Below are 60,948 nucleotides of genomic sequence, written 5' to 3'. Positions count from 1 at the left end.
AAAAGATATTCTTAAGGAAACACTCCACTTTTTTCAAAATATGCTCATTTTTTTTAGCTCCCCTAGAGTTAAACATTTGATTTTTACCGTTTTGGAATCCATTCAGCTGATCTCCGGGTGTGGCGCTACCACTTTTAGCATAGCTTAGCACAATCCATTGAATCTGATTAGACCATTAGCATCACGCTCAAATACGACCAAAGAGTTTCACTATTTTTCCTATATTTTAAAACGTGACTCTTCTGTAGTTACATTGTGTACTAAGACCGACGGAAAATTAAAAGTTGCGATTTTCTAGGCCCAATATGTCTAGGAACTATACTCTCATTCTGGCGTAATAATAATCAAGAACTTTGCTGGCGTACCATGGGTGCAGCAGGCGTAATGACTTTACGCAGCGTCTGAAAATAGTCCCCAGCTGTTGAAAGATACCAAGGGGACTGTTTTTGGACGCTAAGTAACCTACAAAAGAGTCAAGTTTTAAATAGGAAAAATGTTGAAACTCTTTGGTAATATTTTAGCACAATGCTAATGGTCTAATCAGATTCAATGGATTGTGCTAAGCTATGCTAAAAGTGGTACCGCCAGACCCGGAGATCGTCTGAATGGTAGGGATGTAACGATTTAACTGCGTGTCCCATTAAAAATGCCTGTCTGAAATCGATTCTGAATCACAAGGCTGCGATTCTTTGTTTCATGCACAGCTTGTGCGTGTACTACGGCATTTGGTCAGTAGGAAGTCCTTATCAATCTAAAATCATTATGAGTGGGAGTCGTTTATAACGTGCATTTAAAAAAGCAACACTCGTTAAATAAAAATCATTCAAAATATTCGTTATTATCATGAAAATACCTGAAACTATTTGAAGAACAGCGTATAAATATTGCTTTAGACATTTCCTGGAATAGCGTTTGTAATGCTACATCTTCTGTGGCACAAAGGGCGTTTCTGCATGAGAGCGCCCCCTGGCGTTCGGATGTGCCGGGATTTCACTGTAATTCATTCATTGAGAAAACGCGCATTTACACGGTTACATCGTTACACCCCTACTGAATGGATTTCAAAACGGTAAAAATCTAATTTAACTCTAGGGGAGCTGAAAAATAAGCATATTTTCAAAACAAGTGGAGTGTCCCTTTAAGTAAATATTTAAGTTCTTGAGAAATTTTCGAGAATTGCACTTAAGAACATTCTTATAAATGTCTTAATTTATCTTACGAATATTGTTATAATTTTTGTGTTAAAGTCCGAGTTGAGTCCGATTTTAAAATGTTTTCTCAGTCAGTTTGTCACACCACAGAAGATAACCACCCATACAAATTTAAATGATAAAAAAACAAGTAAATAAAATAAATGATTAAAATCTTAGAAAAACAGGCAGGATTTACTTCTCTCAAACACTGCTTTCGGCACTAAAACCCCAGCCATTCCCGGGAAATGAAATACTGCTCTTTGGAATACTGCTTCAACCTGAATGGATGTTCGCAATTGTGTTAGGGGCGGGGCCATGCGCGGTGGCTTCAGTGCGTCATCGAGCCACCGTTTTAGCCCCGCCTAAATAATCCTGATCAGAGAAATGGAGGAAAACTGTTTAATGGCGTAACTCCACAATTAAGTAATGCACAGTTCACAGTCTTTGCAACGTGTTTCGGCAATAAATTTCTAATATTTATGTGTTCAGAAACAATTCTCCGAAATGACTTTACATGGACTTTTAAGAACACTTTGGCTGTGGATGCCAGCCATAAGACAAAAAAATAATATATAGGATCCAATATCTCAATTATATCTGCGAAACATCAGTGAGATGAAATAGAGAGCTAATTGAAATTTTTATGATATTTCTCCTGAGAAAAAGACCCAGAAATCTCACAGAGTTTCAGAAGACAACCTGAGCTCATGTTATTAAAGATTTCAATACAAACTCAGACATTTTTCCTCAAATTTAGAAAAATCCAGATTAGTTTAACTATACGATCCACACTCCACAACTCTTTTACAACTTAATGTATTATTTTAATATTGTCCCATTTCTTTTTCTCATTAGCAATTTTATGTAAAACATACAAAACCAAGTTGATACTTTAAGGGCACCTATTATACAAAATCCACTTTTATTTTGTATAAAAGGTGTTTGGACATAAATGTGTGTTGGACACAACCACACTACAAAGAAAAATATCTATTCACCCCTTTTTTTAATCTCCATTAAACCAAAGCAGTCTCATTAGACATGCCGTTTAAATTCTATTAGCATTGTGATGTCACACTGCTAAAGCCCCGCCCACAGACACTGACGGACAGTGTTGTATTAACATAGTTTCTGCCTTCAGTGAGTTGGACGCTGTCTGCTATTTTTTCTGTGCTTCTTTGTGAAATCAGATCTATTTTAACCAAACCATATCTTTTGGTAAGGGAGCAAAGAGCAATAGCTCATTTGCATTTAAAGATACACACAAAAAAACAAATAGAGGCATTTTGAACATGCTATAATAAATGATCGGTGCGCTATTTTGAGCTGAGACTTCACAGAGACATTCTGGACAAACCTGAGACTAATATAACATATTGATAAGATAGACATAATAAGTGCACTTTAAATAAAACCCAACGGAAAGCTCCTCCATATCATATCATGACTTTCCTATGTTATAGGTGGATGCTTTATATCTAAACAAAAGTACGAATAGTGAATGCCTTAGAAAACACCAAAAAAGAAAAAAGGTTTTTGTGGAATTGTCGCACAAAATTTAATAGAATATTTTGTCTATTTTGTACAAAATGAAAACAATGCTGCATTACGAACCCAAGTTTCAGATAAGGCTATGGCTTGCACACAGTTAAAACGGAGAGTAAACCTGCAATGGCTAGAAGATGTGCTTGTTAACGTTAACGTAATACTGTACTTTATTCAATTCTGTTCATGAATGCAAGCAGCTTAACACACAACCACATGGCAAAATAAAAGTCCCGCATTAAGAGTTCACGTGAGGGCGTTGGAAAAGCCCAAATCATTGCTATAACTTTAACACAGTCCACATTGTTTGGCTACCAGTATGCAGAACATCCACTTCAAAAACCCACCGACACCAATCAATATTGTAACAATACAAATAAAAAAAAAACATCCACATGAAAAAGATGGCGATATTATTGGCAAAAAACCCTGAGTGATGCTACAGCCTGGGAGTTCAAACAATCTTAGGGTCGTGTCCAAAATTCAGCTAAGCAGTAAAAACGCGAGGATTTCAAAACATGTGGGATCCTTGCTTGCATTTATAAACCGGCTACGGGCAAACAGTGACTATAAACATTGCATCTGTCCAAAAAATTGTAGTTTTTAATCCACCAATCCCAAAAGTCTGTGACTTATAAATGAAAAACTCAATTGGAGTGCAGAGGTAATCTCTGTCAAAGTAAACAGTAACAGTTGAACATGCATTTTCTAAACAGAATTTGGTTTCCTATTGCATTAGTACAGAGTCTGGTAAGTCCATGAGGAGGTTAAGGCCCGTATCCACATTGTTGTGGCCAGATTTGTGCCGTGACTGCCAGTTGACAATCCTTACTGCTGTTTGCACTCGGCAGGAGGAGGACCCTTCTGAAAAAAATCAGATAGGATAAGATAGGTCAGGCTCTGAGCTGCAGATCGTCATAATTTACCCGGTGATGTCGTAGTTCATAACACATTCACATTTAGGTGAAAAGTAAGACACATGCTTTGTTTAAAGGTGAAGGGTGCAATTTAGGGACCACTAAAAATGGCTTATGTGGTGTTTTTTTGGCTTATAGCTTAAGCTTAAGTTGATGTATGACAAGAGTTACATAACAAATCTATACAAATGTGACCCGGTCTGTGAAACCCAGGCTAAAGTCTAAGATATAAAGGATGATTTTATGTATTAAAACTATAAATTAAAAAAAATGATTTTAGCTTGGTTTTCCCAGGCAGGGTCACGTAAACCTAAATAAAATGTTAAATCTGGGATGACAGGGTACGGAGCCCCTAAGGGGACATGGAGAAAAAATTAAATAAAAAGTTTAGTTTCGTGTGCGCACGTGAAACTAAATGTAAAAAAAAAATTCTGCAACAAAAGTAAGTTAACCCTGACCCAAACCGTGGGGTACTACGCAATGAAAAGGCGCCATTAGAGAAACAATGCGGTGGTGTTTGGTGGCAGAAATCATACACTTCACCTTAAAATGTTCAATGTGTAAAACTGAAATACAAGAATATATTTTCACCTTTATGGGTAATTTAGTGAGGGTGAAAGGGAATGGTTAGTCTGAAATGCCCAGGGGAGACTACAACATCAAGACTACAACAATGTCATTTTCACACTGAGCATGTTTGTTGGAGTCCTATATGTCATTGCCCAGCAAGCAATTTGTGTTTAAAAAATGTATAGATGTCTAACCATAGTTTCGCGTGAGCACGCCAAAGTTTGGCGTGAGCACGCCAAAGTTTCGCGTGAGCACGCCAAAGTTTCGCGTGAGCACGCCAAAGTTTCGCGTGAGCACGTTAAACTAATCTTTACATTTTTTTACTCCAATGTCACCTTAGGTGCTTGGTAACAGGAAGAGTAAATATGACAAACTTTTGATTGTTTCATTCAGCCATTGTTATAATGTCTGGTTGCACACATTTATAAATCTGGGGTGGGAATATCTGTTTGGCAAAACAATGGAAGACGGATGGAGCATCTGAGGCTACTTTGGAAACAAAGATAAGTAGATTACGGTGCATAGTACCCCACGATTTAGGTCAGGTCAGCTCACCTCACTTTGGCTTGGTAAGCTTTTCCATCTAGTTTATTAACACTTTGGAGTGGGAGGGATTACAGGCGTGCTGTTATATTTGCGCTGCCTACTGCTGTGACATCATACATGTGAGAGCGTCGTTGTAAATTACCATACATTTATTTATTTCTAAGTCCACCACAAAATTAAAATAGATGTTTGCAAATCACGTTTATCACTACCTCGGCCTTACATGACAGTTTCTGTACAAACACCCGTGGTGTCAGTAGACGCGCTCCGCTGAGCCTCATTTAAGATGCATTTAAGCATCAAATGTGCCGCCACAAACTGCAAGTCTGGGAAACAAAACTGGTATGGTGTTCCTGATTCTCAACCTGTGGATGTTTTTAATCACTAAAAGGGAGTTTGGGAACTTACAGCAAAGCCCAGATGACAACAGGTTTACTTGAGACAGCACAAGCTAGCATGAAGGTAAAGCTAATCTTTACATTATAGCAATGACGCTGATGGTGACGATTTACGCAGGCCAGTCAGTTCTCTACAGTGTTTTCGCGTCATGTTTATCAGCTCGGGCCCTTGGAACCCCAACCAAGGTGGTACTAAAAAAAGTATTGGGTACTACGTACTGTACCCAGCGGAAAAGCCCTCAAAAGTAAGCTGACCCCGACCCAAACCGTGGGGGTACTACGCAACGAAAAGGCGCCATTAGAGAAACAATGCGGTGGTGTTTGGTGGCAGAAATCATACACTTCACCTTAAAATGTTCAATGTGTAAAACTGAAATACAAGAATATATTTTCACCTTTCTGGGTGATTTAGTGAGGGTAAAAGGGAATGGTTAGTCTGAAATGCCCAGGGGAGACTACAACAATGTCATTTTCACACTGAGCATGTTTGTTGGAGTCCTATACGTCATTGCCCAGCAAGCAATTTGCGTTTAAAAAAAATGTATAGATGTCTAACCATAGCCCAAGAATAAATTAAATAAATAAATAAAACAATAGATCACTGTTGACTTTGCTTACATGGAATATCATACATCTTGCTTACAAGTTATTTTTGCAAAACTGACATGTAACCAAGTTTATTTTGGCTAGAAGTGGGTTACTCATAGCAGGACTAAGACTAAGTGAAATGACGGCTATTGCTTGCTGGGTGGTCTGTTTTATTTACAGTCCTATGATTGAAAATGTGAAATGCACTGCGAGTACCACCAGAAGCTATTTATCAAAACCTGAAATCTAAAAATTATATATGAACACAGTGGTTGTTATGCATATATCTGATAATATTCATGTGGTATTACAAGACATAAACAATTGAGTTGAATTGATTTTACAATAACAACAAACTCAGTACTGAGGTTCACATAAACCGAACTCCAACTGACTAGAATGTGGTTGATTGGTGACTTTCACGCTAATCGAATCTCCCGTGTGAAAGTGACATAGGAGAATGACAAATAACTAATATAAAAACAGGTAAAGGACAGGTGAAAAGGGGGCCACATTCCCTCGGGGGTCTCTTACCTAGAAACGCATGAAGTGAGAAATGAATTAAGCCTGTAATAAGGACGACACAGATTTACACATCAGGCATGCCACTGTTTATGAACCATCATACAAGTTATAAACAACCTTAATTCAACCCACATCTACTATAATGGCTGGCCAAATTATTAGGAAATAATTAGACAACTACAGTGCATGCAGCTTTGTCTGTCTCAGAGACTCGATTGAAAAGCATAAGTTAAGATGTTATAATCTGTAGTCAATCAAATTCATTAAAAGAGGATCATTGAATGTCAGTGGAGCAAAATGCATGACGGAGATACATAGGTTTTAAAAGGAAAAACTCACCTTGGGGTCAATATCTCCCTCTTCCTCCTCTTCACCTTCCTCACCCATGTCCTAAATGAGACATTTTGATCTGTCTTAGGTCATTTTTATCTAGAAAATTAACTTTATTCTTGGCTAATGAATTGGGATTCTTACCTCCTCTTCTCCCTCTTCAAGATCCTCCTCTTCAAACTGTACCAAAACAACATAAATATGATTACATAAACACAATTTTCATAAATGTGATAAACTATACGTTGTTTGTTTGTTTCAGACTGTTTTGCTGTTGACATAAAATATAAAAGTGATGCTACTATTTGATATTTTGTTTTGGTCTATACGTTTTTAAACAACTAGCGCAGACGCGCTACCAGCATCACGAGTTCGATTCCCGGCTTGGCACCCCTTGCTGTACTTTCCTGTCCTCTCCTTACTGTCTATCAGTAGATGCGTATCCATTAAAGATTTGCGCTAAACTATAGTGTTATTTTCTTAATGTCAACAAAAAACTTGCGCAAAATGTCAGCATTTCCAATAACGGATGTTATGCGACTAAAATGTCGTTTTTTTTTCAGTATCACAATAAGTAGAGATGCACCAATGTATCGGCCGGCGATATTTATCGGCCGATTTTTGATGAATTTGAAACCATCGGCATATAGGCAACAGCGCGAGAAAGGCCGATACCGATTGTTTATTAATTAACCGCATAAAGGCAATGAGTTGCATGTCTGTTGCATAATCCAGAATTTTTAACAATAATTATCAAAATAATTAAATACTTCCCAAAACAAAATAAGTTGTATAAATTATAGTTTGTCAGACGTGCGATGAGGGAAAAAATAAATCACGTAGTTAATCTCGCGAGATTACTCACATTGGCCAGAAGTTGTCTGTTTAAATCGGTATCAGCCCAAAAAATTCTATCTGTGCATCCCTAACGATAAGCAATTCCAAAAACCATGGTGACAGGTTTTTTTTCGACTTTATGCGGCGCCGCGCAGAACGACATCGAAATACCACAAGTGCAACTCGATATCATACAGAGCAGTCGACTCCCAAACAGAGATGCTCACAAGTCTCTGAGCTCGAGTCCGAGTCAAGTCTGAAGTCTCTGGGCTCGAGTCCAAGTCAAGTCTCAAGTCTCGTTGTAACGCGAGCGAGCTCATCAGACGTTTCCTAAAAATAAACATTGTACACGAGTCGCGCACCTCGAGTCTGAGTCTAGTCTGTAGTCTTTGAGGACGAGTCTCAAGTCGAGTCTTAAGTCACTGTGTGTGCGACATAAGTCCCCATCTCTGCTGCCAAATCGCTCGTGGTATTTTGATATCATGCACTTGTCGGCTCGTCGCGTAAAGTCGAAAACACCAGTGGTGATCCAATATAAGCGGGTGCCCGCAGTCACCCACGGTTACGAGTCATCCAAAAATATTTTTTATGATATTCAGGTAGCGGTCAATCGGGTTGTTTGAAAAAAGATGCCAATTAACTTTTTTAAACAATTACTACTTGTAAAAATATGCACAATTGTAAAAAAATTATTTTGGCGGTCCGAGCTGCAGGCGGGTTAGTTGAAAACATCGCTCGGGTGCAGGTTGTTTATACATTGACCCGCGCATCACTGGAACACACCCCTTCTGTCTTGTCCTCAAACCAAACATACTGTACTATTTTAAAAGAATGATCATGTGACTTTTAACCACGTCAAGTGACCTGTAAATATGAAAAAAATCCATGGCAGATTTTCGATATTTTTTTTAATTGCCTGAAAAAACTGAATGCAAAAAGTTTTTGAGTTTATGCGAAATTGCCATGTTTTCATCGGACACATTTTCAATTTGCCATTTAAATTTGCACAATTTAAAGGGTACGTAAACGCAGCTAGTTAAAGGCGAAAAGGCAAAAAAATAGCGTTGAAAATTGAAAAAACTTTATGGCCTCTCACAAACGATTTTTATAACTAAATTTTAAAATTTTGTAACATGCTTTGCTGAAATAGCTGTGTAACCCCTAGCTGTGTGTCCAAAATTCAACAGTTCCTCTGATTTAAATAATATGACTTCAACATATGTACTAAATAAAAACAAAATCGAGATGCAATTTTACATAGCTATACCACCCAGCTCTAGTTTCTACATATTATTATACGGTAAAGACAGAAAACGCACACTATCATCATCATCCAAGGCTTCTCCTGTAAAATAAAGCACTGCTTTAGGGATGATCCTCTCTCTGAAGAAGTGTCCGGTCTCAAAGTCTGAAGCTAAAGTGAAGTCCAAATCTTCATCCTGGACAAAACAAATAAACAACATGACTGTTAGTAAATCACTGAACTGACATGAAAGTGACTCATAACATTTCAGAATAACTATTATGTGAAAGTTCTCCTTATGCAATGCTATGGCATTAAAAACGTCAAACATCCGTTTAGATGGAGGTGTAATGTGCTAAAATCATTGTGCAACGTTAGATGTTTCTATACGAACCTCACGCATATTTTCTCGTATGTGACGTATTTTGTAAACTTAAGAGAGGAGGGTTGTGATGTGTGTTTGAGTGGGTTACAGTGACTGCTATTAGGATGACTCAAATATTTACAAACATGCATACAAACGTCACTTACCATTCCATCAGGCGTCGCTACAAAAAGAAAAAAAGAAAAAATATACATTAATATGGGCATGAAAACATTTTTATGTAGCATAGTGCGTAAAAGTAAACACTACACATTAATAGATTTTCAAAATACCAACAAAAATTTTCATTTTGTGATAAACGGGGACCAGATTCTTAAAAAGATGTGTGACATTGAATAAGACTAACTTATTATTATTCTTTTTAAGAAGAACCTGATCAAAGCCAGTACCAAATATCCATTCATTTAAACAAAGCATTGCATTATTCATCTACGGCTCGATTTGCATCATTCCTGGCATATTAAGTGAAACACCTACAAAGGGAATGTTGTGGAAAACACCACAGTTAAAGAAAAAATTCCACACGGATCCGGTGATACCGCTTCTGACCGTAAATGATCCATTTTCCCACAGTCTCCTTACAAGCAAGACAGCATTCCTAACATCGGCCTATCAAAGCGTTAAACTAAAAAAAGAGCGCAATGCGGCTTTTTAAAAAATGCAAAGCATTCAGTGTAGCAAAAGGTGAATGAAGTGCAGCAAATACAATGATATGATTGACGGTTGGAGATAATTCAACTGACATTCCCTCGTAGGAGTGAAAATTATTATAGCAAGCATTAATGTTAGACCTTTAAGAAAAACACAGAAAGTAAGGAACGACAGGTATGATAACTAGATAGTCGATACTTTTGAGAAGTCTGCAATTTGATATGCTGAATCTAAAACCTCATTACATACCAACATTTTACCTTAAAGTCTTACATTAAGACCAATACATAAAACTATTGCAAAACGACTGATTCTTTTAAATCGATTTGTTTGAAACAATTCAGTCACCAAGCGAATCAATCAGAGCTTAGTGAATCACTAGGATTACTTTTCGTTCCATAAGGTGCGTTTCCATTACCCTTTGAATTGCACAAATTGAGATTGCGAACTGAAAATACGACCAATGAAAACACGACAATTTCTATTGGCCGCTCTTTGAATTTACAATGTCAATTTGCGCAATTTGAAGTGTAATGTAAACGCAGCTATTGACTTCCATTCATACACATGCGAATGTGTCAAACTCAGATATCCCAGCTTGTGTGAATATATTATTCTTATTAAGATATTTATTTATATTATTGTTAATTGTAAATGAACACATTAGCTGCTATGTTGTATTTAATTAATTTAATATTTTTATAAAATAAAAATTTAATAATTATTTTCTTTAATCATCCAATTATTAAAAACCTCAAAAATTGTGGCCATCTAAAATGTTTGGTTGAGATATCAGGATAGCTCGATCTCAACGTCATTTTGAGTCAGGAAAAACCCTGCAGTTGGGAACGATTTGGAGGTAGAAGAGAGTTTGACATAACTTCAACACGCGTAAAGATTAGTACTTGAAGGATTAGTCAATTTTCTTAAAAATAAAATCCAGGTAATTTACTCACCACCATGTCATTCAAAATGTTGATGTCTTTCTTTGTTCAGTCGAGAAAAATGATGTTTTTTGAGGAAAACATTCCAGGATTTTTCTCATTTTAATGGACTTTAATGGACCCCAACACTTAACAGTTTTAATGCAGTTTAAAATTGCAGTTTCAAAGGACTCTAAATGATCCCAAACGAGGCATAAGAGTCTTATTAAGCGAAACGATTGTCATGTTTGGCAAGAAAAATAAAAAATTTTCCTTTTGAACTACAACTTCGCTTCCTCCGGTCGTGTGACGCACCAGCGCGACCTCACGTATTACATCATCACGTCAAGAGGTCACGAATGACGTATGCGAAACTACGCCCCAGTTATTAGTTATTGTACAAGTGTGGAGAAAGAGGACCGTTCCGATGTTGTTGTATGTCGAATGATACTTATTAATGTCTTTGTGTCTGTTTATGGTTTAAAATGGTCCGCAAATGTGCATTTCATATATGTAACGTGACCTTTCGACGTCATTACACAATTATGTGAAGTCGCGCTGACGAGTCAAGCAGCCAGAAGAAGACGAGAAGTTGTGGTTTAAAAGTGCATATTTTTATTTTTCTTGCGAAAATGACAATTGTTTTGCTAGATAAGACCCTTATGCCTAGTTTCGTTTAGAGTCCTTCGAAACGGCAATTTTAAACTGCATTAAAACTGTTAAGTGTTGGGGTCCATTAAAGTCCATTTAAATAAGAACAATTCTGGATTGTTTTGTCAAAAAACATAATTTCTTCTCAACTGAACAAAGAAAGCCATCAACATTTTGGATGACATGGTGGTGAGTAAATTATCTGGATTTTTTTTAAGAAAATGGACTTATCCTTTAAATTCGCCCATCATTCTTTAATGCAAAAGTTAGGAATTGCAGGTTTAATAAAAGAAATCAATGGTCACGTTATGCTGCTTTGAGAGGATTTGTAAAGTAACAATGAACAAAAAATTTGCGTCAACTACCCAATAAGTGACATTTTTAAGTGTTTATTATTATGAATGCTTATACGGCCTGCTGCCAGTGAATTCACAACTCGTCTAAAGTCTGGTTATTAATAACTGAAGAAGCATTAAGGAGTGGCAAGACGTCAGTAGACGTCTGCTGTAACAACTGAAAGTATTTTTCAACAAACCAGATGAATGAGTACCTTAACACACAGGTTGTGAAAACGTTTTGAATCAGTGACGCTACTTTAACCACCACACACACCTTCACACCTTCAGCCAATCACAACACAGGTCAATGACCTTTATGTGTTCTCCTCCTCCCATTTAAAATTCATTAGTAATATTCAACCTTTCCCTCAGATGTATACATTTAAATATTAAACCAAACGAGATATTTGGCAACCAAATCTGGATTGTTAAAGTAAACTCTACTAATCAAAAAGACATTCATGGGCTGTTATAAAAACAAATAAAGGTAGGGTGTAACAACAATCTAGATGTTGCTTTAGTAGGTCAAATTAGATGATGTATATTAAACTGTATTGTATGTATTGAAGTTAAGCTGTCAATTCAAAAAGGTGTCTTTTTTTAAATGCAATTATTATACAGATTTCTAAAGTGTAAATGTAACTGGCAGACACTTTTTAAACCATAGAGACCTACACTGATCAGATGTATTATAGGACAAACATTTAATTCATTCATGCAACCCCTGGGTTTAAATCCATGTCCCTGTACCAGTTAGGCTCAACAGAATTAAATGAAAAATTGGAAGTCATCGATTTAAAACAATATGATGTGTACAAATGTACACGTATCCAATAAACCAAAAACACTTACATTTGAACGAAGCTTAAAGGGATAGTTCACCCAAAAATAAGAGAATTAAATTCTGTCATTATTTAATCATCCTAAAGTTGTTACAAACTTATACATTTCTTCAAGCAGGAAACAGAAGCACCATTGGCTTCCATAGTAGAAAAGAAAAATAGTATAGCTTAAAAACGACATTGCTCAAAAAATTTACAGCAAAACAAAGACATTTATACTCGTTTACATCTTGAGAGAGAGTAAATGATAATATAATTTTAATTTTTTGGGTGAACTATCCCTTAAACAGATGATTAAGCTTTCTGAGGCCCAACATTGCGCCTCATACAAAAAGTTATGTGTCGGGCATAGCTGCTATTGCTTTACAAAAAAAAAGTGTGTGGTGCCCTCTACTGTCCATGAATTTTTCTTTCAAGATTTTAAATCATTTCCCAAAATAAGACAAATCTCACAAACTCTGAATATCAAGAATCAAAGTTTTTTTCATGTCATGTGTCAACATAACAGATGTTTTGGTTTCTTATAAACAGCCGTACAAAAGAATTTATAAGATCCACCCCTTACGATAACAACTAAACACAAAGGTTGTGAAACAATAGGAAAGACAATACATCTTAATGTCTTAAATCCTCTTCACTTAAAGGGGCTGAATGTAACTTATTACTTAAAAAAATCTTTAAGATAGAGTTTTCATTTGTATATTTATGAGGCAACCATAATGTAATAGAAAGAATGACACCTTGAGTGTCCTCCACGGTTGTCTCTATCAGCCTGTAGGCTCTTTTCTGTTTGAAGGAGTCGGGTCCGAATTGGCGCGAAATTCAAAATGTGACGTCATGCGCGTGCTCGTCTATCTGGGCGTTCCATATAGACGCGTACGGCAGTCATTAGTAAACAGCGGCAATCGCTAGCATGTTTCAAATGGACTCTGTAGACGGAAAGAAGCGACCAACTTCCAGCACAATCCAGACACTTATGGAAACTCCTCGTAAGTTAAAAAAAAATCCTTATCTAGTGCGGCCAAAATAGTGCGTGAACGGGCGTCGGGGAAGAGACAAGATTAAACATGGGATTGGCATTTGATTCTTGGAGGGAGCTCCGGTCAGCGCTGGGTATGAAAACAGACCTTGAGCAGGTTTCCTTTTTACTGCAAAGGTAAAACATAGTTACAGGGCATCTGTAATATATTATGTTATTGTTTTTGTGGTGTAATGCTAACGATAGCATTTATTTTGTGGTGTAATGCTAACGATAGCATGTAGCAAAGGACCGTTTCAAAAGTTACTTTCTTATATGAATTATCTTTATTCAGAGCACGAGTGCATTAAGATTGTGAGTGTCGGGAGTGTGTTTTACAGTGTCGTGTTACAAAACTTTTAGAAGTAGACTTCTGTTGAAAATATAAAGTAGCACTGCAACATTTTGCTAAAATATGGTCTGTCAAACAATAACCTTACAGTACTGTAACTTTTCTTACATTTGTAAACATGCTGGTGAATCTCAATGAGCTGTCTGTGGTTGCTATGGCAACTCTGGTTGTTGTGGTCATGCTCGTACGAGTGTGCCCACCGAGAACGAGCATGAGACTGGCTGCAGTTTCTTTAACGGCCACTGGTGTCAGTAACGGTTAGAAATTTCTCAACTTACGGACAGCCCCTTTAAGTCAAAATAATTTAGAACAATAAGATCAAGATTACTCATAACAAGTGAAAAGTGAAAGTTATAATAGCTTGGGAGGATGCAGTGTTTTTTAGATGTTAATCTTTTGTTGCTCATCTGAATTTATCTTCATCACAGTCATCCTTTGCTACCAATAAATACTTTGTATTTTTATAAAGCCTGAAGTATGGAATGCTGCTCGGCTTGAATGCAGACTGTGGGAAAATAGATCTCTTACGGTCAAACCCAAACTATTAAAACTAATTTAATTCCCCATGTTAGTGCTGTTTAACTCACGCTTAACAGGACTGAAGAAGTTAAAGAAGGAATCCTGCGGGACTTCTTTGGTGACCGTCCGAATGGTCCCTCTTCCTTTGTGCTTCTGTTTCTTTTTAACAACCTTGACCGTCACGTCTTTACCTTTATGCCAATCGATCTTACAACTGAAACAATAAGTAAAACGAAAGATACATAATTTTTTCGATAATCATAGTATCAGAGTTTTTCGTTCGATACCATAAAAGTATCGTCGTTCGGTACCCAGCCCTATATTGCAATGCCCCACCTGATGAACTATAGGAACTTGCACTCACCCCTCACAGTCCACAATCTCCGGGCCCTCAAAAGATAAAGGATCTGCTGCGTCCGGCTCCGATTTCATCTTGTAGACTTTAGTGAGAACTGTGTTAGTGAAGTAGCTGTTGGGCTCAAAGTGGAACTCTAACGTGAAACTCTGTTTTCAGACAAACGTTGAAAATTAGGGATCTGTACATTTAAAAATGCTGCACACATATACGACCCTGTCTGTAAAATCCAGGCTAAAGTTTGATTTCAATATTAAAGATATCAAGGTTATATTTTCACACGTGTAGGATGATTTTATGTAGAAACTGTCCATCACAATAAAGCTGGGTTTTCACAGTCAGGGTCAAAACAATGACTTAGGATTACAAACCATTGGCTGTCCGTGTTCAGAAAATTTCACAGTGATGTCCTGCAAGTGTTTTAGGATCGGTTCATCGTGCTCCTACGTGAAACAAAAACAGTCTGTTTTAGGGATCTTGGTTGAATGGTTAAACTAAAAAACTGGCAACCAATCTGAACAGTTATTTTAGCTTAAATCATACTATAGATGTAACAAGGTTGTCTGGAGCCAAGTAAACTACCTAGACAGCAGAATATAGTATGACGTGGTCACTGTACATCAATACAAAGACTTCTTTTTCTATGAGCTTCCTGTTTCCTATGATTTCCAGTGTAAACCACATTAACCCTTCATGCACTGGGTCAAAGCACTCAATTTTTGTAAATCATAAAGTGAACTGACACAAAATCAGTCTTTTCTTATAACACGCACAGTTACATTTAATATTATTATTATTATTATATGAGATACGCAATGAAAACCTGATATACACATACACGTGTGTCCGCACAACTCAACAAATAACAACTAGTTAACTAAAAAACAAGCACAATTAAAAGCACATTATGTAAGATTTTGCATCAAAATATGCAAAAACTACTAGCGCTGTTATATATTTCGTTCACATGTGTACTTATCATAAATGTTTTCAACAATGCTTGAATCCAAAGAATTTGCAGTTTTAAAAACCATAGTGTGGTTTATCAGTGGTGTCATGTCTAGGTTATGCTCGTAAGGTTATCCTTGTGTTTGACTATGCAGCACCAGGCAGATCAATCTTTATATGATATCATGGTATAGCAAAAAGCAGTACTATTGAGTTGATCTTGCCAGATGTCATACGCCAATTGGTTTTGCAGCACTGTATGTGGAAGTAGTGGTGTAGCATCTAGCAACACCCTTTATTGTTTCCATCAAGCCACTTTGTCTGCTTACTATGGTTATCTTTGTTTCATTATGTCATCTATGAACTTGATTTCCAATTGACCATGGAGGTAAAAACTACAACTCCCTCATTCCAAACTCTGTCACTGTATCATCAAGCTGCGACTTTGTTTTTGTATGGCGACCTCTAGTGGTAAAATGTATATTGTGCATTTAAAGTAAAGATTTTTAAAACCAAATTAGGGTAAATATAAACACTCACTTGCAGCATTTCACTGAGCATATCCACATGTCTAAAGATGGTGAGCCAGAATTCCGGGATTCCTTTCGGATCAACGGCACCATCTGAATCTGCCTGCTTTTCTTCCAAAGCAACTTTCTTTTTTAAATCCTCCTAAAGATGAATCAGTTTATTGTTCCCAGCCTTATTCTAATACTCATAGGCAATCATTGCATTTTCAGCAGTGAGTCTTGTTCCATACACACGGAATGATCATTTAGGGGACTCACTCCTGTATTTAAAGGAAAACACCACCGTTTTCAATATTTTACTATGTTTTTACCTCATTTTAGACTAATTAATACCTACCTTTTTTCAATGCGTGCACTTGATCTTTGTACAGCACGTCGTGAATGTGTTAGCATTAAGCCTAGCCCCATTCATTCCTTAGGATCCAAACAGGGATGAATTTAGAAGACACCAAACACTTCCATGTTTTCTTTATTTAAAAGACTTTTACATGAGTAGTTACGAATAAGTATGGTGGCACAAAATTTAATTACATCATCACTCCTGACTACTCCCCCCTCTCGCTCAAACTCCTGTCAATATTAAAATATAGTTCTCATTTTTTATTCACTAAAAAAACGCCACTTTTTATTTTGTGCCACCATACTTACTCATGTATCTACTCATGTAACAGTCTTTAAATAGAGAAACATGGAAGTTTTTGGTGGCTTCTAAATTCAGCCCTGTTTGGATCCTAAGGAATGAATGGGGCTAGGCTAAATGCTAACACATTCACAACACGCTGTACAAAGATTGTGCACGCATTGAAAAAAGATAGGTATGTATTAATTTGTCTAAGTTAAGGTAAGAACATAGTAAAATATTGAAAAAACAGTGGTGTTTTCCTTTAAAAGGGGCTGTCACTCCGGAAACTTTGCAGTGTGTACCATTACGAGTTTTAAAATGAGAAGCTTAATAACCCATAACCAACTTTACACAGAAAAGTCTGCTGAGAAGGCAAAATGCTTTAAATGCTTCAAATATTGAATCCACAAAATATTTTATGATGTTTTAGTTCATCAAGTTTAATGTGAACTTACTGCAAGATCCTCATCCTCTTTGTCACTTTGCCACTCACATTCCTCTTCTGTTGGTTCAACAGCACCGGTTACGATCTCTCGTCTCTGGAAATAAAAGCAGACTTATGACTTGTAAAGTTGGGGGAGATCAATTGACATCAGCATCAGTGAGAATTGGCTGTTGACACAATTTCCGAGATGCAAGATAACTTTCTTCGTTAACTATTTTAAAGTAAACACGGACATCTCATAAAATACAAAACAAATTATCTTTTTTATATTTGACCGTGACACATAACCGACACGCAAACCCTTTAAGGTTGAAAGTGGGATCATTTTCACACTTTCCAAAAGGAATGCCAACTTCACTTCAAATGCACTGTGGTTAAGTACAACTATTAGCATGTCCCCAACCAAGGAAATGGTCAGGCGTGAGTGAGCGCAGCTGGCCATTCGTTTTGGTGGTTTGAATCTGGCACTTAAATGATGACAGTACAGGCCAACGCAAGGCTTGACAGTCAACAGTCGTGCGGAGAAAAAGCAGCTATAGCAACAGAAGCTATTTGTAGTGCACATGATCGATTTAGGGAGCTCATACAGGTTTGTGAAACAATTTCGTAAACCAGCTCTGCTCTGAAGTCGAGCATGTTTAAACAGAAATGTAGGTATTACACAAAACCATTTCGCATACCTTGTCAAAGATGGGCTTGTAGAGCGCAGCGTACTTCCTCTCTAGTTCATGGACTTCCTCGTAAAACTTTGCCTCGGTGTTGGCACTCTGGAGCTGAAGTCTCTTCAGGGCATAAACTCTTCTTTTCACACTCTTGGGCAGGAGGCTAAAATTCTGTGCTCTAGCAAAGTAACGGTATCATAAATGAATAGCGTATTGTGAAGAAAACCTTACAAATGTTTACAATAAAACAAGTTTATAAATGTTTACAGTTATGAGCTGTATAGATGTGTAAAGGCCACCTAATATGGTATTTTTTAAAGATGTAATATTAGTGTCAGGCATCTCCAAATTTGGTTTGTGAAGTTTCGCCATATTGAAAACAAAGGTACAATTTTGGGTGTGCCATTTTTGCGTGACCCTCTGTAATTGCAAATGAGCAGAGCTATCCTCCGTTTACTGTTATCAATACCAAACATACACCATTTATGATAAGACAATCAAGATATTTTATTTGTTCTTAATGAAAGTGCGGTAATGAATTATGTAAAGATTTTTTTATATAAAAATTATGATCCAACAGTGGTCTTTGGATGGTCGTGGCATTTGTGGGTGTCTGCGCAAAGGCCAACAGCTTGCCCCATGAGACTCCTAAGGTTTTCAAGGCATTTAAAAAATGGAGTGGGCAGATTTTTATCATTTTGAAGGGTTGTCTACACAGACAATGATGTTCAAACAACATATTAAAGTACATTTCTCATATTACATGACTTATAAATAGATTAAAATAGATGAACTAACCACTTTAATATTAAACATAAGAACTCATTTGAAACTTACGTGCAGTTAAAAAGCTCAACCCTAGTTTTTAATGTTTCATTTTTTTGTTTTTCTTTACCACATTAGTTATCAAAGCAAAATTGATAAATGGCAACCAACCTTTCATCTTCACATTCAGACTGTGAAACTTTATTGTCTCCTTTGCCTTTTAGTGAAAGAAAAAAAGGAAGCAATTACTTAAACATAATAAAAATCAAAACTTAAAATGCTAAATATATATTTATATAATGTAAATCATATTTCAAGTCTGAAAAATTATTATTACCCGAATATCACATACCTTTGGCTTCATTCTTTTCATTTTTTCTATCCATTTTCTTCTCCTCAGCTATTTTGCAAAGACAAAGTGCTTACATTTAAGGCCTGTGTAATGCTTTCCCTTACGCATTAATTTCCATTTAAAAACTTGCAAAAATATGCATTAATAAAGTCATGGCCGAGTGTGACTAACATCAGTGAAACTTAAAATAAAAGACACAGTAGTAGTTTGAATAACAAGCACGTCTCTGACAAATGGACCTGTCAATCATATTTTACACGTTGGTATTCCTCACAGTACATGAAAGTGCCGACATGTTAACTTATTTAATCAGTTTAAAATATAGTATAGTAATCAACAATAATTTACAACATCAGTCGCAATGCTTGTTGCTGTCACAGAGTGCTGTCATGCAAGTGTTAAATGCCCCGTGCACATGTACACCCTGCATATGTTAACTGTCAACACCTCAACAGTCAGTGCCAGCGATTAACATTAAAATCTCAATATAAAGTTGTTATAACGGACTAGAAACCACTTAAATTATTTCAAAAACACAATTTGAACGCATCAATCTTTATTCGCGACAACAATAAATCTTTTCTTTGACTTACCTCCACGTTACAGTCCACACCGACCACACGCTTTTAGCAGACGGAGAAGTGCGATGGCACGTCCCACTATCCTCGTCTCTCATTGGACAACTGACTGTCACAAGCCACACGGGAAGGCCAATCAGAGATGAGTGTCTGTATCGCAGGGCCTCATTGGTTGCGACAGACTCATGACGTTAAAAGAGCGCATGTTGCAGTGCGTACTGTGTAGCGTACTCGCATTTTTGTTATTAAAGAGTGTTTAGCGGCAAACAAACCAATTTGAGTCAAAATTATAACAATTAATAAATATATTTTATCTTAATATAGATAACATATATTTATATTTCTGAGCTGTATATAATGGTAAGATTTTCTAACATGAGCAAATAAGCTTGATGTTTCAGTTTATAAACTTATAACGGTTTATAGCTTATTCAGGACCAGCTACAGTAGCAAAGTACCAAATTTGTGCTTTCATACGTGCAAAACAGAAGCGCCAACTGTATTCCCATTTATTGTAAACTTTTAACAACTTTTTACAATTACACACATTTAAGCATTTACTGCACTGTTTATTGAAAATGCCTATAAAATAATCGGATCAGAATAAAAATGTACGCTTATTTTATAATATGTATTGTATTAGTGATGTAATATTTATTCCGACACTATGTCAATACATGCCATTTATATTATTTAACAAATCATCAAATATGCTGAACACAACTACATAAAACAAGGTACAGATTATGCACATAATACAGATAAGCAGTCTAATAAGTCAGTACGGACCATGTTTATTTATCTCTCTTGTGCTTTCGATACCTTTGGGACTGGTTGTACCTAGCCACGAGTAAAAACACTTCGCAAAAACACTTTGAAATGCATTAACAGCTGTTTATACATTTATGTATTTGACAAAATCACGTACAGTGCATTTATTTGATCAGTTTGTGTATTTCCTATTAATTAAATGCAGTACAGGATCACATTGCACGCATTTGACCCCTACTTGACACCATACAATATTCTTGTCATGTGTACAAAGTTTTAAACAAGTACTATACGTAAAATTGTGTATTAGGGTAAATTTGGGAACACCCCTTTTTACATAATGTGACTTTGCACTTGAATTTCTCCTTGAGGATATGGGTCGTGTTATTCATCTAGTGAGAAAATTATTTTAGAGCTATGACTTAGAAGTGACTATGCAATATTTAAAAAATAAAAATAAATAAATACAGATTTACTTATTTTCAAGACTTTCCACAACATCCATGTGCCGAGCTTGTGAACCGCACAGTGGCGGTGATGACGTCACGACGATAGGCGTGACCAGCAAATTACCCTTCTGCACATTCATTCATAGCTTACTTAAAGCGGCGCGGGCAAAGCGTTGGGTTTCCAAACCTGAAACATTAACCAACACCATCAGGATTTCAGGAGGAGACGTCCAGGTAAGAGTTTAAATGAATTAACTCGAGATATTTTCCATATATAAGGAATATAGCTTCAGATTCGCCCACCGGTGAATAAGTAGGTGAAAGTGCACGAGCGCACCCCCCGATTGATGTTCGTTCAATATGACAGAAATATGACACAGTAAAGCAGCTCGGTTTCTCTTTGCATAAATAATTACATGTTTGTGGACATAAATGCATGTGTGTTGACATGCTGATATCCAAGAGCACCTGTGTGTTACACAACGGGTTAGGTGTCCGGGTATGCGAGGGCATATTTCCAAATAGGGGTCAATTGAGAAAGGCAATGAGATATTGTTATTCTGTGTTTTGGTTTACACCAGCTGCTGCGTTTGGACAATTTGATTATTGCTTGTAATAATAGCTTTTCTTTGCAAGTGACTCTTTTTTTTGCCACATAGTTTTTATTTGTTTCTAAGTTATATAAACATGAAATATTATATTTCTGTTTATTGTGCGAACTAAACGCAGTAATGAGTCATATTTATTATGTAACTATAATTTAAATTATATATTTTTATTAATAAACGCGTTTAAACATATTTATGGACCTAAAATGTGCTCCATGTGGAAGTCATAAGGCCGGGTTGTCATGTGCAACAAGATATTTATTATATTGTACGATCCCACGTGTCAAATAATCATGGAAATACAAACAAATATAGTAAGGCTTCATATTTCCTATTTCCATTTTATTTGAGACTATTAACTCTAATTGCCTTTTTATGTAGAAAAACTTTCCATAATGATCGTTCAGGAGTGTGGAACATCAACAGAACCCTGTGCTTGAGCGCGTGACCTTTCCCCTAGTTTCCATCTAAACCGGTACGTCACGTGATCGCCGCGCAGGGGGGTGAACTATGGTTGCGCATACATAACATAGCACTTTCTTTTTTGAAACATGACCTTCATGAGCTATACGCTTATTAAACTCATGTTTTATGAAGATTTTACCATAATAAACATGGATAATGATGACGCACGTCTGTAAATATAGAAAAAGTTGGCATTTATCTGCGAGGAAGATAGATGTGATGTGATTGGGTAAAGAGCTGACACACTTTGACCTTGTTCACACTGTCAGTCCTATTTCGATTTTTCTTCATTAAGATTGAAATTCGATCATATTTATCTTGTGTGAATGGAAAAAAACACACAAAATCCGATTTTTACAAATACTTTTCAAGCTAAGTTACATTCATATTTCTTGAAATCCGTTTTAGTTCTGAACACTCTGATCGGATTTGACATAGTTTTTTACTAATTTCACCACTAAGCAGCAAGGTAGTTGTATAAAACTACATATTTTGCATAGTTTTTGGTCAATTATCGGATCACAAGTGGATGAGAGAGACACGTGTGTTCACACCTGGGGCCAGATTTACCAACCGCTTGCGCCAGCGCAAACCATAGTTTTGACATTAAGTAACAACAGTGGATAATTTGTGCTGAAAATGTGTGGTCTAATTAATTTTATGACTGACCTTATTGCATATGCATTTCTAGGACTTTCCCTATCAGACACAAAATGTATGGGAGGAGATTATTCAAATAATTCACGCAATGCGATTTACTAATATTTGCACGTGTGATATTACTAGTATTTGCGCCGAAAAAAGCATGCATTAACCATTTTGCACTTAAATTGTTGCTGATAGGAGGAGGCATCACAGAGATCAGAGAGTGCATGGTACAAATAATTTTTTCCACATGTAACAGTTATTTTAGAACGCCAGAGGAACATATTAATCAAAAATATAATTTGCCAAGCCATGATTTTTTGTTAAGGAAATAAAAGAGGAGTCACTAAGAGAAGTCACACAATACCAAGTGTTTCAAAACTTCTTGTAAACCTTTATTTTTTGTCCTCCGGTTATTTTTAGTGTAATATGGCTTTGTTAGCTGATATGTCTATGGTGCTGAACTCAAGCGCATCAGGCGTCAGGAGATCACTCGCACCTGAGGAGCATCAGCTCTGCTTATTTGCGCTGCTCTTAGTAGATTGCATTGATCATTATAGAAATGTGTTAATTAATTTGTGCCTATTTAGTAAATATCTCGCAGATATTACCACTCCCACCGGCACTTTCACGCTAATATACCCCATTTAGTAAATCTGGCCCCTGGTGTTTTAATCCGTCTCCTTTGTCTACTTTCGAACGCTTCGGTCCTGATTACTTTTAGGGGACGGTCTATGAGCTAGTCGTTAAAATACGAGCAGGAGAAATTACACAGAAATTCAGTACTGGAGAGCAGCCGCTTTTGTTTTAATCAATGATAGCATAAACACTTTGGGTTCGCATTAGAAGTCAGGGCCGATATAAAAAACATTAGATCAATAGGCGGAGAGTAGGCAGTCTTTTGTGACTGTTTAAACACATTCGACCAGATTCAGAACAGAAGTAATCTGGTTGAATGCACTTTCGACTAACTCTTAATGTTTTACAACCTGTTTACATCTGTATTTAGCATTATCCACTTGTGATCCGATCAACCAAAATGCATCTTAATACCAGGTGTAAACAGGGCCTTTGTAAGAGGTTAATAACATTTTATTAACTAAATATGGTTAAAACTTAATAACATAGTAACTTATTATAAATGATACGAAGGTATCATTGTATGTCTTTGGTGACTAAGTAGTACATGGTTTTAAAAACAACATGGGTGCTTGCAGCATGCAATTGAAGTTTCCATAAAAAAACACAGTGGTAAGAAAATGTAGTGCTACACACTTTGGCAATCTCCCAATATGATAATAATGTATTACTGTGTAGTAATAGATGTTTATGATTTTGTATCCAACCATTGTTTAGATGGTCAGATAATATTGCAGAGCGAGTTGAGAGAATAGTACATTCTGTCCTTCATATCACCTATATAACAAATGTCAGTACGACATTGTTTTCAAAAAATGTTCCCTGGAACATTCCCAAAAACTTTGTTGCCTCCTATAATTTTTTCCTATAGTTTTTGGCTCTCCAGGAAAGTTTTCTTAACATTATTTTTTAATGTTAAGTCAGAACGTCCGCGCACCCTAAAACTAACATCAGGGAACGTTCTGTGTTTACCAGGGATTTTTTTTAAATGTAATTCACTCCTATGCACTTGCTTTGCAACGTCACAAACCACGTAAACTTAACAAACATCCATGTGACTTTACTTACACCAGTGTGATGTGTACAATTCAAACACTTGTGTGATTAAGGTCATGACTCTCATCTGCTCTCTGTTATGTCATCAGTTTAAAGTCTTGAGGTCACATTGAACAGTAGATCAAATGTGAATAGATTACAATCACTGCTGAAACTGTAAAACTTACATGATGCATGCATTCACACAACCTTTATGATACACTGAAATTCATCATTCATTTACAAATGTTTTGTTACATGGTACCATGACATTACCATGGTATTTGTGAATTTGTCAGGGAGATACCATGCCCTCTGACATAGTGCTATAGTAATACAATACATGTATTCTTTGAAGTATCTAAAATTACCGTGTATGTATTTAAATATTGTAATAATTGGACGTAATTCTATAGATGTTATAGATTGATGCCATTAAGACACACAAGATGCTTTGGAGCCCACTCTTATAAAATCAAAACACCATCATTTACATATCCTCCTAAATTTAGGGTAATTGGTCCATATTTTTTAGTAGTATTTACTTCCTTTATCTTTCCCACAGCGGTGAGAGGGTCAAGTCAGAATGGCAGAAGCTCACCAGGCAGTGGCCTTTCAGTTCACTGTCACTCCAGATGGCATTGACCTGCAGCTGTGCCATGAAGCCCTGCGCCAAATCTACCTGTCTGGACTTCACTCTTGGAAGAAGAGGTTCATCCGGTTCAAGGTGACTACATAGTCCTTCATACTGTACAGAGTAAAAAGTGACACAACTAGGCATAATAACCAACCAAAACAGCGGGGAAAATAAGTATTTGACACATCAGCATTTTTATCAGATGTAGCCATCAAGCCAAATATTGAATTCATAAAAAGAAATCAGAACATTTAAGTATACAAGTTGAGTCATAATAAATATTTATTTGAAGTTGCCAGCCAGCTACAGCATTTTTTTTATGATTTTCAGAAAAGTTTATTGCTTTCCAGAAAAAAATTATTCTATTAATATATAAACATACAATATATTGAATGAAAGAACAGACTATCTGCTTTCAAACAAACAAATAAATGTTTCATCCTATCTTCTTCTCTGTATATTACCGCTCAAATATCGTTAGGTTTCTTCAAAAATACCAAATTTTGAGCAAAATGCTAAGATAATTGAATTATTGTAAAGGACGATGATCAAAAGTTTTTACTGTTTCTGAATCAGTAGATGCTTCAGTGTTCTATAAGTTGGGTAATAGCATCACCAAGTGCATAATAGCGGAAATATAGATTGCCGTAAAAACTCGTCATTGGCAGGGAAGCGTTTTCTTATAATTGACGAAATAACTTGTAAATGGCGGGAAAAGAGTTAAAAGCAGTTTTACTAAAACTAGTGATGTAAGTATTGTTTTAAATCAATTATTTGTAATAAAGATTCTTGTGTTCACTTCACAGACAGCTGGTTAGGTATGGAACCGAATGCAGGGGTTGCATCAAACATTATAAAAAAGTTGAACTACTTGAGTGTCTATAAGTTTATAATGGATCAACAGTCCTATTTTAATGTATGTGTATTATCTTTGTAATATTCTGTGTGTTTTTGCAGAATGGTGTCATGACTGGGGTCTATCCTGGAAGTCCTTCTGGACTTCTGGTTGTTGTGGTCAGTTACATGTCCTCCACCAAATACGCCAAAATAGATCCTTCACTTGGGCTGTTCAATAAACTGTCGACACACTTACCAGTCAGGTAAACTACTAAAGAACAATCACTTGTTGATCATAAGCCATCTATTAGGATTTTTGTTGTGTGTGCTGGAGAGGCCAAAAGACAAACTTTAACAATAAAGATTAATTGAATGGAACCGCTTTCCGTAAAAGTTGCACAAAAAAAGCAACCTTGTATTGTAGTCAAAGTCCATATGCAAAGACAAATGTCTGCCATTTATGGCTAGTCACGCAAAACATAAAACATCTTGCTTTTCTGGAATTAAATTTTCCTGGATAGATTAACATCCATTTATGAGCCACATATAATGCACATATGACAAGTCACACTGGTGCTATAGTTTTAAAGTAAGTCTCCCTTTCCATGTGAGGTTTGCCTGTTCATTGATTGAACTTTATTATTATTCATGTAGTATGTAGGCCAGTAGAGATATTGCATTTTGTCACAATGCACATGCACTGGCTTTTAACCCAAAGGTCACCAGTTCAATTCTCACTTCCCAATTGCCCACCGGGCGCTGCTTTGATAGCTGCCGACTGCTCCCACTGTGTGTGTGTTCCCGACTCGCTGGGATGGGTTACATTTTGAGTATGGATTGTCATACTTGACAATCACGTCACTTTCAAACAGTGTGATTTTTTGAGCTTAGCCACCAGAAATGAAAGAAAACTCTTGAGTAGTAATATTTCAGTGAATTTTTTTGTAAAGTTGCAGTAAATTTAATAACTTACAATTTTTCCCCTGCAGTAAATATATAACAGAAGAAGGACAGCGTATTGCCGGTGGAATTCTGGTTGGAACAGGATTATGGATCACTGTTATTTTCGTTATGAGGAGGGCCCTTAAGTACTTGCTGTCCTGGCACGGATGGATGTTCAATCAACATGGATCTGTGTCCTTCAAGACGAAGATTTGGTTGGTGAGTGCTGCACTAACAGAGAATCTTAAAGGAACACGCCCACATTTTGGGAATTTAGCTTATTCAAAGTATCCCTCAGAGTTAGATATGTCCATACATACCTTTCTCATCTCCGTGCATGCTGTAACTCTTTCTGACGCAGCCCACGCTAGCTTAGCTTAGCACAAAGACTGGAAGTGAATGGCTCCAGCTAGCAAACTGCTCATAATAATTGACAAAATAACACGAACATTTTCCTGTTTATGTGTTGTGATTTGTATAGTCACACCGTGTACAAATAAAAAAGTCATATGAGACACAGACATCTTTTAACAGGATACATACTGGGAACTACATTCTGAGAAGGCAAAGCACTGCTACTGGGCGGAGTGATTTGCTCGCAGCACCGGAGAAGACCCCTAGTGAGGAACAGAGAGTTCAGTCAGAGTTGTGCAAATCACTCCGCCCAAGTAGCAGTGCTTCGTCTTCTGAGAATATAGTTCCCAGTATGTATACGGTTAAAAGATGGCTGTGTCTCATATGACCTTGTTATTTGTACATGGTGTGACTATACAAATCACAACATATAAATAGGAATATGTTCGCATGAATTTGTCACTTATTGGCAGCAGTATGCTAGCTGGAGCCATTCACTACCAGTCTTTGTGCTAAGCTAAGCTAGCGTGGGCTTCGTCAGACAGAGTTACAGCACGCATGGAGATGAGAAAGGTATGTATGGACTTGTCTAACTCTGGGGGATACTTTGAATAAGCTAAATTCCCAAAATGTGGGCGTGTTCCTTTACCTTTGGCTTTGTCAATATTATTCAGTGTTCAAAGTTAAATATGGTGTGTTAAAGGTATACTCAAGCCAAATATCAAAATTACCCCATGATTTACTCACCCTCAAGCAATCCGTAATACACATGTCCATCATCTTTCAGATTGACACATTTTGAGATATTTTAGTAAACGTTGTTGCTGTTCCAAACTTTATAACGGTAGACAATAGGGATCAGGGAATAACTTCTCACTTTAAACACCCCAAAAGAGCATTCATCCTTAACAGAAGTAATCCACATGGGTAGTAAAGGTCTTCTGAGGGTAATTGATGCGATTTTGTAAGAAAACATCTATATTTCACACTTTATAAACTATAATAACTAGCTTCCATTACCGATGGCATCTTGGATTTACCCAATTCAATAAGTATTAGTTTAATGAAACGCCCAATCATCTTATTATTTTAGATGTTTTGTTTGATACTTTTAAAATGATGCTTGTATTAATAGACTTTTATCCAAAGTGACTTGGGTTGACGTTTGCTCTTTTAAAACATTACAGGAACAGTAGAAACATATGTATAAAGTATTATGCTCATTTCTAATGGATGATCTCATTTTATTACTTTCAACTCAGGTTTTGGTGAAGTTATTCTCTGGGCGAAGGCCAATGCTGTACAGCTTCCAGAGTTCATTGCCTCGGTTACCCGTGCCTCCTGTGAAAGACACTGTTAAAAGAGTAAGTCTAGACTTTAAAGTTGGTCTGAAGAAACATCATGGCATGAATCAAAATTATAATAAAAAATCTTCTTTCGCAGTATCTTGAATCAGCCCGTCCACTGATGGACGATGAACAATACAAACGTATGGAAAGTCTGGCAAAAGACTTTGAAAAGAACCTGGGTCCCAAACTCCAATGGTACCTTAAACTCAAATCCTGGTGGGCTTCCAATTACGTAAGTTTAATACTTTATGTCAACTATCATGTAAATAAATACAAAAGGCTTGTGGGAAAGTTATGAAAAGCTATCATTATAAACAATGAACCAAATTGACTTTGAAGTTTGACTTTCTTTTAAAATAACAGAAAGCCTTGTAAATAATGAACCAAGTGGTTTTTTTTTTTAATTCTTGTCATACTTCTTCTCAGGTCAGTGACTGGTGGGAAGAGTATATTTACCTCAGAGGTCGTTCACCCATCATGGTCAACAGTAATTACTATGCAATGGTGAGCTTACAATGCATTGCAGGACCTTTAAATGTCTCATTGTCATTTTGTGTGGTCAATGTCCAAAATATGCAATTTAAATGATATCAATATAATTCATGCAAATAATCCAGAATGTCCACTTTTGACTTGTGCAGGCCTTAAAATAGAAGTGGAAGTATCTTTTTTATATCTGGGTCATGGCACCATTTTTGGGGTGATAGTTTACTGGGAAATAATTTTGGGACTGGAAGGTTGTTGAGCCCCCAAATCACCTTTTACGACCTTAAACAAGACACTTTTTAAAGTTTTCATCAGTATTATTTCTCTCTGTAGGATTTTCTTTATGTGTTTCCTACTCATCTCCAAGCCGCTCGTGCCGGTAACGCCATCCACTCCATCATGATGTACAGAAGAAAACTGGACAGAGCACAAATCAAACCTGTAAGTCTGGACTTTAAAAATAATAACATCGTTTTCTACTATAAAATAATACTGGATCAGTTTTATCCCTGCAAAAACCAATCACATCAGTCAAAGAGAAATCACTCTTAACTCTTTCGCCGCCAGCGTTTAAAAAAAAAAGTTGCCAGCCAGCGTCATCATTTTTCATGATTTTCACAAAAGTTTAATGCCTTCCAGAAAATGTTCTTCTTTAAATATATAAATATATCAAGTATATATCAAATGAAAGAACGGACCCTCTGCTTTAAAAAAAAATCATCTTTTCTTTATTTGTTCTCTTTTATTACCTCTCAAATATGGGTAGGTTTCTTCAAAAACACCACATTTTGAGCAAAAAGCTGAGATAATAAAATTTTTGTGAAGCACTTTTGATAGAGATCAGATTCAGAGCGATCCTGAAAACATACAGCTGCTTGACCTATGGCGATACTTCCCGGTTTTATAAGTTGCGGAAGAGCAGATAATAGCGATATTGCGGAAAGCCGAAAATACTCGTCATTGGCAGAAGAGCGTTTTCTCTTCATTGACGAGATAACTCGCCAATGGCAACGAAAGAGTTAAGTGTCTGTTTGAACAATATCCAATTTCAGGTCTTAAATTTAAAGGAAAAGTTCACCCAAAAATTATAATTTTGTCATCCTTCATTTATGCTTATGTTGTGAATCCAAACCTGCATGACCAGAATCAATGCAAAAAAAATATATGTCTTACTTACTTTTTCTAGCGTAAATATCTAAAAATTCTTAAATTGAGATGTATTTAATTGAAAACCACAAGAAATTAAGTCTTGTTTTTGGACAAATATTATGAAAGTCAAACATTGCAAACAATGATTTTCAAGAAAAAAAATTCTTAGTATTTTTGTTTTGTTTTCAGTAAAAATATCAATTTTTTTTTAATTAATTTGCTTTTTCTTGCATCGAGCAAAACGACCCAAGAAAATAAGTCTAAGTTATTTTGTGCATAAAACAAGGAAAAAAAATCTTCCAATGGGGTAAGCAAATTTTTCTTACATTTTTCTTGAATTTAGTGTTTAAGAAAAATTTTCAAGATTTTTTTGCTTACCCCATTGGCAGGTTTATTTGCTTGTTTTATGCACAAAATCACTTAAATTTGATATTTTAATTTTTTGATATTTTTACTGAAAACAAGACAAAAATACTAAGAATTTTTTTTCTTAAAAATAATTTTTTGCAGTGAATGAGCTTCTGATTATTTCCAAGTATTTTTAGAGGTTTTTTTTCTTGATTTCGAGCATAAACATTTAAAAATTATTAAACTGAGATATACACTGCAAATAAATGATTTTCAAGAAAAATATTTCTTAGTATTTTTGTAAAAAAAAAATCTGCCAATGGGGTAAGCAATTTTTTCTTAAATTTTTATTGAATTTAGTGTTTAAGAAAAATGTTCAAGATTTTTTTGCTTACCCCATTGGCAGTTTTTTTTTTTTTTGCTTGTTTTATGCACAAAATCACTTAAAATTGATATTTTTGGTCTAAAAACTAGACTTATTTTCTTGGGTCGTTTTGCTCATCAAGAAAAAGCATCTTAATTTAAGAATTTTTTGATATTTTTACTGAAAACAAGACAAAAATACTAAGAATTTTTTTTCTTGAAAATAATTTTTTGCAGTGTATTTACTTAAAAGGCAAAATGACCCAATATATTAAGTCTTGTTTTATGAAAAATCTATGAAAGTCAAGTTATCAAGTATATAGTTTTGCTATAAAGTGCGATTTATACTTTTGTAGGCTGTGCCTAGCCTGCACGTCCAAAAGCAAGCACTGTGATTGGTTTGCTAGAACCCCTCCCATCAGGTAAAAAATTCCACGGCGCATTTCCTCATTCTCATTTTTCGCTTGCGATGGTAAAAACAAAGATGGATCAAGTTGATTAATGATATTTAACAAAAAGTCGCTGTCTATTTACCTTCATCACTGCTGATGCTTCTCTAACAACGTACATAACAAGCTACTTCTTCTTCGGCTTTTGCCTTCACACTTTGTGTACACCAGTAACTTGCACGTGTAAATGCGTGTCAATGTGAACAACGATGCAGAAGTATTAACAAAAGTGATGCATAGCCTACGACGCAAAGGCTACGGTCTAGGTCCTGCACAAAAGTATAAATCGCCCCTTTAGAAGGCTGTTTATTATTTGTATCATATCATACATCTTTCTATCTCTCTCTCTTTTGTATTGCCAAAGCTTTTGCAGCTGGGCTGCGTATAATTAGTGCAAATGAAAGTAAAAATAAAACAAAGTGTATCTTTCTCTTTCTCTCTCTAATTGTCTCTAACCCCGCCTCCTCATGCATGACTGTAAAAGAGCCCCCGTCCAATAAAAATTTTCTGTTTTATTCCTCGCACCCGGACATTGCTGCATTTGCTATGTGCGCTCACACGGCACGCGCAGATATACTTGCTGGAGAATTACGTGCCGCTATGCTCGTCACAGTGGGAACGGATGTTTAACACGTCACGTGTTCCCGGGCTAGAAACAGGTAAGAGGAGGGGCTTGTAAGCTAAGAGCCGCACCTAACCTACTCTCCTTCATCTGCTCCAGAAGCATCAGGCCGACCAACATGAAGTCTTGGCCTCAAGAAAACAGCACAGATATGGGTTTGTAATAGATAGATAGATAACACACTGACAGAAAATGTGTCAAAAAATGATCCCAAGCTGTCCTTTGGGCAGTACCCTTTAAAAAGGTACTAATATGAGGTACAAATAATGCTCTTTTTAGCTGCAAAGGCGTACTTTTTTTAGTGTACTGCCCCAGGAACCCTTTATTTACCATTTTACTGACAGTGGAGGGTTAGTAGCCCTTTTAAAATCAGTAACTTTTGCGGGACTTTGATCCATGTAAAAAAAAGGACGTAAAATAACCTGCAATTCCATGTTTCAACAGAGATGGCGATATAAATATTAAAGTTATGGATCGCAGCTTTATGTAATTATTATGTGTAATCATTTTTATAGTTAGATATAAACAAAAATAGTAATAGTTAAATAAAATTAAAGATCTATACAACATTTTGCGGCTGTGCTGTTCGACCGAGGCCAGTCTTCATGTTAAATTCATCTCTCCTGACAGCTCCTCCCTTGTGTTTCTTCTCCTGTCTGGTTTTCCACACCTCTGTGTTCTTCTACAGGTTTCCGTCGTTGTGTTTTGGGTTCCTTCCTTGTTTATCTTTTAGTGTCTGACTTTCCCTTCTTCTTCACAGCTTATGGTTTTAAACACTATCCCCATGTGCTCATCTCAGTACGAGCGTATGTTCAACACCAGTCGAGTTCCAGGTGTTGAAGAAGGTACAGCAGCCCTCTCGCCTGCTTTTTGCGCCTTGATGTCACAATGTATGCACTTTTAGCTTATGGCTGCTGCTGCTAGTAACCGTATATGCAACTATTGCGGCACTATGGGCCATAATCGTCTGTAATTTGGGTTTGCTATTAATACTGCACACTGTGGCTGATTACTAATAAGGAAGTAGTACATTTAAAAGAAGCAGGTTAACCTAATATGTGTGAGTTAATTATTAACCTGTTGACTGATAGATGAATGAACACCAGGAAATTGCAAGTATTTACACCCATGTGGCCATATACAGTAGATTTCCAGTCCATATTCTAGTTTATTGCATGTTATTGCATTTATAGCACAGATAACTAGTAATAACTAGAATAGATATTTCTACTGAATTTAGTAGCTTTGATTAACAGCTTAGTGTGTACAAATAATAATATAACTAGACCAAATGCTTGTTAAAACCTTAAAGGCATAGTTCACCCAAAAATGAAAATAATGTCATTAATGACTCACCCTCATGTCGTTCCAAAAACTCGTCTTCGGAACACAGTTTAAGATGTTTTATATTTAGTCCGAGAGCTTGTTGACCATTCATTGAAAATCTATGTATGGTATACTGTCCATGTCCAGAAAGGTAATAAAAACATCATCAAAGTAGTCTATGTGACATCAGTGGGTCAGTAAGAATGTGTTGAAGCATCAAAAATACATTTTGGTCTAAAAGTAAAAAAATTACAACTTTATTCAGCATTGTCTTCTCTTCTGCGAGACTAAAGTCACGTGACTGCAGTGTCGTGGATGACGTATGACGCAGCTGACGTGTTATCTGGTGCGCCCCAGCTCTTTTTTTTCGTTTACAGTCTGAGGGAGACGCACGCTTTAAGTTTGAACAAAAAACTTTGCATACATGTCTGAGGATAACACGTCATCTGCGTCACTGCAGTCACGTGACTGTAGTCTCTCACATGCGCTTCACAACAGACACGGAAGAGAAGACAATGCTGAATAAAGGCGTAATTTTTGTTATTTTCGATGCTTCAACACATTTTCCACTGATGTCACATGGACTACTTTGATGATTTTTTATTAACTTTCTGGACATGGACAGTTAACCGTACGTAGATTTTCAATGAAGGGTCAACAAACTCTCGGACTAAATCTAAAACATCTTAAACTGTGTTACGAAGATGAACGGAGGTCTTATGAGTTTGGAACAACATGAAGGTGAGTCAATAATGACACTATTTTCATTTTTGGGTGAACTATCCCTTTAAAATATTTGTATTCCTTAGAATGGATGACAGAATAGGCCTATATTGTTTATATGACAGTAAATAAATATATATTTATATAAAATATTTGTATAATGACCTAAAAACTGTCACATTAACCAAAAATGTTCTGTCTTTGACAGATTATTTTTAGCAGTGACGGAAAAAATCTCCCGGCTGTCATTTTGACAGATTACACTTACAAAATGAAATGTAATTTCCAGCCATGGGAACAATTTTTTTGTTTCTCTGTTCTCCTAACAAATAAAAGCACATATTTTAATGTATATGCTCGTAAGTTCATGATTAAAAAGGGAAATGTGAACAAAAACAAAAGCTATTAACTATTATCATAAAATATAAAATGACGGATAATAATTGATTATGACGGAATTTATACGGACCGGTTCGTCAAAATGGCGGAAAATGAAAAAGTCTTACACAACCTCTGGTCAGAACCGATTTCAAGATTTTTAGCTATATTGACTGGCTTACTGTACATTATTACTTACATACTGTATATGTGACCCTGGACTGCAAAACTAGTCATAAGGGTAATTTTTTAATAATCTGAAAGTGAAATAAATAAGCTTTCCATTAATGTATGTTTTAGTTTAGGATAGGACAATTTTTGTAAAAATGAGGGTATAAAAGACAAAATGTTGAGAAAATCGCCTTTAGGTTGCGTGCACAACAAAGCGTTTACCCTGGCAGCCGGCGTATGAATTCAATTGTTTTCAATGGAAGTGCGCCGCTTTTCAAAAAAGCAAGCATCTAGCGGGTTAACGCCAACAGTCAGCGTCTGAATGGCATTTTTATCGGCGTTTAAAATGCTTAGCGGCGTTTAAATGCTTTGGTGTACACAACCCCTTAAATTTGGCCAAATGAAGTCCTTAGCAACACATACTGTATTACTAATGATAATTATGTTTTATATATATATATATTTACGGTAAAAATTAAAAAATATTTTAATGATCTTTACTTAATATAATGATTTCTGGCATAAAATATCAATAATATTGACCAATACAATGTATTGTTACACTGCAAAAAATAATTTTTAAGAAAAAAAATTCTTAGTATTTTTGTCTTGTTTTCAGTTAAAATATCTTAAAATTCTTATAAAAAATATATAAATATATAAATTTATAAATAAAACAAGCAAAAAAATCTGAAAAAATCTTGAATTCAGTTTTTTAGAAAAATGTTCAAGATTCTTTTGCTTACCCCATTGGCAGATTTTTTTGCTTGTTTTATGCACCAAATCACTTAAATTTGATATTTTTGGTCTAAAAACTAGACTTATTTTCTTGGGTCATTTTGCTCATCAAGAAAAAGCATCTTAATTTAAGAATTTTTTGATATTTTACTGAAAACAAGACAAAAATACTAAGACATTTTTTTCTTGAAAATAATTTTTTGCAGTGTACCGTGCGACTTATGACTTGTTTTGTGGTCCAGGGTCATATATAATTGTAGACTTATCAAATCCAGTGTAGAAAAACAAGCGTTTGGTCTCATTTCTTTTTCCTTCTCTTGTCTTTCTCACTTGGCCTCTGCCACTCGTTGTCCACTGACCACCATCAATCATTTAACCCATGACAAAAATTAACTAACCTAAATATATAACAAATTTTTCCAAATTTAAATTGCATGAATATCTATCTATTAACATTAATTTCATGCGCTTTCCATGCACCGTTTCTCACGTTCACGTTCTTCCTTTGACAGATATCCTTCAGCATGTAAATGAGAGCAAGCACATTGCTGTATTCCACAAGGGACGCTTTTACAAGGTGTGGATGTTTTATGACGGACGATTGTTGTTGCCACGGGAGATCGAGCAGCAGATTGAAAGGATCTTGGCGGATAAATCCGAACCTCAGCCAGGGGAGGAGATGCTGGCTGCTCTGACCGCAGGAGACAGGTGAGAGACCCGGACACACGGCGGGACAGAAACATACAGTACATTTTATTTGATGTTCTTGACACAGATGTGAAAGTCTAAAGCCAAATGGGGATATTTAAATGCATCTATGTTTATATAAGAACCAGACTGGGCTGTTTTGAGTAATCTCTTTTAACAGACGTAGACATGTTTTAAAGGAAAACACCACCGTTTTTCAGTATTTTACTATGTTCTTACCTCAACTTAGATTAATTAATACATACCTATATTTTTACAATGCGTGCTTTTTTAATCATTGTACAGCGCCTCGTGAATGTGTTAGCATTTAGCCTGGCCCCATTCATTCCTTAGGATCCAAAGAGGGATGAATTTAGAAGCCACCAAACACTTCAATGTTTCCTATTTAAAGACTGTGAGTAGTTACACAAGTAAATATGGTGGCACAAAATAAAACTTTTGTTTGAAGCCATAGGAATAAATGGGGCTAGGTTAATGCTAACACATTCAAGAAGCGCTGTACAAAGATTAAAAGTGCACGCATTGAAAAAAAGATAGGTATGTATTAATTTAAGTTGAGGTAAGAACATAGTAAAATATTGAAAAAGGGTGGTGTTTTCCTTTAAGAATGCATACTTAGCAGTTGTAAAATAGTTTAAAAAAAGTACAAAAATTATATGCATATGTTTATATCCCTAAATTGTCATTTTGGTTTTTATTAGCATTTCTAATATTTTCATATACTGTAGGGCAACAGCAACTTATTGATAATATCAATTATGAAAAAAGCTGTCAGATGTTATTATCGATTAGTTACTGTAGTTGGTCTCTGATGTCACTTTCCCACCATCCTGGCATTGTTTTACTTTTTTCAAGGTTTAAAATGTCAAAATTTAAGATTAAGCTTGAACACATTTCGTGGATTTTTTACTTTATAAAATACAATTTTACGCATAAACACTCTGATTTAGGGTTTTATTTAGTCATAAAAAGCTAATTTTGTTCCACCCAATTAATCAAAATAATAATTTTCAGCTTTAGTCTAATAAAATAAGTCACGATTTCACTACTGATTTCTACCTCAATGTCATTCGTCAAACTAAAAAGAAGTTGTGTTTGTTGCATTAACACACGCAGATTATCTGTTCATCTATAACTATAACATTTGAAAAGCATGCATATGAACAACGGATACAAGTGCATGCTCAAAAATGTATATAACCATTATAAAAGATGGCACACTATTCCCAAAGTTTTACAACAATAATAAATGTAGGTGCAACGCATTGGATTGAATGATATAGAGATGTTTTACACAGGTAATTTGCATGAATAGAGGAAATGAGATATCTTTTAGATAACTTTAGTTGTAAAGAAGCCTGTACTTGTAAATGTAGCCTTATTCAATGAACCAGATGGCTGTTTGCTTTATTTCAAATATACACATTGCACAAAACCCAAAAGAGTTTAAAAGAACATGTAATGAGCCAAATGATCGTATCTATATACTTTTGTTCCCCATTACCCAGAGTTCCCTGGGCCAAAGCCCGCTCACAGTTCTTCAGTAAAGGGAAGAATAAGCAGTCGCTGGATGCTGTGGAAAAAGCTGCTTTCTTTGTGACTCTTGATGACACAGAACAGCGTTATGAAGCTGACAACCCGGTCCAGTCTCTGGACATCTATGCCAAATCTCTTCTTCATGGAAAATGCTACGACAGGTGCCAATAAAATGTCTTTTGTTTATAAATAATTCACTAATTATGAAAGGCATCATCCCTTAATATATTTAATATTGTTTATTAATATAATAAAATCCAATAGGAGATGGGCGGTGTGTTTAAAGGATTAGTCAATTTTCTTAAAAAAAAATCCAGATAATTTACTCACCACTATGTCATCCAAAATGTTGATGTCTTTCTTTGTTCAGAAGAAATTATGTTTTTGAGGAAAACATTCCAGGATTTTTCTCATTTTAATGGACTTTAATGGACCCCAACACTTAACAGTTTTAATGCAGTTTAAAATTGCAGTTTCAAAGGACTCCAAACGATCTCAAACGAGGCATAAGGGTCTTATCTAGCGAAATGATTGTGATTTATGACAAGAAAAATAAAAAATATGCACTTTTAAACCACAACTTCTCATCTTCCCCCGGTCCTGTGATGCACCAGCGCGTCCTCACGTAATACGTCATCACGTCAAGAGGTCACGGATGTTTACAATTGTGGAGAAAAAGGACCGTTCAAACGCTGTTGTATTTCAAATGATACTAATTAATGTCTTTGTGTCAGTTTATTGTTTAAAATGGTCCGCAAATGTGCGTTTTATATTATGTGCGTTTCAACACGTGACTTTTCCACGTCATTACGCAATTACGTGAGGTCGCGCTGGCGCATCACAGAACCGGAGATAGACGAGAAGTTGTGGTTTAAAAGTGCATATTTTTTCATTTTCTTGCCAAAAATGACAATCGTTTCGCTAGATAAGACCCTTATGCCTCGTTTGGGATCAGTCCTTTGAAACTGCAATTTTAAACTGCATTAAAACTGTTAAGTGTTGGGGTCCATTAAAGTCCATTAAAATGAGAAAAATCCTGGAATGTTTTCCTCAAAAAACATAATTTCTTCTCGACTGAACAAAGAAAGACATCAACATTTTGAATGACATGGTGTTGAGTAAATTATCTGAATTTTTTTAAGAAAATGGACTAATCCTTTAAAGGGCACCCATTAAGGCCTTTTTACAAGATGTAATATAAGTCTCATGTGTGCCCAGATTGTGTCTGTGAAGTTTTAGCTTTAAATACCTGAGAGATCATTTATTATATCATGTCCAAAATACCCCTATTTGGGTGAAAGCAAAAACGCACTTTTTAATGTCTGTACCTTTAAATGCAAATGAGCTACAGCACTTCCTTACAAACAGACAGTGAGCGCTTTCCATTAAATTAGATTTGATTAATACAGTCTGACACAATAGTATCTAGTTGACAGAATACAACTCGCTGAGGGTGGATAGTATGGTAATGCAGGATTGTTAGTGGGCGGGGCTTTATCATTGTGACCTCACATTGATAAGAGAATCAAAACGGCATGTCTAATGAGACTGCTTTGGTGTAACTATTTATAGTTTAACTTTTCACCACTATTTATAATTCCTCACGTTGTGTTTGTTCTTCAGATGGTTCGATAAGTCCTTCAACTTGATTGTGTTTAAGAATGGCACTATGGGATTGAATGCAGAACACTCCTGGGCTGATGCCCCCATCATTGGTCACCTTTGGGAGGTCAGCAAATCCTTTATATTATATTAGTTTGCCAAAAACAGAATTGAATTGCATTGAGATCTATAAACTGCTTTGGGAAGACAGGCTTGAGCTAGTTTACCCAGATATTTACATTTATCCATTTGGCAGACACTTGTCCAAAGCGACTTACGGTGCATTACAAGCTATACATTTTTTATTAATATTTGTGTTCTCTGGGTTTGAACCCATGACCTGTTGCGCTGCAAACACAATGCTTTACCACTGAGCTATAAAGGGACATATTAAATATATAAATAAAGTTAATTTAGTTATTAAGATTCGTTTTTTACTCTCTGACCTTCTAGTTCTTCCTATTCCATATGGCTTTCTTTCTTCAATGAAACACAAATGTAGTATAATGTCCTGAATACTTTACACATGCATGCTATATAGTAGTTTAACGTAATACCTATATTGTAAGTCAATTCAAATCATATCGTAGCTTTGTTTGAGTCATGCTTTTAAAGGGATTTGTGCACTTTTCAGCACTTGCAATGCAATACACTTTTCATGCAATGTTAAAAATGTTTGTGTATATGCGTGTAGCATGTCTTGTCATCGGATCCAGTGAAACTGGGTTACGCTGAGGACGGTCACTGTAAAGGAAACCTTCATCCCAACTTGCCAGGACCTCAGAGATTGGCGTGGGACATCCCGGAGGAGGTACAGAGCAATGTCCCTGCACCTCAAATACTTGTTTTAATTCATAATGGACATGTTTAGCATGTGTAGCTCAACTGATAGAGTATGGTACTAACAGTGGTAAACTTACAGATATCTGATCATTTTGGGGTAAAAAAATCTGTAAAAATTATTAATATATAATTAATATATTATATAATTACTATATAATCATTATTATTATAAGGGAATTTCTGTAAGTAAATGTGACCCTGTCTGTGAAATCCAGGTTAAAGTCTCATAATCTAATGAAGAGATTAAGAGCATCAAAGTTTGATTTCAATGTTTGACATGATCTTACTCCGTGAATATTAAAGATATCAAGGTTATTGTTCTTGACATTATTTTATATGAATTTAAAGCATCTTCTGTATATCATTTAATGTCACCTCTATGTTTTAGTGTCAGACGGTGATCAACAACTCTTTGAAAGTAGCCAAAACTCTGGCGGATGATGTTGACATGCACATCTTTCCTTTTAACAACTTTGGCAAAGGCCTGATCAAGAAATGCAAGACCAGCCCTGATGCCTTCATTCAGACCGCCCTCCAGCTGGCACATTTTAGGGTGAGAGAGATGCATACACCCAAAAATACATTTATAAATATTGTGTTTTTCCATAAGGGTGAGGAATTTCCATTGACTTTTATTATTTTTATATTGAGCTAATAATAGTTCCCTACACAATAGTTGCTTTCATATCATTTCAGCATTTTAAGATTAAATTATTTTGTGTTTTTATTATGGGAACTGTTGACAAACTTTAAAAAAAGACAAATTTGTCAGAATTAACAGACTATAGCTGAGTGCTCTCGCCTACAAACTAAAACATACTGTAGTGCCGCTGCTGTTTACCCATGTGTTACTAAGTTAAGATGCAATGCATTTTTATTTTTAGACAGATATGCACACACAAGCCCAGACATTCTGATCACAAGTACTAGATGCTCCAATAATAAATAAATAAGCAGTAATATAAAAAATTGGGCTGCCAAATATTCGCTTACAAAATAAAAGTTGCATAATTTATGTATGTAGGGTGTAATTATTACTAGTATACACACACAAGCGCGTACATAAATGTCTCTTAAATACATACATAAATGTGTGTATATTTATATATACATAATAATACACACCCACATATATTATGCAAACACAAACTTTTATTTTGTTAAATTTTTTATTATATTGTTACTGCATACATGCAAAGATATTTTCTTTGGATCCCTGTGTACATTTACATTCAATTGTCAGAAATATGCATTTGATCAGTATGTCTTTATTTTAAATATGATGCTAGCGTGCAGCTACAAATTTTTCTCTTACAGGATAAAGGAAAGTTCTGCCTGACATATGAAGCGTCAATGACGCGTCTGTTCAGAGAGGGTCGCACCGAGACCGTGCGCTCCTGCACCGTTCATACCTGCAATTTTGTCCGCGCCATGATGAACGATGATGCGACGGTGAGATTTACCACAGCAAAGATGTTTAAAGTGTGCACAAGTATTTTTGTGGTCAATTTTAACTTTTTTTTTACATTGCAGAGGGAAGAGAAGTTGAAGTTGCTTAAAGTGGCTGCAGATAATCATCAGGATTTATACAGACTGGCCATGACGGGCAGCGGCATCGACCGCCATCTCTTCTGTCTGTACTTAGTGTCCAAGTACCTGGGTGAAGATTCAGCTTTCCTCAAAGAGGTATGAGATCCCTCACCAACAAAAAAATGCAAATGGGTTTCTCTTTGTTGCTTACCTTAGTAGTACAGATTACAAACAATAGATAATTTAATCAAGTCACATGGTTTCAGGTGCTTTCCGAACCCTGGAGGCTATCCACCAGTCAGACTCCACTACAGCAGGTGGAGCTGTTTGATTTAAAGAGACATCCAGAGTATGTGACCAGCGGTGGCGGATTCGGACCCGTAAGTAACATTTTGTTTTTAACATTGTATTCTAACCAGTGGTGGCTCTTGACATGCTCTGTTGCGTCATGTGAACCATGTGCATCACGTGTTTTGTCAAAATAAGTGCCTGCTGCACACGCATCAAAACCGTTTATGATAAAAGAGACGCTCACGTTCACAAAATACACACAGGACGCATGAGATTATGCGAGTATCTGGCAAACGCGAGCGTCTCTTTTATCATAAACCCTTTAGACGCGTCTGCAGCAGTCACTTATTTTGACAAAACATGTGATGCACAGAGGATCACTCGACGCGCCAAACACGTATTTTGAAATTACGAACCACACACATGATGGGCTACATACATGTTGTGACGAACTTTGCATTGTGCGCCCTTGAAAAAAGATGTCACCGGCCGCCACTGGTTTTAACTATCCAGGTTTGTGGCTAGAAGGGATATAGCAATGGCCAAAACCTCATAAAATCTCGCTGGATGAGCACTGTTTTTCCTAATTCTACCTTTTCAACCTAACCCTAAACCCAATATTTTACTGGATTTAGGCTGTAGCTGTATCCCATCTAGCCAGAACCACTGTTTTCATCCTAATCCTACCTTTAGTCAAACCTAACCCTAAACCTAACATCTCATGATATTTAGGTCGTAGCTGTATCCCTTCTAGCCATTAACCATGTTAATTTAAAGGGGACATATTTTGCCAAAATAATACAGCGGGGGAAAAAGTATTTGACACATCAGCATTTTTATCAGTAAGGGGATTTCTAAGTGGTGCTTTTCAACCATAAGATTACAAAGATCTTGAGAGAGTCCATCATGAAGTCTTTCCAGTGTGCCTCCTGGGTAATGAGTAGCCTCTATAGGCCATCGATTAGGACTAAAGCAGCTGATATCAGTTAGTACTGATAGGGAGCAGGATTTCTCTCTCAATACTGACAGATTTCAGGTGATCTCCTGGCTTTCTATGCCATTTTGCAACTTATTCTCTTCATGTGTTCAGTACTTATTCCCTGTGTCATTTCACTTTACTTATTATGACTCAACTTGTATACTTAAATGTTCTGATTTCTTTGTATGAATTCAATATTTGCCTTGATGTATCTTAAAAGGTAACACGATGTTACCTTGCTCTCACTTGAAATGTGTCCCCACATTTAACCCTTGAATTTGAGGGTATTGGACCTGGAAAGTGCTTGAAAGGTCCTTGAATTTAAGTTAACTAAGGTGTGGGAACCTTGTCTAAACTTCAAGAGTTACATGAAGTACTTGCTTAAATCTGTCTGTCCTTGACAGGTTTCTAAAAATTATATACTATTCTAATCCCAAAGTAAGAAATATCCCAATATACCGTCTTGTATACGGTACCACAATGTATCACATTGCATCATAGCACAACCCCAGTATCGTGATACGTATCGTATTATCAGATTCTTGCCGATACACAGCCCCAACTTTTCTAGTAATTGTAAAAAAACGTGACGTTTTTGTTATTGTTTAGGTGGCTGATGACGGTTATGGTGTGTCATATATTATCCTCGGAGAGGACTTGATCAACTTTCACATATCCAGCAAACACTCCAGCCCAGAGACTGTGAGTTCACATTTTACCGCTTCAGACTATTACAATATATGTCTGTAAATGTACGTATATAACAACATGTTTCCCTTCTCCTTTTGGTTCGTAGGACTCTCATCGTTTCGGAAGTAACATCAAACAGGCAATGCTTGATATCCGGGATCTGTTCCAGCTTGAGAAGAAAGCTAACAACAAATAATCCATCACTGTTTGTTTCTGCTAAGTTTAAAAAGGGAAATCATTTAAAAATATTTTTAAAAGAGGAATATCCTTCTTTTGGGACGTACAAAGTAATTGTTGGTTTTTAATGCAAAAAAGGGTAATTTCAGTAGGGTGCAACTTTATGTTTGGGAAATTATATCACATATTTTATGACATTTGTTGATGCATCCATACATTGTTGCCTTAATCTCTTGAACTGAAGATCCTCAAAAAAGACTGTTGCCTTTTTGTTCTGTATTTAAACAGCTTTCATTATGTTATTGAAGTGAATCTCAAAGGTTTTCTCAGACTCAGGTTTGTAATTTATTCACATTGTGTGGCTTAACTGTTTTGCTGTGGGATCTTAGCTGTAAAGGTGTAAAGCTGTTAAAATATTACATTGAACAGAGAGGGCAACAAGTTTGTATTTATCTTTCACTTTTGTTTTATATTCCACATGCGTCACAAGTACAGAGTATCAACTTTATCTTTTTTGCATTGGATTCAATAAGTTTTTAGCCAAAGTACAGTAGATGTTTAATGATGAAAATATAACTTGTTAAATAATGGGACTTCTCATCTATGATGGCAATTACACCATCTGAGGGAGTTAAATATGAGAATAACATGTTACAAGTTCATTTCAAACATTATTTGAGTACACTAACCATAAAATCAATAATTTATGGTGCCATATAAATTATGGTGTCCTTCTAGATCAAACTGAGATATATTTCTGTATGTTGTTTGTCATTGACAGGAAAGTCTGCTATTTATTTATCAGTTATCAAAATTATCTTTGCTAGGAATAGATTTAAACGCACAAAACAAATAAAAGGCAGTGTGTGTTCTGCATTTCATCTGCCATGTTTGTATCATATTATTTTCAACACAATAAAAGTACATCTAAAAGGATGTAATCTGTGATCGTCTTTACATTTACGTTACAAATTGTATTTACATATTTGAACAGGTTTTTGTGCCTTTGGCATACTATTTTACATTTTGGTGAGTGTTTGTGTGTGTGTGTTACCTTAAAATACAGCAAAGTAATACATGCACTAAAAATACTTTAGGATGTACTATAGTAAATTGAAATATACTGTATATATTATTATACTAGTAGTATACTGTAGATTAGAATATAATAATATACAGAGGTATATTATAATAGTAATAAATACAATTAATAAATAAGCAAAACGACCCAAGAAAATAAGTCTAGTTTTTAGACCAAAAATATCAAATTTAAGTGATTTTGTGCATAAAAAAAGCAAAAAAATCTTCCAATGGGGTAAGCACATTTTTCTTGCAATTTTCTTGAATTTAGTGTTTGAGAAAAATGTTCAAGATTTTTTTGCTTACCCCATTGGCAGATTTTTTTGCTTGTTTTATGCACAAAATCACTTAAATTTGATATTTTTGGTAAAAAAAACTAGACTTATTTTCTTGGGTCGTTTTACTCATCAAGAAAAAGCATCTTAATTATGAATTTTTAGATATTTTTACTGAAAACAAGACAAAAATACTAAGAATTTTTTTCTTGAAAATCATTTTTTGCGGTGTCCAGTGTACTTTCTTGATGAGCAAAATGACCTAAGAAAATAAAATATACAATTTAAGTTCATTTGTGCTTAAAACAAGCCAACCAAAAAAAAAAAAAAAACATCTGACAAAGACATTTTTTTTAAAGAAAAGTTAAAGATGTTTTTCTTTACCACTTTTGCTTTGCCTTTTTTAAGCACAAATCCACAATATTATTATTTTTTTGGGTCTAAAATAACTTATTTTCTTAGGTCATTTTACTCATCAAGCAAACTACATCTTGATTTAAGAATTTTAAGATATTTGTACTGAAAACAAGACAAAAATACTAAGTAACAAGGTTTTTTGCAGTGTAATGACTGTATGTATGTAGGTAAAACAAATTAAAACATTGAACCAACCAGTCAAACATTAAATCTAGTCTCAAACCAAACTTTACAATTAATTTCTCTCATTATATTGTACTCCAAAATATTAGTTTTATTCCAATAGTGACTTTATTTAATTTGCTGTTTTATAAGATGGGTAACAGCGCCACCTACTGCATCTATGTTACTGGCGGGGAAGCGTTGCCTCTTAATTGGTTAATTGACTAGATAACTAGTCAGTGGCTGGTCAAGAGTTAATGTTTGTAACCTCTTGACCAAGACATTTCTGTTGTCAAGGTCACCCTTGCACTACGCTTTGATATGTGACATCATAAAGCCCACGCTCAAGTCATCGCGTGTGGAACAGCACGAGTCGTTCATGCGTCACATCTGAAGTTCGCGCCTCCTGACAAATGCTGGATTTCTCCTCCTAAAGGTATTTGTCTTTTATTAATGTTTTATGGTGTTTGCTTATAGAAGTCGATTTAAATGCAGTGTTGCTTACAGAAGTAAAGAAAAAGGGCAAAGCAATCATATACATCAAGTTTGTTATTGAGCTGTATCAATAGCAAAAGAAGAAATTAAGTGATTTTAACTGCAGTCCGTGCGTTTCCCCCAACAACACTGCAGTGAATAATTTTAATTCTTCTATTTTAAATTAATATTATGTACAATTTCACAGTAAAATCGCTTTTCGCTAAGTAATTACAGCAAAATCATTGTTAAACATTTTTTCGTGAGTCACTAGATGGCAGCACAGACACAATAAAACGAACACAAGTGCCTTTTTATAAAATAATAAATAGTCTTACATCTTTAAACATTTAGAAATTAGTTAATGATACAAGGGGTGTAATGCAGAATGGTTGACCTTTTTGTGATAATCTGTTACTATAAGCATGTTTTCCATAGGGTTTTTTAGTCTTTTGTAAACTGAATTGATAAATTGCTGTCAAGTGAATTTTTTAATTTTGATTTACAGAAAATGTCATGGTACTCAGGTCTTAAATAATTCGGTAAGTGAATTAAAACCTTTCTAAATAAGAGACTTCATCCTATTGACAATGAAACCAGTGCTATAGTGAATAATGTTGTATTTTTATATTGTATATTGATGTTGAGTGTTTCTGCATTAAGTTCTAAATGAGAGCTGAGTTGCCGTGGCAACCGTGACGCATCATCAGTCAACAAAGAGCAACAACAAACTCTCATCTGTCTCAACTCTTCTCTTTTATTGTAAAAGGTTAGTAAAAATTATTACATTTCAGAGAAAAAACATTGTAATTCACACGCTTTAATGTCAAAGTAAAGTTTTTATCGAATATTTGGTAACACTTTAACTTTAACATTAGTAAATCCATCAACCAACATCAACAAACAATCAACGATATAGCTTTTCAGCATGTATTAATTCTTGTTAATGTTAGTTAATGTCAATACAGTTATTCATGTTAGTTCATGGTGCATTAAGCACCGTTTTTCTGTAAGTTTGAAATATATGCATGCATTATGTGATGTCGTGCAAAAGTCTGTAACTTGTTCAAAATCCTTAATTCATCTCTCAAAAGTAATTTTTACATCAGTGAACATGTCAATGCCATCAAAATAGCAAATCTGTGTTTCATTTTTATGAACAAGACAGTCAAAATGTTTAGTCAAATGTTGTCAATTTACCAAGTGTACCTACACAATTATAATTGTGAGTATTTTCTGATGTAAACTGTGATGAATTCACCTTTTGACCATTTTTAATGCTTAATTGTATATTGGCCAATTATTATAATTATCTGCATGATAAAAAATTAATTTCTAATCTGAGAAATGCTCCAGAGAGACTGAGAAAAACTGTAATAAGTAAAAAATGTATTATATACAGTCATGTGATAAAGACAAATGCAATTTTGCATCTCCAGTTCATCTAACCTGCATGTTTTTACCTGTAGGAGGAGACCGTCTGACTCTCATAATAAAGGTAAGTGTGCAGTTTTATAGTCTTGGCAGTATTTTATAAAACATCACTGTAAACACACAAAGAAGACTTAGTAAGAAAAAAATCCATTAATAGTTCAAGTTTATTGGTTAGTTAAGTGGTCACATTTGACAGTTTAGGCTAAAAAAAGTCCAATGAAGCTCAACACCCAGCTTTACGACAGCAGGAGTTCAAAATGCTTGAGCGCCTCGTAATTCATGTTGACTTCAGATACTTCCAGAAAGTTGATAGCAGGCCAATCAAAACACTGAATTTAAGGCAACAAACTTTAATTTTGGATCAAAAAATGCATTGATATACATTATTTATGTAACACACCGATATGTGTATATACACAGCAAAACCCCCATTGTTAAATTAACACTCTTAGGTCCGGTTTTACAGACAAGGCTTAGCTAAAGCCAGGACTAGGCCTTAGTTAAACTAAGTTGTTAAAACATCTTTTATAAACATGCCTTAGATAAAGATGCTACTGGTGTTTATCTTCAGACAAATCAATGGCGCTGGCATATTTTAAGATCTGTTATTTTCAGTTGAGACTCAAACAAATGTCCTAATCTAATCTGTTTAATACTTTATATTTGCCTTCAACTACTAAAATGAATCGATAGAAACACATTAAATATATTAATTACTTCATAAAACCCAACATGTAATACTCATTTTAACCTATTTGGACTAATTTTGATTGTCCATCAGGCTGATTTTGTTTCGGGGATCTGGCAACCCTGTTTATAATCACATAATTTTATAATCTACTGATTAAAGACTTGTTTATCACGTTTAAACCTTACTAGAAAATGGCTTAGAATGGTGCATAGGTGTGCGATATGGGACACACCTTTCAAGTCCTATTGGATAATCAAAATATTGTCAGTGTATTAAAAATTTTAGGATTTTTTTTAAAACCTTTCAAAATAAGAAACTTCCTCCTATTGACAATGAAACCAGTGCTATAGTGAATAATGTTGTATTTTTATATTGTATATTGATGTTGAGTGTTTCTGCATTAAGTTCTAAATGAGAGCTGAGTTGCCGTGGCAACCGTGATGCATCATCAGTCAACAAACAGCAGCACCAAACTCTCATCTCTCTCAACTCTTCTCTTTTATTGTAAAAGGTTAGTAAAAATTATTACATTTCAAAGAAAAAACATTGTAATTCACACGCTTTAATGTCAAAGTAAAGTTTTTATCGAATATTTGGTAACACTTTAACGTTAACATTAATAAATCCATCAACTAACATCAACAAACAATCAACGATATCATTTTTCAGCATGTATTTATTCTTGTTAATGTTAGTTAATGTCAATACAGTTATTCATGTTAGTTCATGGTGCATTAATTACAGTTTTTCTCAGTTGTTTTGGAGTTTTAAATATATGCATGCATTATGGGATGTCTTGCAAAAGTCTGTAACTTGTTCAAAATCCTTAATTCATCTCTCAAAAGTAATTTTTACATCAGTGAACATGTCAATGCCATCAAAATAGCAAATCCGTGTTTCATTTTTATGAACAAGACAGTCAAAATGTTAAGTCAAATGTTGTCAATTTACCAAGTGTACCTAAACAATTATAAGTGTGAGTATTTTCTGATGTAAACTGTGATGAATTCACCTTTTTACTATTTTTAATGCTAAATTGTATATTGGACAATTATTATAATAATCTGCACGATTGTATTAAAGGATTTGCACCACAATGAGAAATTGTGTTGTGCACAACTGACTTGATGATGTCGAGGTTGAATAAAGTGATTCAAAAAATTAATTTCTAATCTGAGAAATGCTCCAGAGAGACTGAGAAAAGCTGTATTAAGTAAAAAATGTATTATAAACAGTCATGTGATGAAGACAAATGCAATTTGGCATCTCCAGTTCATCTAACCTAAACTCTAAAGTAATCAATACAACAAATTAAAAACACAAATGCAAATGTCTGGTTAACATGACCTCTGCCTGCAATGTCCATTGACACGAGCTAAATGATTTTCTTTGGCGCAGAATGATGGCTACATTTGAACCCACGGTAAGCGCTATACTGGCCAAGTTTACATTAGAAAGCATTTGCATTTTAAAAAGGCAATGAAAATGATCCTCGTCTATACTGGCATTTCAAAAAATATCTTCGTCCACATTATACACGACCATAAACACATGAAACATGACCATTTACACACACTGGGCATGCGCATAAATGTGTAAAAAATACGTATTTTTCTAATAATAGCTTACCTTTAGCGCATATTGGCAAACATTCATATCTGGATTATTTTGAAGGTAAAGATACCAGACAATATTTTAAACCTTTAAAAATGTGTTTGTGAGTCTTATATTATTCTAGCACCCCCTACAACATATTTGTATTTGTAATGCATCAATATGTTGCAATTTATTTATTTATATTCACAAAACTTATCAACAAAACATTGATTAAAATGAAGAGAGAAATTATATGAAATGAAATTCGCAAACTAAACTTAAATTAAATTAGAAAATTATGTCTGACCCTCTCTATTTCTCTCATCATGCTGACCTTCGATCCATTACAACGCATTTAAAATTACAGTCTGTATTTCGTAATAGACTTATTGAATTGAAACAAAACATAAACAACATTACAACAATATTCAAACCCAACAATACTTAAACATAAAACAGACATTCTGTATTAGGATACATGATAAAAACAATCTGATAAAGCGTTTATTATAGTTGGGTGCACTAAGTTTATAAAAATCACTTTCACACCGCAGACAAAATCAACGCATTTCAGAGAGGAATGATTTAAGGAGCAACAAGGTATGTGGAAAATCTATCTGTCTGTCTGTCTGTCTGTCTGTCTGTCTGTCTGTCTGTCTGTCTATCTATCTATCTATCTATCTATCTATCCATCCATACATCCATCTGTCTAACACTTCTTCTTCTCTACAATTCTTTACTATGATTATAATCCAGCCCAATAAGTCCCATTCTTAGTGAATCGTTCACGATGTATCTGGTGCAGTGTCGATAAGCCCCTGTGTTTCTCTGTAAGCTACCACTTGTTAGATGAATCAAAGTCTACGCCATGGTGAGTTCTCCACTAGGCTTGTACCGCTGAACTGACTCGAGTCTGTCTCAGTCGGGGTGCTGTGGTAGTCCACTCTTTCTGCACCTTAGGCAGCAAAATGCAGTGTGGCCTCTGCCATCGGGCACTCCAATCGCTAACCGTGCCAACTGACATAAAGGCCCTAGTGGCTGTGCCAGTTGGTGGGTGACACTTTTGAGTGCTGCCCGGTTGTGTTAGAGGCGTGACTGTTGAGCAGTCGAGGTGGGGAGGGCAGACGGCCCAGCGCTCTTGGCTGCGTGCTCAGGGAAGCGCCTTGTCTGTGGGTTCCACCTGGGTAGCCTTAAATAGTCAACAAGTGTAGTGAAAGAGATTCACTTTTCACCCCTTTGTAGCCACTAGAGGCACCAGATGTAAGGTAGCATTCCCTATCCTTCAAAGGTTTATCTATCTATCTCTAGCACAACTAATATGCAGATTAAAGCAATACACAAAAAAGATGCTAGAGGCTCGGCCTCGGTGGTCCGGTTTGGCGCCGATGGTGATACAAGAGTCTCTAGCACAAAAAAAGATGCTAGAGGCTTGGCTGCGGCTCTGCCACGGTTAGTCACTAGCATGACTAACATGCAGATTAAAGCAATACACAAAAAAAGATGCTAGAGGCTCGGCCTCGGTGGTCCGGTTTGGCGCCGATGGTGATACAAGAGTCTCTAGCACAAAAAAGATGCTAGAGGCTTGGCTGCGGCTCTGCCGCGGTTAGTCGCTAGCATGACTAACATGCAGATTAAAGCAATACACAAAAAAAGATGCTAGAGGCTCGTCCTCGGTGGTCCGGTTTGGCGCCGATGGTGATACAAGAGTCTCTAGCACAAAAAAGATGCTAGAGGCTTGGCTGCGGCTCTGCCGCGGTTAGTCGCTAGCATGACTAACATGCAGATTAAAGCAATACACAAAAAAAGATGCTAGAGGCTCGGCCTCGGTGGTCCGGTTTGGCGCCGATGGTGATACAAGAGTCTCTAGCACAAAAAAGATGCTAGAGGCTTGGCTGCGGCTCTGCCGCGGTTAGTCGCTAGCATGACTAACATTCAGATTAAAGCAATACACAAAAAAAGATGCTAGAGGCTCGGCCTCGGTGGTCCGGTTTGGCGCCGATGGTGATACAAGAGTCTCTAGCACAAAAAAGATGCTAGAGGCTTGGCTGCGGCTCTGCCGCGGTTAGTCGCTAGCATGACTAACATGCAGATTAAAGCAATACACAAAAAAGATGCTAGAGGCTCGGCCTCGGTGGTCCGGTTTGGCGCCGATGGTGATACAAGAGTCTCTAGCACAAAAAAGATGCTAGAGGCTTGGCTGCGGCTCTGCCGCGGTTAGTCGCTAGCATGACTAACATGCAGATTAAAGCAATACACAAAAAAAGATGCTAGAGGCTCGGCCTCGGTGGTCCGGTTTGGCGCCGATGGTGATACAAGAGTCTCTAGCACAAAAAAGATGCTAGAGGCTTGGCTGCGGCTCTGCCGCGGTTAGTCACTAGCATGACTAACATGCAGATTAAAGCAATACACAAAAAAGATGCTAGAGGCTTGGCCCTGGTTAGTCGCTAGCACGACTTACAGGCAGATTAAAGCAATGCACAAAAAAATGCTACAGACTCGGCTGTGGTACTCCATGACGGTGACCACGGTGACAGGAGTCTCTAGCACAACTGACATACTGACTAAAAAGATCTGCGAAGAAGACGCTACAGACTCGGCTGTGGTACTCCATGACGGTGACCACGGTGACAGGAGTCTCTAGCACAACTGACATACTGACTAAAAAGATCTGTGAAGAAGACGCTACAGACTCGGCCATGGTACTCCATAACGGCGACCACGGTGACTTGAGTCACTAGCACGACTGACATACTGACAAAAAAGATCTGTGAAGAAGACGCTACAGGCTCGGCCGTGGTACTCCATGACGGTGACCACGGTGACAGGAGTCTCTAGCACAACTGACATACTGACTAAAAAGATCTGCGAAGAAGACGCTACAGACTCGGCTGTGGTACTCCATGACGGTGACCACGGTGACAGGAGTCTCTAGCACAACTGACATACTGACTAAAAAGATCTGTGAAGAAGACGCTACAGACTCGGCCATGGTACTCCATAACGGCGACCACGGTGACTTGAGTCACTAGCACGACTGACATACTGACAAAAAAGATCTGTGAAGAAGACGCTACAGACTCGGCTGTGGTACTCCATAACGGTGACAACGGTGACAGGAGTCTCTAGCACAACTGACATACTGACTAAAAAGATATGCGAAGAAGACGCTACAGGCTCGGCCGTGGTACTCCATGATGGCGACCACGGTGACAGGAGTCTCTAGCACAACTGACATACTGACTAAAAAGATCTGTGAAGAAGACGCTACAGACTCGGCCGTGGTACTCCATGACGGTGACCACGGTGACAGGAGTCTCTAGCACAACTGACATACTGACTAAAAAGATCTGTGAAGAAGACGCTACAGACTCGGCCATGGTACTCCATGATGGCGACCACGATGACAGGAGTCTCTAGCACAACTGACATACTGACTAAAAAGATCTGTGAAGAAGACGCTACAGACTCGGCCGTGGTACTCCATGACGGCGACCACTGTGACAGGAGTCTCTAGCACAACTGACATACTGACTAAAAAGATCTGTGAAGAAGACGCTACAGACTCGGCCATGGTACTCCATGATGGCGACCACGGTGACAGGAGTCTCTAGCACAACTGACATACTGACAAAAAAGATCTGTGAAGAAGACGCTACAGACTCGGCCATGGTACTCCATGATGGCGACCACGGTGACAGGAGTCTCTAGCACAACTGACATACTGACTAAAAAGATCTGCGAAGAAGACGCTACAGGCTCGGCCGTGGTACTCCATGATGGTGACCACGGTGACTTGAGTCTCTTGCATGACTGACATACTGACTAAAAAGATCTGCAAAGAAGACGCTACAGGCTCGGCCGTGGTACTCCATGATGGCGACCTTTCTAGCACGACTGAAATACTGACTAAAAAGATCTGCAAAGAAGACGCTACAGACTCGGCCATGGTACTCCATGATGGCGACCACGGTGACAGGAGTCTCTAGCACAACTGACATACTGACTAAAAAGATCTGCGAAGAAGATGCTACAGACTCGGCCGTGGTACTTCATAACGGCGACCACGGTGACTTGAGTCTCTAGCACAACTGACATACTGACTAAAAAGATCTGCCAAGAAGACACTACAGGCTCGGCCGTGGTACTCCATAACGGCGACCACGGTGACTTGAGTCTCTAGCACAACTGACATACTGACTAAAAAGATCTGCGAAGAAGACGCTACAGGCTCGGCCGTGGTACTCCATAACGGCGACCACGGTGACAGGAGTCTCTAGCACGACTGACATACTGACTAAAAAGGTCTACGAAGAAGACGCTACAGGCTCGGCCGTGGTACTCCATGATGGTGACCACGGTGAAGTGAGTCTCTAGCACGACTGACATACTGACTTAAAGATCTGTGAAGAAGACGCTACAGGCTCGGCCGTGGTACTCCATGATGGTGACCACGGTGAAGTGAGTCTCTAGCACGACTGACATACTGACTTAAAGATCTGTGAAGAAGACGCTACAGACTCGGCCGTGGTACTCCATAACGGCGACCACGGTGACAGGAGTCTCTAGCACGACTGACATACTGACTAAAAAGGTCTACGAAGAAGACGCTACAGGCTCGGCCGTGGTACTCCATGATGGTGACCACGGTGAAGTGAGTCTCTAGCACGACTGACATACTGACTTAAAGATCTGTGAAGAAGACGCTACAGACTCGGCCGTGGTACTCCATAACGGCGACCACGGTGACAGGAGTCTCTAGCACGACTGACATACTGACTAAAAAGGTCTACGAAGAAGACGCTACAGGCTCGGCCGTGGTACTCCATGATGGTGACCACGGTGAAGTGAGTCTCTAGCACGACTGACATACTGACTTAAAGATCTGTGAAGAAGACGCTACAGACTCGGCCGTGGTACTCCATGATGGTGACCACGGTGAAGTGAGTCTCTAGCACGACTGACATACTGACTTAAAGATCTGTGAAGAAGACGCTACAGACTCGGCCGTGGTACTCCATAACGGCGACCACGGTGACAGGAGTCTCTAGCACGACTGACATACTGACTAAAAAGGTCTACGAAGAAGACGCTACAGGCTCGGCCGTGGTACTCCATGATGGCGACCACGGTGACTTGAGTCTCTAGCACAACTGACATACTGACTAAAAAGATCTGCGAAGAAGACGCTACAGGCTCGGCCGTGGTACTCCATAACGGCGACCACGGTGACTTGAGTCTCTAGCATGACTGACATACTGACTAAAAAGATCTACGAAGAAGACGCTACAGGCTCGGCCGTGGTACTCCATGACGGAGACCACGGTGACAGGAGTCTCTAGCACAACTGACATACTGACTAAAAAGATCTGTGAAGAAGACGCTACAGGCTCGGCCGTGGTACTCCATAACGGCGACCACGGTGGCTTGAGTCTCTAGCACAACTGACATACTGACTAAAAAGATATGCGAAGAAGACGCTACAGGCTCGGCCGTGGTACTCCATGACGGCGACCACGGTGACTTGAGTCACTAGCACGACTGACATACTGACTAAAAAGATCTGCGAAGAAGACGCTACAGGCTCGGCCGTGGTACTCCATGACGGCGACCACGGTGACTTGAGTCTCTAGCACAACTGACATACTGACTAAAAAGATCTGCGAAGAAGACGCTACAGGCTCGGCCGTGGTACTCCATAACGGCGACCACGGTGACTTGAGTCTCTAGCATGACTGACATACTGACTAAAAAGATCTACGAAGAAGACGCTACAGGCTCGGCCGTGGTACTCCATGACGGAGACCACGGTGACAGGAGTCTCTAGCACAACTGACATACTGACTAAAAAGGTCTACGAAGAAGACGCTACAGGCTCGGCCGTGGTACTCCATGACGGAGACCACGGTGACAGGAGTCTCTAGCACAACTGACATACTGACTAAAAAGATCTGTGAAGAAGACGCTACAGGCTCGGCCGTGGTACTCCATAACGGCGACCACGGTGGCTTGAGTCTCTAGCACAACTGACATACTGACTAAAAAGATCTGCGAAGAAGACGCTACAGGCTCGGCCGTGGTACTCCATGACGGCGACCACGGTGACTTGAGTCTCTAGCACAACTGACATACTGACTAAAAAGATCTGTGAAGACGACGCTACAGGCTCGGCCGTGGTACTCCATAACGGCGACCACGGTGAAAGGAGTCTTTAGCATGACTGAAATACTGGCTTAAAGATCTGTGAAGAAGACGCTACAGGCTCGGCCGTGGGTGACCACAGCTGTTGGAGCCTCGGGTGCAACAATATTGAACGGTATGTGAAAAATCCATCTATCTGTCTATCCGTCTATCCGTCTGTCTGTCTGTCTGTCTGTCTGTCTGTCTTTCTGTCTGTCCATCTATCTGTCTGTCTGTCTGTCTGTCTCTTCGTCTGTCAGTCCATCTGTATGTCCATCCATTCGTCTTTCTTTCCGTCTGTCTATCTGTCTGTCTGTCTTTCCGTCTTTCCGTCCATCTGTCTGTCTGTCTATCTTTCTTTCTGTCTGTTTGTCTGTCGGTCTGTTTTTCCGTCCATCTGTCTGTCTGTCTGTCTTTCTGTCTGTCTGTCTGTCTGTTTGTCTATCTAACCAGTATCCAAACCAGTCAGAGACAGCGATGTGAGGACATCAACATGAAATAAAGTAAGATTAAGAATATTATGTTTATTATTCATCTTTGTGCAATTTGATTTGCATTATTGAATGTTTCTAATTTGCTAAGTCTTGTAAATTGTGTTTTTTTTTTAAAGAAGAAGAAAACAAGAAGTAAAGCGCTCTCAATGCGAATCAAACAACTGCTCGACTGAAGAGATGAAGAGAAAAGGGCAGCTGCACAATCCTTAAATTTTGGTAAGCTCAAATTCCTTTAATGAAATAACCCACAAAGTTTTTTTTCCTATTTTGTAGAAGGCAGTCTGTCTGCTACACAACTCGGAGGCAAATTGTAGGCACTATCACCAGGAGCAAAGGTATGGATGAAAGATAAGGGGCTTTATTTTAACGATCTGAAACGCAAGTGCAAAGCGCAACGCGCAAGTGAGTTTGTGGGCGGATCTTGGGCGCTGTTGCTATTTTCCCGGCGTGAGAAATAACTCTTGCGCCGGGCGCAAATCAATAAGGGGTTGGTCTGAAGTAGGTTCATTATTCATAGGTGTGGTTTGGGCGTAACGTCAAATAAACCAATCAGAACGCTAGCCAACATTCCCTTTAAACGCAAGGGCGCAAGTTCCATGGCGGGTTGCTATTATTATGACGGATTTACCAGGCGCACGCCAGGAGCGGTTCACAGCCGAGGAGACCGACGTCCTTGTACGGGGGAATCCCACGCTTGCCAGCATAAATCGGGCACGCCGTGTAACGGGAGGTGGATCTGCCTCAGGACTTGACGCCAGCAGAGGACATCGCTGCGTCCACCCTCACCGCTGAAAGGGTTTGGGGGCTTTGAAATCGGACCCAAGAAACGCAAGCAAGGTCCAACCCCAAAGTACTCTTACAAATCAAGTTCATATACATTAAGGTTTCTTATGAAAACATTTTAACTATTATTTACATAAAATAAACGTAATACAGCCACACAACAAAGTTATGAAAATATTTTAATCGTTATTTGCATGAGAATAAATAAAAACTATCACCACAATGCTCACCACTATGATTCCCCTTATCTCGTGTATTAATATTTTTAAGTGTAACAATTTATGATTTGCAAAAATAACTGTTGCATCTGTGTAGATTAGATAAGCAAAGTGTATGCGCGTTGTGCACGCTATACATTATGGTCAAGCATGCGCCCTTAAAATAGCATAATGAACCACGCGCAACGCGCCACTGACTTTAGACTAGTTTTTTTTTGTTAGTAGCGCAATTGTTTTTTGAAACTGCAAAATAGCATAAGAGATGGTTTGCGCCGCAACACGCCTCCTTTTTGCGCTGAACCACCCAGGGAGCGCAAGTTCATTCCCTAGTTTGCTGACGTGCATCTGTGGAGGGAAAAACCCCGCTGTGCGCCGGCGCAAAATACGAATGATACATGCGTCACTGACAAAGTCAATTGCGCTGGGTGCAAGATAGGGCCCAAAGCCTAAAATGCATTCTGTTGTTTACAAAGCAAATAAACGTATTGTTTCAAATAAATTTTGCTTCTATAGATTAAGTTCAACACATAAGGTCACCTCAGTTTTAGTGAGAGCTCTGGCTACAAACTTGGAATTGAAGGCCTTGATAAAAATTCCTTTGGTAAGTCATTTTCATTGTTATTTCTATTTTGGCTATTTCTGTATAGTTATGTTGTGTCTATTTTTGCTTTTAACAAACCCAATCACTTGTTTCTAGTGGCCTGCAAGACATTACCAACCTAACCGGTGTGGCCGCAGCACGGAGTCACCAGAGGAGGAAGAGGGTAAGAAAGGTTAGAATTAGTTTCTGTTTTATTTATTTCTGTTGCATTAGTTTAAACTGTACTGATGTTCTTGTTATATACAACAGTTGTTTTTTCAGCTCTTGAAGTCAAACCCAGTGTACTGGCTGTGGACAAAGTGTGTTTCTGAAGGGGAATCACCGCTAACATGATGTCAGATGAAGAAGACAATGCTGTTGATGAAGTGTCGGGTGGATTGTGAGACCTTCATCGTTCTTGTACTAAGCTGGAGCTGCGACTGTGTGTGTTCGAGCTATGCACCGTTGAATTGCTGTCTAACAGAATCCCACCCTTACCTACGACCCCGAGGCAACAAATTAAACACATTTGATGCCAAATGTGATCCCAAGAACATAATGTCTGGCTATTTTTTACTTTTTGTGTGTTTATTTTTCCTATGCTTTATTAATAAAACTCTTACAAACATCGCATTACATATTCTTATTTTTATTTTATTTTTTTATTTACTTATAAACATGCATTTGTGCCTCAAGTATATATTATGATATTCGTTATGCTAAATTAGGTGAGAGTGAAAGTGTTGGATGTGTTTCAGTCCTGTAATGGACTGACCATCTGTCCAGGGTGTTTCCCTTACTTTAGTCTAAGTTGGGATAGGAGGCACCAACACTCCACACGACCCCAATAACCAGAAAAGAAAACAGAGGTTGTGATTCATAATTTTCAAATAAAATGTCATTCACCATATAAATCAGGCACTATTGCATGCTAACAAATATCTCAGAAGGGCAAAATTGGAAGCACACGTGAGATTTCTCTGTGGGTACTCCTGGTGAAGGCAAAAGTTCATTCACCCATTTCCTCAGGCCAGCTTATGTTTCAGGGCTGCATTCTTGTCTGTCAAGATCCCCCATCAACTCTTAACTTAAAGATGTTCACATTTATATAGATATCAGGACATATAATTAGAACGTTAAATGACAACGCTTGCATGCTATTAGAAAAATGTTATGCTATTTTGCATTGAATAACAGATGCAGATGCTAAATTTGGTGTAGCGGGGTGTCGTGCAATTTTTGCAGTGTTTGTATAGGCTAATGTGAACAGTATGCAAATTGCCTGTATGCACAAAATAGCCTAAGCACATACTGTACTGCATACATCGCATGTGCAGAGTATTAAATTCCCACAATGCAACTCATTTGACTTGCTCTTCCTTTCCACTGCTCGTCATGATTTTATTGGCTATTTTTTGTCAGACTACCCAGAATGCAAAGTGAAATGGTTAACTTCAAGTTTAAAGATTGAATGCAATGTGATAAAGTTATGTGATAACTACTGAAATCTCAAATGTCAATATTTGGTGTCTCTAAGTTTGTTTAAACATTTGGACACATTACTATGTTTTATGTTTATAAAAGAAGTCTCTTATGCTAATCAAGCCTGAATTTATCTGATAAAAAAATTCTTTAGAAATCATACATATTAGTATAAATTTAATGAATAAAAGTATGTAAAATAATGATAGTAATAGCAATAATAATTTTAAAGATGGTTATGATTATAGGAATATTTTTTATGCCCATAATAATAATTTATTAATAATAATCATAATAATAATAACAACAACAACAATATAAATAATAATAATAATAATAATAATAATAATAATAATAATCTAAATAATAATAATAATAACAGTAATAATAATAATAACAATAACAATATTAATAATAATCTAAATAATATCAATAATAATAATAATAATAACAACAATATTAATAATAATCTAAATAATAATAATAATAACAATAACAATATTAATAATAATCTAAATAATATCAATAATAATAATAATAACAATATTAATAATAATCTAAATAATATCAATAATAATAATAATAATACACATACCCAACACATACCACACCAATCCAAACTTGTAGTGTGTTTCTTTATTCATGGTAAAATAACTGATTGTATATGTAAAAATGCCTTAACTGTGGTGCATTAAAAGTAGGGTGGGTGCATTTCTGAAGAATTTTTGATCAAATAAATCCAGGCTTGATGAGCGTAAGTATCAGGATTCTTCAAAATTTGTATTACCTTGCATGCATGTGTGCTTATGACCAAACAAAATGTTTATTTATTTTTGTTTATGATACAGTTTATTTCCAAATAATTCCCATAAACTTCCTTTCAGTTTCCATTTTAAAATATCAAAAACATTCCTCAAATTATGTTGCCATGTAAAGTTTCCAGAAATTTACCAGAAACCGCTTTGCAGCCCTACTTCTCCATGTGTTGGGTATTATTGCTTCTGGTTTGTGCATTTTAATTCACAAAATTCCTACAAAGTATGTTGTCTCCCAAAAACTTGTCTCCTTTTTTGGCACATCCATAACGCATGCATGTTTCCTGCACATTTATATGCATTATATACATAAGATATAATAAATAAATGAATAATATATGATCAAAAATACCTTTACATTTGTATGTGTGTATGGTTCCAGGAAAGTTTGTTATTGAATATGTCCAGTGTAAGGTGAGCTACAGTAGAGGGGTCCCTTAATGTGTTTCCCATCTGATTCCCTTTGCATGCTCTCTGCTACTATAAATAATTCTTATTAGGTTTAAGTGAAATGAATGCTCTTCATCGTCAGCACAGTCACTGTTATTGTGAGAGAATATCAATTACTACACTGCAAAAATGAATGTCTGGCATAGTATTTTTGTCTTGTTTTCCAGTATAAATATCTAAGATTTCTTAAATTGAGATCCATACTTGATAAGCAAAGTGGCTTAAGAAGTCTTGTTTACTGAAAAACATTCAATTAAAGAGGTTTATTTTCTGTAAAAAAGTGTAGTTATGCAGTGTAGTTTTTCCAACTGTTATGTACTGGCAACAGTTTGTTCAAAGTTAAATAAACATT

General features: G+C 36.8%; 2 protein-coding genes and 1 long non-coding RNA gene across 7 annotated transcripts; 2 read left to right on the top strand and 1 right to left on the bottom strand.

Annotated features, from left to right (window-relative positions):
- Positions 1–2,721: 2,721 nt before the first annotated feature.
- On the bottom strand, positions 2,722–19,737 carry nap1l4a (nucleosome assembly protein 1-like 4a). 2 transcript variants are annotated; one of them, XM_065292232.1, is made up of 15 exons: positions 19,644–19,737; positions 19,051–19,098; positions 18,870–18,915; positions 17,952–18,111; positions 17,282–17,365; positions 16,215–16,346; positions 15,098–15,169; positions 14,736–14,875; positions 14,440–14,585; positions 9,224–9,240; positions 8,769–8,888; positions 6,757–6,792; positions 6,622–6,672; positions 6,292–6,324; positions 2,722–3,602 (listed from the first exon to the last, which is right to left on the bottom strand). In XM_065292232.1, exons 2-14 carry the CDS (start codon positions 19,082–19,084, stop codon positions 6,319–6,321), a joined length of 1,044 nt encoding a protein of 347 aa, XP_065148304.1. In that variant the 5' UTR covers positions 19,085–19,098; positions 19,644–19,737; the 3' UTR covers positions 2,722–3,602; positions 6,292–6,318. The 2 variants fall into 2 exon arrangements, with proteins under 2 accessions (XP_065148304.1, XP_065148303.1); XM_065292231.1 differs by lacking the exon at positions 6,292–6,324.
- A 1,187-nt stretch (positions 19,738–20,924) lies between these two features.
- cpt1ab (carnitine palmitoyltransferase 1Ab (liver)) lies at positions 20,925–44,404 on the top strand. Of its 2 annotated transcripts, none has more exons than XM_065292233.1 (19): positions 20,925–21,082; positions 24,806–24,967; positions 25,835–25,977; positions 26,704–26,875; positions 28,273–28,374; positions 28,454–28,591; positions 28,786–28,863; positions 29,179–29,286; positions 31,726–31,813; positions 35,625–35,820; positions 37,329–37,517; positions 38,980–39,085; positions 39,653–39,769; positions 40,190–40,354; positions 41,119–41,253; positions 41,335–41,487; positions 41,598–41,711; positions 43,211–43,303; positions 43,398–44,404. In XM_065292233.1, exons 2-19 carry the CDS (start codon positions 24,827–24,829, stop codon positions 43,485–43,487), a joined length of 2,328 nt encoding a protein of 775 aa, XP_065148305.1. In that variant the 5' UTR covers positions 20,925–21,082; positions 24,806–24,826; the 3' UTR covers positions 43,488–44,404. The 2 variants fall into 2 exon arrangements, with proteins under 2 accessions (XP_065148305.1, XP_065148306.1); XM_065292234.2 differs by lacking the exon at positions 31,726–31,813 and adding an exon at positions 32,537–32,621 and having other exon boundaries at positions 20,926–21,082.
- Positions 44,405–56,217: 11,813 nt separating this feature from the next.
- LOC135781873 (uncharacterized) lies at positions 56,218–58,446 on the top strand. 3 transcript variants are annotated; one of them, XR_010545286.1, is made up of 4 exons: positions 56,218–56,277; positions 56,385–56,603; positions 57,783–58,033; positions 58,120–58,446. It is a non-coding gene; the product is annotated as an uncharacterized lncRNA (long non-coding RNA). The 3 variants fall into 3 exon arrangements; XR_010545287.1 differs by having other exon boundaries at positions 56,236–56,603; positions 57,783–57,870; positions 57,967–58,033; XR_010545285.1 differs by having other exon boundaries at positions 56,236–56,603.
- The last annotated feature ends 2,502 nt before the right edge of the window (positions 58,447–60,948 follow it).

The sequence above is a fragment of the Paramisgurnus dabryanus genome, chromosome 23, assembly GCF_030506205.2.
Source record: "Paramisgurnus dabryanus chromosome 23, PD_genome_1.1, whole genome shotgun sequence".
NCBI classification, from domain to species: Eukaryota; Metazoa; Chordata; class Actinopteri; order Cypriniformes; family Cobitidae; genus Paramisgurnus; species Paramisgurnus dabryanus.
This window is presented reverse-complemented; position numbering and strand designations above follow the sequence as displayed.

Bases quoted from the DNA above. Each gene is read 5' to 3' on its own strand.
- nap1l4a (XM_065292231.1), bottom strand. From the start codon at position 19,084: ATGGATAGAAAAAATGAAAAGAATGAAGCCAAAG. The intron at 18,112-18,869 runs GTTGGTTGCCAT...TTACTTTGCTAG, and splicing joins TCTGAATGTGAAGATGAAAG to AGCACAGAATTTTAGCCTCC. The intron at 15,170-16,214 runs GTGAGTGTTTAT...TGTTTCACGTAG, and splicing joins TGCTCAGTGAAATGCTGCAA to GAGCACGATGAACCGATCCT.
- cpt1ab (XM_065292233.1), top strand. From the start codon at position 24,827: ATGGCAGAAGCTCACCAGGCAGTGGCCTTTCAGTTCACTGTCACTCCA. The intron at 24,968-25,834 runs GTGACTACATAG...GTGTTTTTGCAG, and splicing joins AGAGGTTCATCCGGTTCAAG to AATGGTGTCATGACTGGGGT. The intron at 37,518-38,979 runs GTGCCAATAAAA...TTTGTTCTTCAG, and splicing joins CATGGAAAATGCTACGACAG to ATGGTTCGATAAGTCCTTCA.